Genomic DNA, 72,089 nt, shown 5'->3' on the forward strand with positions numbered 1-72,089 from the left:
ACATGGGCACACCAATATAATAAAGGGTTTGTAATAATAAAAATAAGGGGTTACACTAGTAGTATAGGAACCTAACATGCCCCTCTCCTTCAAAAAGTGTTGTCCTCAACACTTGAGTAGTTCTTGATGCTTCTGTATAAATTCTTGTCCTCCCATGTGGAATCTTCAGCAAGTAAGTTCTTCCACTTGATGAGATACTCTGAAATTGATCTATTTCGTAGCTTTCGATTTCTCAGTTTTGTGACTGCTTCCAGTTCCAATATGATATTTCCTTCCTTGTCAAGTTCTCGCAATGTTGTTTGAACTGGGATCTTCTACAACTTTTGAATGAGTTCCCACTTCTTTGGGCATATGGATATATGTAAGGCTTGATGTTTGGAGGAAAACTTCATGGAATCAAATGAATAGCATGATCATGATCACGAATCGGTGGTAGGCCTTTGGGAGTCTCAAATACCTTGGAATGATTGTCCAAAACATTTTGGAGATTTGGAGAAATACATGATTTCGATGTGGGATCCTCTAGTGAACATAATTGTGCAATTACGCCCTGTTGTTCTTTATTTAGAATCTTTGTCATGCTGTTAGAGTTGATTATCTTTCCAGGTTTTCCTTCGATACCCCTCAATTCAACTTCCTTTCCTTCCCAAAAATATTTCAAGAAAAGTTCTTGAAAATTAAAAGCTATTGTACCCAAAGAATGTAGCCATTGGACTCCTAGTAAAACATCAGCACCACCCATTGGAATGGAAAGCATTAAGCTATTCAATACATATTATCCCATGGATAGCTTGATATTATGGCACTTTCCAGAGCAATTTATGGTTCCTCCACTTGCAACCATCACTTGACACTCCGGTGCTGGATATAGGAAGCAATTCAATTCCTTGGCTATCTTATAATCAATAAAATTATGGGTACTGCCCGAATCAATCAACACTCTTACCTTTTTCTTCTTGATATGTTCTTCTATCTTGATAGTTGGAGTGGTAATTTCTTCCAATGCATTATAAGATATGGTCGGATTGATTTCTTGAGACTTGATGTGATATTTCAATTCTTGAACATTTTTCTTCTTGATATGTCCTTCTCTATTGATAGTTTGAGGAGTGGTAATTCCATCCAATGCATTACAAGATATGGTCGGATTCATTTCTTCTTTATCAATGTGATCTTTCACTTTTTGAACCTTTTTCTTCTTGATATGTCCTTCTATCTTGAGAGTTTTAGGAGTGGTAATTCTTTCCAATGCTTTACAAGATATGGTCGGATTCATTTCTTCTTTCTCTGGGGTTGGTTCCTGGTGTATATACTCTTCTTTTGATGTTTCTTGATCCTTTTCTTTCTCCTCTCCACAATAAATGTAAAATAATTTCTTCTCAGCACAGTTATGACCGTCAATGTATTTGTTATCACAATTGTAACAAAGCCCTTTTTCTCTTTTTTCTTCCAATTGTTGTGGTGTAACCCTTGTAGGTTGTGGAAGGCTAGGAGAAACAACACTTCCATCTTTATAGTTGTGAGGGGTAGACTTCCTTGTTGCCATAATTTTGCTTTCCACTTTGTAACAAAGCCCTTTTTCTCTTTTTTCTTCCAATTGTTGTGGTGTTGCTCTAAAGAAGGTGTTGCTCTTTGTATCCTCATAATGTGCTATCATTTCCTCCGTGAAAATTGACCACGTAACAAGTTGTTTATGAGAACAAAGCCCTTTATACCATAAAAATTGATTTGGTTCTAAATATGAAGATGCAATACATACCTTTTGTAACAGTGGTACACCATGTAGATCAAAATATTGCTCCATCTGTAGTATCCAATTTACTGGATCCTTTCCATCAAACTTCCTCATATCTCCTTTTATTTATTTTAGGAGCTTTATCTTGAAACGACTGTAACTCTGTAATTTCAGATCTCCAAGTTCAAAAATTGCGACCTGCAGTAGCCCTCTGCGTCCTCTTTCCAATGCCACTAGTCTGATCAAATTTAGATTCTCCAATAAAGAGTTATGCACAATCTCCCAAGATGACCTGATTATATACCTTTTCAGAAGAGTGAAATTGTATGAAGTGCCACGTGTCACTGTTTTGACCTTAGTATCTGAAAAATATACACAGGAAACTACAGTCCATCCTCTTTCTGTAACTTCTTACAAAATTTCAATCTGATGCTCAAAACAAAAGTTATGACGATTTTCCCTAGGTCACCTGTTTGGAATGTAATTCGGGAGGCTGCAAAAAGGCCAACTTCCTCAGATCATATCTCCGCAAATATAGCGTGAAAAGCTCTGAAATTTGGACCCAAGGTTCAGAACGATTTCAACCCAAATGGGTTTGTTTTTTAGTGTCTGAAACGCCGCAGAAAAAAATTTATAGCGCAAATTCCACGATAACCTGTTTGGAGCAGCGAAACCCTAGAATCCAAAGCTTTGACACCAAATGTTATGAAACTAGCTCACAAAAAGATAGAAAAGATAGATCAACGACTTAGAAATAAGCCTCTTCAAGGGGCCAGCCTCCTTTACATGACACAAATGAACAATTCTTGGATGATACAAATGACAAGACCTCCTTTCTATATATAGGAGTCTAAGGGGTCATAATATAATCAGAGCCGACATAACAATAATAATGTAAGGGCACAATAATAACAATCGTGGGCTTCTATGGGGAACAATAATAACAATATAGGGACTACATGGGCACAACAATATAATAAGGGGGTTGTACTAATAACAATAAGGGGTTACACTAGTAGTATAGGGACCTAACACGAACAAAATGTGGTAGTAGTGTTTTCGTCTGGTCCATACCATCAATTATCAAACCCAAATATTTATTTGGATTATCATAACACTTCTTTCGATGCTTGTACAACTTTTCCTTTCACTTGTTTATTGTTCGTGATGCTTTTGAAGTGCTTTGAAAATGGAATCTACACAACATAAAATAAAGTCATTAATAAATACGTTTTCATAGTTGATGACTATAGAATTTTAAAAATTAATGTTATGAATGCTTACCTCTTTCTGCCCCTTCACATTTATCCCTTTTTTATTTAAGAGAAATACATGTACTGCAAATCCCCATCCTTGTCTTCTTAGGAATACAGACATTGTTGAATTCTTTCTTCCATATCTTCACAAAATATTGATATGTAATAAATCAACCATTTCCTTCAGCACCTTCTGCATATTCTTTGTATAAGTTGTAGATTTCTCGTCTTGAGAAATTATCTGGAATATGTATTCTCTCTCTATTTGGCATACACTCTCCATCCTTTGAAAATAATTATTTCATCCATGACATTGCAGTATTTGATAATGGCCCAAACTGTCGTTTATGACGTACTTCTGAATAAAATGTGGGATCCTTTTCCAAATTTTCTTGGATTCTTGATAGATGAAAATTACCCATTGAATGAAACATTTTGAAAGCCTTTCTACAGATAAATAAAGACCCAATATGATAATCATAACCTGACAATGTTGATTTCATGCACCCCACAAAATATGAATTTTGCATGCTTTTATTCACTCGCAAATATCTCTTCCTTTTCTCCAATGAAAACTTGAAATCCATATGTTTCAAGCAATCTTTTTGACAAAATTCACTTGAAATGAGAGCACTGATAGAACTTCTTCTCGTGAGATATTCTACTCTACCCCTTGTATAACTAGAACATCTTGGATTGATACGAAAATATCTCCTCCTACTCCTCGATACAATATTTGCTGGCAACATCTCCATCATTGGATCATCATCTGTTTAAGCATATTCATCATCATTATGAAGAATATTATCCTCACTATGATCATATGTGCTTTTGAAATATTGACTTGGAGGATATTCTTCATCTTTCCCTACTTCAGTGCTACCCTCATAGTCCTTAGAATTAGGGCTAAATGGAAAATTTGACTTGATGTTTATTGGATATTCTTCATCATGTGCATTGCGAGTGTTGCTCTAATAGCCCATAGGATTAGGACTACGTGGAAAATGTGACTCTTTACTTATTGGAAATTCTTCATCCTGCCCTTTGTCACTGTTGCTCTCATAGTACTTAGGATTAGGACTAAGTGCTTCATCCTTCCCTTCGTCACTGTTGCTCTCATAGTCCTTAGGATTAGGAATAAGTGCTTCATCCCGCCCTTTGTCACTACTTCTCTCATAGTCCTTAGGATTAGGACTAGGTGGAAAATGTGACTCTCTATTTACTGGAAATTCATCATCCCACCCTTCATCACTACTGCTCTCATAGTCCTTAGAATTAGGACTAGGTGGAAAATGTGACTCTCGATTTATTGGAAATTCTTTATCCTAGCCTTTATCGCTGCTGCTCTTGTAGTCCATAGGATTAGGACTAGGTGGAAATTGTGACTCTCGATTTATTGGAAATTCTTCATCCTGGCCTTCATCACTACTACTCTCATTGTCCATAATATTAGGACTAAGTGGAAACTGTGACTCTCTATTCATTTGAAATTCTTCATCATGCTCTTCATCACTATTGCTCTCATAGTCCATAGGATTAGGACTAAGTGGAAACCACGACTCTTTATTTATTTGAAATTCTTCATCATGCTCTTCATCACCACTGTTGTCATATTCCATAAGATTAGGACTAAGTGGACACTGTGACTCTCTATTCATTTGAAAATATTCATCATGCTCTTCATCACTGTTTCTCTCATAGTCCATAGGATTAGGACTAAGTGGAAACCACGACTCTTTATTTATTTGAAAAGCTTCATCATGCTCTTCATCACTACTGCTCTCATAGTCCATGGGATTAGGACTAAGTGGAAACCGTGACTGTTTATTTGTTTGAAATTTTTCATCCTACCCTTCATCATTGTTGCTCTCATAGTCCTTAGGATTAGGATTAAGTGGAATATTTTACTCTCTATTCATAGTGAAATAATTTCCATTATATTCATCAATATGAATAGAGTTGTTACGCGATGAAGATGTTGATGCTTCATAAAGCGAAACTTCACTATCAGAAGAATCCATGCCTTCCGAACATAATAGGTTGAATGATACAAATGCACTCTCTCCTAATGATAATATATAGCTTAAATAATGAAATTTTTCCTCTGAAGTTTCCCTCTAAAATGTTTCACGGAAAATTTTCCCTCCAGAAATTTTGTTTCATGTATTTGCCTCCAAAATTTTCTTCTACAATTTATTGAAAAATTTTAACTAATTTTTTCTTATGAAATTAATCTTTTAAAATAAATCTCTAAATTAAAATTGTAAACTAAATCTTTTACCTAAATTAATTTTTTACTTAAACTATATAGCATTTACTAGACAATTGAATATTTCTTTTAATTTTTATTATATCTTCTATCACACATTTAAAATAAATTTCTATATCGCCATAACCCAATTTTTATGTTAAGTTTTTATATAAAAAAAATTAATATCACATTCACCATGTGGCAAAAGAATTTTGTAATGTTCGCTTTATCATAAATTACTATATCGCCATAACAAGATTTATATGTTAAAATTTTTATAAAAAAAATTAATACCACTTTCACCATGCCGTAAAACAATTTCCGTAATTTCCGCTATATCATAAATTTCATTATCACTATTCCTCACATCACATCAAGGCTTTTCGAGGTTCGTTAAAAGACTTGGAGTGATTTTGTGGAGCAGCTACATTTTTATCGACAACATATTCAACAGAAGATTATCACATTTGAAAGGTTAGTTTCCCTTTTGTTGTGTGCAAGTCTTAAACTCCCATAGGTTTACTAGTAGTTATGTGTTTATCTTCGTGTAAAATACCAGACCAAAAACATATTCCAGTAAAATAATATTTAACTTTTTATTAATGAAATTTAGATTTCTTTTAGAAATTAAAAATTTAGATGAGCCAGTCTTACTTGACAGCTCCATGGCAGGCATAAGGCCACTACGTCCACAGTGGGTGTGGTGGGCCTAGTCGTGCCTGCCGACGGAAGCCACCCTCCTGGCCCAGCTCCCCAAGGGTGAGGGTCGACTCTTAGAATCAGGCCTCCACCCCCACGGGCCCGCTCCCCCTACCCCAGTCCACCCCACCCCACCCCACCCCGTGGCCCAACGGGCCCGTGGCAGTGGAGGCCCAATTCTGAGAATCGACCTATTGGACCCATAGATCTTAGTGTGGTCTAATTAACACAAACACATATATGACATGTTGTTCCTAATTTGGTTTGATTGGTCCAAACATATGACTTGGCTAATCCATTTGGATTGATTTCCACAAACGTATGACTTGGCTCGCCTTTTTGGTTTGATTTGCACAAATGTATGACTTTGATCATCCATTTATTTTAATTGGCACATACATATGACTTGGCCCTCCATTTGATTGGCACAAACATATAGATTGGCTCTTTGTTTGATTGGCACAAACATATGGATTGGCTCTTTGTTTGATTGGCACAGACATATGATGTGGCTCCCCATTTGATTGGCACAAACTTTGGCGCAGACGTATATGACTTGGCTCCTCTGTGTGGGTTGATTGGTGCAAACGTATGAACTGGCAACATATATAACTTGACAAAGAATATGAACAACGATTCTTATTGTTCATAGAAGCACCTCGATGCATATCGAAATGTGGCGCATTAATCCTTATTGTTGATAAAAGCTCTCTAGTGTTTTCAATATCTAAATTAACCATTAGGGCTTCAAAAATATGTAATATGCATCAATGCTAAATACAAATATTTGTAAATCCATGTGTATCATTATATAATAAATAAATGGGTAATATATAGAATTGGTGCACTAATGCACATTATCCGTATATGCACATTGACAAAATACCTCTACTATAATGTCTAACCACAATATTTTTTTATAGTGACAATCCATTAAAACATCTACTAAAACCTCCATTTCTAGGAAGAAAGGTTTTAGCAGATGATTTCTTGATAATTTTGTCTAATCTTGAAATGCTTAAAACCTTTTGTAGAAGGTGCTTTCCTTACAATATTTTTTTAATTTACATGAAGATATAGATAAATAATCATTTCCATGTTCCGCACATGCTTTAATTATTAATATTGATGTTAATCAATAGTAAGGTGGATGGCTAAATGTCTCTCATAAAATCATTCTCTAAATTCCAAAACAACCGAGAGAAAGATCTGTTTATGGCCTTAAAAATAGAAATATACTAGTAAACAATAATATGGTGGTGCAAGCATCAATGTGATCTACAACCAAAAAAAAGGGAACAAACTTCATAGAGTGTTGCAAGCATCAATGTGATCTACAACCAAAAAGAAAAAACATACTTCACCAAATGTTTTCCTCCCTTTAACTTGTAAACTAAAAATCTCATCTGCCTTTAGTAAAAAATTTCATCTCTCTCAAATGAAGAGTGCTCCTCTTTTTATATAATTCTTCCCTTAACTAGCATTCAATAAAAAAATTATAAAAAATATTGTAAAAGGTTTTAGATCCTTCTTTTCTTCTAAGAAATAATCGATAAAAAAGTGTAGAAGCCTTTTTAAAGGAGAGAACTCATCCCCGATATTTTTTAGCCTCAAGCAATTATTAATAGTAAAATTTATGCTTTTTCATATAAGTTAGAATATCGATTTTACATATAGGTTAGAATATCGATTTTACATATTAAATATTATAGACTAATTAATAATAAGTTCTGAATTAAACCATCACATGGGGACATTAAAGATTTCCCCAAGATGAACACGTTGATCATTCTTAAAATCCATTTATACTATTGATATATGTTAAGTTATCAATCATGTAGATTAAATTTAATGGATTTATTGGTTGTAAGTCTTAAAATAGTTTGACATACACAAAGACATTAAAACATCATCTAAAATGAACTTAATAATAAAATCTAAAGTTCATGGTCAGCTGTTCATTGAAACTCTTACAGTGCCTGCCTGCAATTCATATATAGTGTTGTAGGATCTAATTGAACACGTGAATGCAAATGTTGCTACGTTCAAAAGATGTCACAGAGTTTTGAATGCATATATTTAAGGATGTGATACAAAATAAGAAATCATTTGGGGTGTATCTATTTTCGTTTTCCATAGGAAAAATCTAAAGTTTATGACCGTTAATATGATAACGACTCCATGTATATGACACATCCTAAAATGCTAATATATAATGATATTTATTACAATAATCCTTTTATAGGATATCTCTTTCCAGGTAGGCCCGTTGCAAACGTAATATTCAAGACGTATGGTTACATAACCATGGTGAAGCAATCACATTCCTTTCCGTTTTCAAACTCGGTCATTACAATGACGATTCCACCGCGTTTAAGCTTCTTAGATATATTTATATTATTGCAAGATTTCATATTCTAGAAGTGGGAAGAAAGTTTACCATTTTTATTAATAATTTGGAATGTTCAAAAAACCAGTTTTTGCATATGGCATACTAAAATATTGTGAAAAGGATATAAGCATAAAAAAGTTAGGTCTGGCCTGTTTGTAAAATGAGATGCGAAGAACCATGAGAGAATGTAATATTTATGTTATTTGATTGGAAATTAATTGAATGCCATAAAAATGATTAAGAGTTATAAATAACGTTGAGATTAATATGGAAATGCAATAAGACATTGATCACACTAAAAATTCTATATGTGAGAAGATAGTATACCAAAAATATCATTGGGAGATTACATGACAATTTAATTCACTACATAGTAGAGCCAACACCCATTACTTGGTTCTTTATGTAGGGAATCGATAGATTCCATAGAAGAGTTGTGGTTTGTTAGGTGGTAGACCCAACACCCAATGTCTAGCTCTGTTGCAAAAGATAAATACACCAACTACTCCCCAAATTCCAATCCCAAATCCGATCCCCAATGCCCTTAATGACATCTTTTCATCTAGATGCTCAAGCTATCCTATTTTCATATGGGCACTGCTACTATTATTGTCACCTTCTCCCACTGGGATTTCCTTTTCACTGCATGAATCTAAAGGACACCCATATAGACACTTATTCTTTTGAAATGATGTTGCACTGAATGTGGAAAATTGTGTTCCTTTGGGGATTGGCCCACAAAGGCTATTATATGAAAGATCCAGAACAACCAGACTATATAGCTTAGAGAGTTCTTGAGGAATTTTTCCACTCAAATTATTTTTGGCCAAGTCCAACTGCTCCAAAGTAGATATGTTACTAAGAGATGCAGGTATTGACCCTTCCAATTGGTTCCCAGATAAATTTAGCAATCGCATGTCTCTCAAAGTTCCTATGCTTGCAGGTATTTGTCCTACAAGATTATTGTTGGACAAATCAAGTATTGTGTTTGTTGGTGAGAGGTATGGCAGAGTATACTCACATCCTTTCATGTGAACTGTGATTTCTTCTTCAAAGGGAATATAGTTTGAAGAATTTACAAATCCTTGAAGCCTTTCAAAATGTAATGGCATTCTTCCACTAAATTTATTATTGGATAAATCCAATACATACAAAGAGGTGAAATTTGTTACCCATTCAGGGATGCCACCATGAAAATTATTATAGCCAAAGTTTAAAATTGACAACAATGAAAAAGATTTCAAATAGTGAGGAAGTTGCCCTGTCAAATTATTTTTCCTTAAATCTAAATACCCAATTCCAGTACAATTAGCCAAAAACATTGGCAAAGTCCCAGAAATTTTATTAGTGTGAGCAGAAAAAAAAGTTAAAGAGGTACAACTGCCATTAAGTTCAGGGATTGATCCTTCTAAATTGTTCTTTGATAAATCTAAAAGTTAAAGGGAATCCAAACTAATATTATTGGGTATAGTGCCAAAAATATTATTATTATATAGATTTAGAAGTTCTAAATGCCCTATGTGACTTATACTAAGCGGGAGAGATCCAGTCAAATTGTTATTTGATAAATGAAGAAATTGAAGATTGCTTAATTGACCTATGTTACGCGGGAGAGATCCAATTAACTGGTTGTTTGATAAGTACGCGGGAGAGATCCAATTAACTGGTTGTTTGATAAGTCGAGAGAGTACAATTTAGTATTGGTAATAATATTGGGGGATTAATGCTACCTCTAAGGTTGTTAGCACGTAGGGACAATTGATATAGGTGAGTACAATTGAATAGGGTGGGAGGGATGTGGCCACTGAGAGAGTTGTAAGATAAATCAATAATAGCTACGCTTTTCATCAAACCCATAACGGAAGGGATTGGACCACTCAATTTGTTTCCGCTACCCTTCAACTCAGAGAGTGAAGTGCAGTTGCCAATTGAAGCTGGAATGCTTCCACTTATACCATTGTCATTGAACCAGAGTATTTCCAACCTGACCAGGCGACTGAATTCTGATGGTATTGGACCACTCAAATTATTGTTGGTAATAGCCAAACCTGTAAGTGAAGTGCAGTTGCTAATCGAAGCTGGAATGCTTCCACTTATACTATTGTGAGAAAACCAGAGAGATTCCAAGTGGACCAGACGGCCGAATTCTGCTGGGATTGGACCACTCAAATTGTTAAAGACAACAGACAATTCTGTAAGTGAAGTGCAGTTGGCGAGAGAAGTTGGGATACTTCCACTCAGAGCATTGCAGTCCAACCAGAGAGATTCCAACTGGACCAGACGACCGAATTCTGCTGGGATAGAACCCCTCAACTGGTTGCTTCTAAGATCCAACGTTTGCAGCAAAGCGCAGTTGCCGATAGAAGTTGGTATACTCCCTGTCAAAGCATTACCGGTGAGGTCTAATATTCGTAGCGCTTTCAGCTGCCCAAACTCTGCTGGAATTCTCCCACTCAAAGCATTAACGGAAAGATCTAAATGCCGCAAAAGAGAGAGGTTCCCAATATACGGGGAGAGCGTACCATTCAACCCGCGGTCAGGGAGAGAAATTGAAACCACTCGATTGGTGTTTGGCCTGCACGAAATTCCGTACCACAGGCAGACGTTATGTGAGTTATTGGCCGTCCAGTTGGAGAGCGATCCATATGGATCCAATGTGATGCCCTTCCGGAAGCTCAGAAGTGCCTCCACATCCCTTTTTTCATGATACGCGGCTATGGACGATGGGAACGGAGAGGGTGTCCCCATCATACTCCGTCCATTAAAAGGAAAACGTTGAACAAAAGTGTCTTCTTACTTAGAACTAAATTTCATAGGATTTTATTTTGGAAGAAGTAATTCGAAGATAACAACTTGCCAATAATTTAATTTTTTGTTTTCTATGATTACCTTATTAAATAGTGTCGGTAACATTTTTTTTTATGTTCAATATAAAGGTGTCTTTTTACTTATAACCATTGATGGATGAATTACTAAATTTCATAGGATTTTATTTTCGAAGAAGTAATTCATTTCATATATTGCATTTCTATGTGTGCTTTGAATTAATTTGACTAGGGTTTTAATAAAGACAAAGTCAGGTTAGTTCCAAACCATTATAAGTAAAGGGATGTTGGATCAATGACGATGCTACTTAGGTTAGGTACAAAATATTTAAGAAATGGGTGTTTTAATTATCGGTAAATGTTATTCATTTTAGGATTTGTTAAAGTGGCTATGAATTAGGAGAATTTTGAGCTTTAAAATGAGTTTTTTAAAGAAAATAATAAAATAATACTTAATAAAGTAAGAGTTATGAAGTTTTAAGGAAAACAAAGAAAACTAAGCTATGAAGTTTTAAGGAAAAGAAAGAAAACTATTTTTTTATTGTATTGTGTGTTTATCCTTTTATAGGCTTACCCAAATATCAAGTTTAGGAACCTGTGGAATTAAATTCTACATCCAACAAGTACCCACTTTGCATATTTTATTTCCTTAAAAGTTTTCTCAAATATCAAGTGTATGAACACATTGGATAATTACACATCCAACGTGTTCCTACACTTGACATTTGAGTAAACATTTAAGGATGGCTCCATAACCATTGAATTATGTACACAAGATTAAAATATAGTATTATATGATATTATAATGCCTTTATGGGAAAATTATAGCCAATTCATTCTGAAAATGGATATCACAAGTTTCTTGCTACAAAATTTGACATGAAAATCTCATTAACTAAAGAGATAGAGCCTACAATCCCAATATTCAAGAAACAAACTATGTAGAAAAATATTAATGAAATAGATACTAAGGTGAGTATAATGAATATTGATTGTGTATGCAAAAGGAATAGAAAATATATGTGAATCTTCCAAGAATGGTGTTTCCCAATGCTTTGTGGGGAGGGGGGAAATAATATAGAAGTACTATAAAATGTTGAGTAATGAAATTACATTACTATGTGACAATGATCTTTTCGTAATAATAATGATCTTTCCACACCTTCTAGAGACTAGGAGGAACTTTGTTTGAAAAAATACATGTGGAGAATTTTATCAATCCTAGAAATTGGTGAAATATAACTTGATTCATCTAAGAGGAATACTACTCCCATGAATAGAGAAAATAAAGAATCAAAAGTTGTTATCATTTTAGTATAATTAAGAAATCACAAAATAGGTTATATAAAACATGTATAATGTGCCTCACGATTTTGACATAACAACATTTTCAACTAGGAATGACTCTAGAATGGAAAGCATAATTAATGCATCAACCTAATTCCTTATTCACATTACTACAATTCTAAATACATATTTTTTTGTAGAGAGTTAGCTAGTATTATGGTTCTAGAATCATTTCATCTCCCAATGTTGTAGAGAGCTAACTAGTTTTATGGTACTAGGTTCCTCAATTGTTGATCTAGAAGATTTACTTGTAAGGGTTAGCAAGCATGTGAATATTCCACCACATTGGTGTTTGACTATCCTAGTATAGCTGCAATATTGCATAGATAAAGCATTGTTTATTTCCAAGTTTAGGTGAGAGAAGTGGAGGTCTTTAAAGGTCCATGCAATGGAGGTCAATGTCATCAACAAAGTATATGTGTCAATGGTATATACATTTCAAATATTTTAGGGAGGTCAAAACGAAAATAATCCCATCAAACATATTTACATGAATTGGGATCATTTTTTAGTTGGTAATGAATGAAACTTTAGACCACTTTAAGTCTTTTGGGGAAGTTGAAAATGGAAGTTCTCAAGGAATCCTAAAATTAATTATATGATGATGCATGGTAGTTTGTTTGGATGCTAAGGGTAAATATTTCAAAACCTAACGTTGAAAGTGTTGGGATAAGTGTTACAATACTTACCTCCTAAATTTCAAAATATATTAAAGATTCTCTTGGTCATTTTATCATCTACTAACAAGGATAATTGAAAACATTTTTTTACTAAGTGAAAAAATTAACATATGAAATTCATCTTGGACAATGAAACAAAGACCATTTACATACCTTGATATAAATCAACTATTCTCCTTATTTTTCCTCGACCTAATGAATAAATTTCAGAATTCATAAATATAATCCTTCACTGTCATCTCAATTTACATCAATGTTTATATTCTCAACAAATTTAGATATTAATAGGTAGGAAGGAATGTTCCTATAACTTTTCCACCAATATCTCCCAACTCTTGATCTTATCCTTCCTCTTCTTTTTTTTATCCAATTGAAATCTATCCCACCATAATGACACATGACTCCTCTACTTCTTGCATGAAACCTCTACCCTTTGAGGGTTTTTAATAGCTTGGTCAAACTCGAAGTATTTGTCCCTCTTTTTTACCTAATCAATCATTTCATAATGGTTTGTACTTTTTCCATAGATAGGGAAATCAACTCTAGTTTTTCCTCCTACAATTGTTATCACCCTTGGAATTCTCTCCTTGGTACACATTTATTTAGGCTCTCCCTCATATCATCCATTTCTCCTTCATATTCACTTTTATAGGTTATTTTGTCTCATTTAATCAATTAGCCTCCTAATGGGATCCATTAACATCTTATTCCCCCTTTACATCATCATTTCACAAAGTTGTTGGGTTTTCGTTTTGTCTTATTTTTATTTATTTCTCTCATGTTGTCCATTGGCTAAATTATTATTTTAGAAGAGTATTTGTTACTTCTTTGTTTTAACAGGATTAAAATATCATTAATGAGTGTTTAATTACGGGTTGTACGTTGCAGGATTAAAACTAGTTTGATCATACTTTGAGACGTGCCTGTACCATTGCATTTACCTGCCTGCACCATTTTATGGCTTCCTGCACTATGTTGAACTCAAACTTGGTCTTATGCTCTGTTCATGAAGGCAGTGGTATTTTGTTAGCAGCATGCAAACTCTTACACTGATATCATTGTGTTTGAAGTTGTACCTGTACTCAAACCCTCCAGTTCATGGGGCTCGAATTGTGGCAAATGTTATTGGAAATCCTATGATAATATTTCTGCTATCTCTGTGCATGATGGAAGAAGGATTGGGGCGTTGGTTATTTTCCTAGCTTCCAGCAACATTGCGTACTTCAAATGTTAAATAATGTTGCTGGTTTGCATGAATGGTTCTCTCAAAAAGATGATTGTGATGAGTTGCCACACACCCAAATAATGGTAAATATGCACTCTGATCTTGTATCAAAGAAAGATCCTGTTGCTTTAGATCTAAGCAGTATGGGAAAAGGCCAGGCATGGATCAATGGTGAACACATTGGACGCTATTGGATTTCTTTTCATTCTGTCCCAGGAAACTGCCCAAATACATGTGATTACCGAGGATGCTATAATAAACTCAAGAAATCCCAACTATTACTCATTGGGTTTATTACAAGAGGCACATGTTTTTGAAACGAAGAAAGGAGAATGCGCAGCATTCCTTTCAAATATGGATTTTAAATCTGATGTGACTGTCCAGTTCCGAAACTTAATATATGTCCTACCCGCATGGTCAATTAGCATACTTCCTTATTGCAAGGTTGTTGCATTCAATACTGCAAAGGTAAGTTCTCAATCAAACATTATGGAAATGCTACCAACTGGGGAACTTTATGAGGGTGAAAGGTGGGAATCGTTCAAGGAGCAGATTGGAGTTTCGGGAAATGATTATTTTCAGGTAGCGGACCTTTTGGAACATATCAATACAACTAAGGACTTATCATATTACCTATGGTACACGGTCAGTATTGATGTTGGCAACGATGAACCATTTTTGAGAAGTAATGTTCGACCAGTGCTTCACATTGAATCGCGAGGTCATGCTATTTGCATATTCATCAACGGTGTATTTGTGGGAAATGGAAATGGAAATAGCAGAAGGCCTATGTTCAATCATCAACAATATATCTCCTTACAGTCTGGGAGAAACAATATAGCTCTATTAAGCATGACAATGGGATTGTCAAATTCTGGAGCACTTTTTGAGTCAGAGATCATGAACTGGCTCCTATAGGTCTCTTCGCACAGAGGGACGGGCTTTATTGTCTTCAGAACGAGACTATGAGGATCATGACCATGATCGTGACATTCTTGCTCTTTCTGCTAGTTGGAGAAAGCGGGATCCTCTTGCAGGTGGCAGAGATTTATTCAGGGTTGACTGATTAAGAAGCATGGGAATGACTACAGGTTATGTCAAGGGATTTCGTGCTTTGCATAGAGACAGTGTTGCGCCCATCCTATGTGGAGTCCAACAACAACACCATTCCAGGAAAAGAGGAACGATTCGCCAGAATCATCCCTGTTTCAACATTTAGTTGCAAACTAATTTTATTCACGGCAAATTGTTATGATCGATGATCTGCCTCTTGTGTTTTTAATTGGCTAATTAAGAATCCCAAATTGTAATCTGATGCATATATAATAGATTGCCTGGAGCAACAATGGGGGAGCTTAATTAGTTAGCTAATTGATCAAGAGAGCTTTAGAGACAGGCATAGGGACTGAAGGAAGCGCAAAAGGGAGGAGAAGTTGTCCCAATGTAGCAGCACGCGGATTCTAGTTGTGGATCGCTTCTCCTGCTTGCTGGAGTTAAGCCGATGTCTGCATCATGTAAAAGATTGTTTTCAGGAGTTAATTGAAGTGATTTTTATCCATGAACTATCTATTTATTTTCTGCATCTAATGGTGTTAATTTATATGTGAACCAGGCACTCAAAGAGGGTGCGAGCTGGCTGGGTTGGCCGCTAGACCAGCTCGACACCGCTCTCATCTTTTAAACTAAATAGCATTTCAATTCTTATTTGTTGTGTGAATTTTATTTGTTTATTTATAGTTTCTTTCTGCCTTCAATTGATGTTATCTAATTTGCTACAGATGTTTTATTTCCAGTTCTAGAATTAATTCGATTTTCTGTAAATTGTTCCTTTACAAACTATTTCATTTGCTGCATGGTTAATTATATTTGCACTTGAAATATTTTAAATAAACATCAAGTCCCTCCAGATTGTCTGAATCCACAAGATCGACTCTGCCTTTATGAGCTCTAGCTTGTAACTCAAATTCTGTAAATTAATCCAAATCCATTAATTTATATTTCAGAATACGATATCAATAAAATGTTTATGGCTTTGAGGTCTTAATGTATTAATTTATTTGATGTTACAAACCCATGCATCCTTCACAAAGAAAAAATCACATATATTATCTAAAGATGTGATTTTTACCCTTGCAGAGCTGACATTTATAAATAAGGAGACTACACTGTGTTTGATATCAATAAATGTTTAATTACCATTATAGTTTCCTTAAACTTCTGGACAGTATTCTATGATTTATTTTAAGGGACAAGGAAGGCGAGATTCATATTAATTTAATTTCTTTCATAAGCTATTTATGCAGTAGATTTACTTGCCGATGCTTTCAAGTTAATTTCACACAGAATTAGTACAAGTAGAATTAGTATAGGTAGAATGATTTTGAATTGCTTTTGAATTCCTTCCAGCATTTACAGTTTCTCGATATTGTGTCGACACTGTTTCTTTTCCAGTTATGATTTCCTTTCTGAATTTCCTTTCGCATTGTTAATTGCCTTTTATTTCCCACATGATTTAATTGTTTGGATTGGTGTTTTCTCAAATTATCTTTTAGTGCAGGATTTCATTTATTGGTGAGATTAATATGCAAGATAGACTCGCATTCGTTTTGCAGGTCGCTAGGGGATTTATCTGGCATTTCTAATGCTGCATCTCAAAGTTCATGAACTTTCCGGATTGAAATATTAAATGCTGGTACATTTATAAGCTTTATACTACACCCAACATTTTGGTGTTGTTGTCGGGGAGGTGTTTAGGGGATTGACCTTGCTGATCTGCCGCATTTGTTTTTTCCTTCACCTAGTTTCTCTTGAAATTTTATGTTCTTTGAATTTATTTCTTTTTTGCACTATTGCTTTAAGGTTTCTCATTTTATTTAATGTTGTAAGAAACCCCCACCCACCCTACACATATACATACACACTACTCATGTGCTAACAAATGTACCAGTTGGCTTGTTAAAATAGGAAAATGGTATTTTGGGGAATCATCTAATGAGGAATTTTTATGCTGCTAGAGAGACATACAATTCATCCAATGAAGAATTAACAATTGAAAATTTTAAGATTTTGATTAAACATAAAAATGTTATTATTAAATATTTGATTTCGAAATTGGATGATTTGCATGAAGAGTGGGAGCAGGATGAAAACCCACCACTTATCTTTTGCGTCAACTGTAGAAAGAAACACCTCCTTGGAAAGTGTCCACTTAGTAGCATGAAAATTTGTGAAGAGGATCATCTAACGGAACATTGTCTAGCACTATCAAGATTACTGCAGATACTCAGGAAATCAGGTAAGGAATCAAATCAACTACCAGGTATAACTCAAAACCCATCACCATTTGATACTTGGAATAATGTTTATTATCTTGAGCAGGTTCCTCAACATGTTTATAATCCTACAGTTTCATGGAAAAATTTTAATCCTCCTCCAATTGAATATCCTACTTCATGGTCGCAGCGAGCCTCTGCTTGGCCCTCATCCTCGAGCCATATATCACCATGGCCTCAAGAATCGTTTGGATCCTTGTCTCTAGGGAAATATCCCATGCAAATTCAATCATATGAGCACCAACAACAACCACAATTTCTCTCCAATGCACCATTAAGTTATTCCCCTCCATGGTCTCAGCCGCATGTGCAACCTTACCCTAGCCTTAATCCATACCCTACCCCTTATCCTAATCCTTACCTTACTCCTTATCCTTACCCATACCCTAGCTCTCATTCAAACCCTAATCCATACCCTAACCCTAGTCCATACCCTAATCCATACCCTAGACCTAATCCTAATCCACACCCTAGACCTAACCCTAATTCTAATTTAAAACCTAGACCTAACCCTAGTCCAAACCCTAATCCCAATCCAAACCCAAGCCTTAGTCCAAGCATTAACCAAAACCCTAACCCAAACCATATCATAAACCCTAATCTAAACCATGAGGTTGCACAATAGTTTGAACCACCTAATCTTCTGGTTGATTCCCATGTTGAACAAAATGCTACATCTTCCATGTTTGGAAAGGGAATGAATTTGGAAACTTCCCCCATTACTACAGAGAATTCACCCCAGGAAGATATAATTCAAAGACCACCACAGGAGCAATCTTTCATTGGAACTTGTTATGAAAATGTTGTTGAAACTCGAAACCCTAGAATCTCTCTCAACCATTCTTGTCAATCTGAAAATCAAATATTTGAGCCTGAACTTGAGGGATTTATCTTTTGTCTTTCACCAGATTCTTTGTGCTTCTAGGAGAGTGACTATCAAACTGGGGAAGACTTGCATCAATTGGAGAATCATACATATGTGGATTCCATTGAATCTTGGTTTTGAGCAGTCATCAAGCCACCTTCTTTCCTCATCATTCGCAAACTCTTGATACCATGTCAATTGAAGCAATTGGTTTCTCATGTTTTAGTCTATCTTGAAGTCTATTCTTTAAAACTAAGTGTGAGTATAATCAACATTTTTTTACGCACATGGCTTCATTGGAAGTATGCCTTCACTTAAAGGTGATATTTCTTTCTTTAAAAATAGGGTAGGGTAATATGAGAATAATGAATAAAGATGTTTAACAACACTCTTGAACTTGTGATTCCCTAAAAGAACAGCTTTTTGAAATTTCTATTATCATGCACTCTCATGGTAAGACTTGTCAGAAGAAATTTACACTTAATACCTCATATTTTAAAGTGACTTTGATTATGGATTAACATGTCAGTCAAGGATATTGTTTTATGTAATACGTTTTCCTATCCTAACAAACTATCATCCAGAAAATCTTTTCAAATTCCTCTTTGAAGGGACTAGTGAAAAACCTCCTATGGTGGACCACGCCTACAAAACTCTAATAAGCTTTCATAAAGAACCCTGACATGATCAACTCAAGGAATATTTTTGGTCATTATCCGAGATGTTTTTTAAATAAGTTCTTAGGGTATCATGACCAACCAGTAAAGAATAGTAATTAAAAAATTTTCATGCCATCCTGCACTCTTAAAGAGTAGATTTGCTTCCCCACATATTAAGTAACCCATCTGAGGTTAATCATAATCAGAGCTTTTTTTTTTAAAAACATAAACGAATTAATTGAGGGATAGGAGGTCTCATTGCGAGTTGACCTACTATGATCATGGGTCCTAAGGACAATGACATTACCGCACTGGTCACCAAGCCAGGATAATGGCTTTCAGTTGAAAAATTGGAAGACAAGAGGTCTCATTACGAGTCGGCTTGTTCATTCTTATCAGTTCTCGTGAATGGAACTGTCAATAGCTGGTTACCAAGCCAGGACAGTGACCTTCAATTAACTTCTAAAAAGAGAAAAGGCAAAATGTTCTTAAACGACTCTGAATCTATATCTAATAGGTGGCAAAAAAGCATTTCATAAGGTTAAGAGGTACCCTTGTCGAAGCTATAGACGCCTGCTGGCAGCAGGGCCATGCCTGTGGTATTAAAGTTAACTCTACCCTATAATTTACTTGGTTGTTTTTTCTTTCCCTAGACTCATTATCAATCTCTTTGAGAATGGCTTTAAAATCCTTCTATTGTTATACCTTAGAGTTCTATCTTTTTGGAATGATTTTTATGGACGTGGGACCCTTAGTGCAAGTAATTCACTGTACCCAGACAAGAGGAACTTCAAATATAGATGGATAATGGTAAAATGGTCACTGTGGGAAGGTATTACTATGTCTACTTTTAACGCCATGGCTTTTAAATCATGTCACTCATATCTACAATGAAGATATTAAAGTGTAACTTATGATTTGAGATGCCCCCAAGATATTATTTTTGGAAATTTTTAAAAGCTGGTTATTTTTTATTCAAGTAATAACACCATCCTTGCAATTTAGTTTTTCCATGGCAGCTTTTCTTGAAATCAGTCTAAGAAAATAAAGAGTCCAGCAGACACTCTATTTTTAGAGCAAGCTTTATCTAGCGTAGGAAATGTGATCACAAAAAATTGTAGGAACATCATTTTGAACGCCCACAAATGTTTCTAATTTTGTTTTTTGCGAGGAAGTAACAGTACCGGATTTCCTTCCATGAGGACATGCTAGATGGTCATTATGGGGGGATGTTGGGTCTCCGTTTTGTCTTATTTTTATTTATTTCTCTCATGCTGTCGATTGGCTAAATGATTATTTTCAAAGAGTATTTGTTACTTCTTTGTTTTAACAAGATTAAAATAGCATTAATGAGAGTTTAATTACGGGTTGTATGTTGCAGGATTAAAACTAGTTTGATCATACTTTGGGATGTGCCTGCACCATTGCATTTACCTGCCTGCACCATTTTATGGCTTCCTGCACTATGCTGAACTCAAACCTGGTCTTATGCTCTGTTCATGAAGGCAGTGGTATTTTGTTAGCAGCATGCAAACTCTTACACTGATATCATTGTGTTTGAAGTTGTACTTGTACTCAAACCCTCCAGTTCATGGGGCTCAAATTGTGGAAAATGTTATTGGAAATCCTATGATAATATTTCTGCTATCTCTGCACATTATGGAAGAAGGATTGGGGCGTTGGTTATTTGCCTAGCTTCCAGCAGCATTGCCTACTTCAAATGTTAAATAGTGTTGCTGGTTTGCGTGAGTGGTTCTCTCAGAAAGATGATTGTGATGAGTTGCCACACATCCAAATAATGGTAAATATGCACTCTGATCTTGTATCAAAGAAATATCTTGTTGCTTTAGATCTAAGCAGTATGGGAAAAGGCCAAGCATGGATCAATGGCGAACACATTGGATGCTATTGGATTTATTTTTGTTCTATCCCAGGAAACTACCCAAATACATGTGATTACCGAGGACGCTATAATAAACTCAAGAAAGCCCAGCTATTACTCATTGGGTTTATTACAAGAGACACATGTTTTTGAAACGAAGAAAGGAGAATGCACAACATTCCTTTCAAATATGGATTTTAAATTTGATGTGACTCTCGAGTTTCGAAAATTAATATATGTCCTTCCCGCATGATCAATTAGCATACTTCCTGATTGTAAGGTTGTTGCATTCAATACTGCAAAGGTAAGTTCTCAATCGAACATTATGGAAATGCTACCAACTGGGGAACTTTATGAGGGTGAAAGGTGGGAATCGTTCAAGGAGCAGATTGGAGTTTCGGGAAATGATTATTTTCAGGCAGCGGGCCTTTTGGAACATATCAATACAACTAAGGAGTTATTAGATTACCTATGGTTCATGGTCAGTATTGATATTGGCAAGGATGAACCATTTTTGAGAAGTAATGCTCGACCAATGCTTCACATTGAATCGCGAGGTCATGCTATTTACACATTCATCAACGGTGTATTTGTGGGAAATGGAAATGGAAATGGAAATAGCAGAAGCCCTATGTTCAATCATCGACAATATATCTCCTTATAGTCCGGGAGAAACAATATAGCTCTATTAAGCACGACAATGGGATTGCCGAATTATGGAGCACTTTTTGAGTCAAAGATCATGAACTGGCTCCTATAGGTCTCTTTGCACAGAGGGACGAGCTTTATTGTCTTCAGAATGAGACTATGAGGATCGTGACATGATTGTGACATTCTTGCTCTTTCTTCTAGTTGGAGAAAGCGGGATCCTCTTTCAGGTGGCGGAGATTTATTCAGGGTTGACTGATTAAGAAGCATGGGAATGACTACAGGTTATTTCAAGGGATTTCATGCTTTTCATAGAGACAATGTTGCACCCATCCTATGTGGAGTCCAAAAACAGCACCGTTCCAGGAAAAGAGGAATGATTCGCCAAAATCATCCATGTTTCAACATTCAGCGACAAACTAATTTTATTCATGGAAAATTGTTATGATCGATGATCTGCCTCTTGTGTTTTTAATTGGCTAATTACGAATCCCAAATTGTAAGCTGATGCATATATAATAGATTGCCTGGAGCGGCAATGGGGGAGCTTAATTAGTTATATAATTGATCAAGAGAGCTTTAGAGACAGGCACAGGGACTGAAGGAAGCGCAGAAGGGAGGAGAAGTTGTCCCAATGTAGTATCACGCGGATTCTAGTTGTGGATTGCTTCTCCTGCTTGCTAGAGTTAAGTTGATGTCTGCATCATCTAAAATATTATTTTCAGGAGTTAATTGAGGCGATTTTTATCCATGAACTGTCTATTTCTTTTCTGCATCTAATGGTGTTAATTTCTGTGTCAATTAGGCAGTCAAAGAGGATGCGAGCTGGCTGGGTTGGCCGCCAAACCAGCTCGACGCCACTCTCATATTTTAAACTAAATAGCATTTCAATTCTTATTTGCTGTGTGAATTTTATTTGTTTATTTACAGTTTCTTTTTGCCTTCAGTTGATGTTATCTAATTTGTTGCAGATGTTTTATTTCCAATTCTAGAATTAATTCAATTTGATGCAAATTGTTCCTTTACAAACTATTTCATTTGCTGCATGGTTAATTATATTTGCACTTGAAATATTTTAAATAAACATCACGTCCCTCTAGATTTTCTGAATCCATAAGATTAGCTTTGCCTTTATGAGCTCTAGCTTGTAACTCGAATTCTGTAAATTAATCCAAATCTATTAATTTATATTTCAGAATACGAGATCAATTAAATGTTTATGGTTCTGAGGTCTTAATGTATTCATTTATTTTGTGTTACAAACCCATGCATCCTTCACAAAGCACCAATCACATATATTACCTAAAGCTGTGATTTTTACCCTTGTAGAACCGACATTTATAAATAAGGAGATGACATTGTGTTTGATATCGATAAATGTTTAATTACCATTATAGTTTCCTAAAACTTCAGGACAATATTCTATGATTTATTTTCAGGGACAAGGAAGGCGAGATTCATATTAATTTAATTTCTTTCATAAGTTATTTACGCATTAGATTTACTTGCTGATGCTTTCAAGTTAATCTCACATAGAATTAGTACAGGCATAATGATTTTTAATTTCTTTTGAATTCCTTCCAACATTTACAGTTTCTCGATATTGTGTCGACACTGTTTGGTTTCCAGTTATGATTTCCTTTCTGAATTTCCTTTCGTATTGTTAATTTCCTTTTATTTCCCGCATGATTTAATTGTTTTGGATTGGTGTTTTCTTGAATTCTCTTTTAGTGCAGGATTTCATTTATTAGTGAGATTAATATGCAAGATAGACTCGCATTTGTTTTGCAGGTCGCCAAGGGATTTCTCTGGCATTTCTAGTGTTGCTTCTTGAAGTTCACGAACTTTCCGGATTGACAAATTAAATGTTGGTACATTTATAAGCCCTATACTGCACCCAACAAAAGCCTTATGCATGACTCTCTCATTCCCCATAGTTTCTTCTCTAAACTGCATCATCTGAGCCATTTTTAGGAACAACGCACCTTGGCCTCTTTTTGGACAACGTTCACCTACAGGTTTTTCCACTATGGTCTGCGTTGATCACCTACAGGTTTCTCTCCTTTTCACCTGCGTTGGTTCTAGAAATTTGTGAAAAAGAGAGAGAATATTGAAGCCTCCATTTCCATAAGATTCTAGGATCTGTTGTAACCATTTACCTTAGATAAACTTTCAAATCCTATCCTATCCTACCTTGGACTTTCCATCCCTTATCCTTAGATCTCATCCTCCCATCAAGAGTGGATATCAATCCCAATATTGGTAAAAGGATAAAAACTCCCAACTTACCCCACTCCTATATATATTTACAGCCTTCCATATGTAAGGGGTTGGCTTTTGGAGAGTGATTCTACCCTTATGCTATTGTTGTGAGAGTTATCATTTCATGCATTTAGGGTGAATGGAGGTACACAGTGTGACAAAGGAAGGACAAGTTAATAACTTGGAGGAGCTCTTATACAAGATCAACACATATTTATGGTTGTAACTCACTCCATTTAATATATCAATACAAAGAGTTCTTTTGTTTTCCTATATGTGATGTCATTATTTCATATATTTAAATTCCATGTTGATCTGTTGAATAAAGTAGATAGATGATGCTACATAGATATCGTAGTTTCTTGCCTTATATTGTCTGGTCATGTAGGTTCTAATTTTGGAAGTTGGAGCTAGGATTGGAGCATTCAAGCCAAAGAAGGAGTGAAACATATGACAAATTCCAAGTAGGTTTCATCCCCTCATCTACTTACTTTAAGGAAAACATTGGGTCCTTTGTTATTCTATTCTTCTAGGCTAGCCACCAGATCTAGGGGAGATATTTATGTACGTAGTCATAAATCCCACATAAAAAATTAGCGACTCCACTGGGGAAAAATTTATTTCCTTGGTGGTTTCTTTGTCCATTATGTTTGATTTACCTCTTTCGTATACATATGTTGCTTTAATTAGCCAAGAAAAAACCTAGGAAGTGATTGCATTGAGTCTTGTTCGCAATTTTTGTGTCAGAATCCTCTTTTCCAGGAGCAACGCACCCTCTAGTCTACTGGCAGAGCATTGCACCCCACCTAGGACCTCTTTGTGCCTGCATTGCAAAGCACTGGTGCCTCTTATGCACCTGTGTTGATCCCTGTATTTGCACAAAATTTTCCTTGTATGCTCAGTGTTGCCTTGATCAACCTACTTCCTGCTGACCTTCCCTGAGTCTTGAGTGTCTTGTGGTCTCTGTGAAGCCTCCGTTTTGTTTTCATTTGTGTTTGATTTGCTTTGGTAAGAACTGGTTTTGATTTTTCTTTGTTCTTATCGTTAGGTCACTTGCAAACTTCTTGTGTTTGATCATTGATCGCTTGGATGAATTGTTGTTCTAGTCCTCATTCTGAAAAGTGCATTTGAATCAGTGATTAGACTTTACATCTTAGTTTTCCTCATTTTCAAAAATTAAGTGTGGTGAAAAGAAAAAATCTTGCATTGGCATTTAGGGTTTTTGCATCTACATTGATTTTTTGGAATAGTTGCATGAAAAGGGAATTGCATTGAGCATCTTGTTTGCTACATATTGTTTGTCTCTTCCCTTCCTTAGCTAGATTTTCATTGAAGAGAAAGATTCCATTTCCTCATGTTAGATTTGCATTTTAGGGAATTCAGGTGAATTCGTGGTGAGCCATAAAATTGAAACTTAATTCAAGATCAACTTAAAATTTACTGAATCAACCTAAGGAGAATTTGTAACATTAATAAAAAAACATAGAGGTCTAGGCTAGAGACGTGTTTCGACGTCGTTAAATATAGGAGTTGTCATTGTTTTCCAGCGTTGCATCCCAAGCGTGAAATACCATTCCACGTATGTGAGTGTATATGATTGTACTCCACGTACCTTTGGGTATATTGGTGGTGCTCCATGCACGTAAAGTATATGGGAATGCTCTCATCGAATGGTTACACATTAGACAACACTACTACAGACTGCACTCCCACATACCATCGCGTATATTTTGGGAGTCCCCAATAGGTTGCTATCCATCCATAGGTAACTGAGTCTGCCGCCTTATATACCGTGATACACCAAACACAACATTTTGGGATACTGGATGTCATATGTTAAGTGCTTGGTTCACCAAGGTGTATATTGTAGTTCACGGTTGCTTGGTAATCCTTTATGCCTATATTACCCTCTTTTTGATTTATTTCTTTTTGTGTTAATAAAATTTACTATCCAACATGGAACAACAATATCCCCCACTCTGTTGTTCACGTAAAATGAAAAATAAGCCTCCTCTTCTAGTAGAGGCTACTCCTGGTTGTCGTCAGAAGCATAAAATAATGCAAACTACCAAATCAGGAAACTCGGGAACTACTTCTTGTCCTCCTCCTGAATTTAATCAACCAGAATCATCTGTCCCCTTGAGTACTGAACCTGAGGTTACATCTACTCTTGTTGGTGAAACTGACACAACTGATATTGAATTACCTGAAACTTTGTTGCCTAAGGTTATACAATCTGACCTTCCTGAATCAGAAACTTTATTTCCTGAGGTCATCGAACCTGAGGAGCCTTAGTCATATTTACCTGTTACTTCAGTTATTTCATCTTCTCTTCCTTTGTCTTAGACATATCCGCCTACTATATATCTTGGCCTCAACGGTGAACCGCTTCCACCTAGACTTGTGAGTATCATTTGGAGGGAATTTTCCTTTATCCAACCCATCCTCTTCTTCCTCCTCAACCATCTATACAAACTCTTTTTCCTGGTTATTTTGACTCACCCGCAGATTTCATGCGGTAATCTATATTGGGATTATTGACCATGAATGGAACTGATATGGATTCCTAGCCTACATCTACCACTATGAAAGAGACACCAGATTTCTCTTCCACATCTATGTTTTCGACATCACTAGAGGCACATATGTATGGTGTCCCACTAGGTTATCAATCCTTATATGGTACCTTCTCTGGTGCATCTTCCATTTTATGGACATCCCCCATGTCTTCCACTTCGGGAATTCCATCTGGTGTTTCTCTTATGAGTGTTTTTCTTAGCCTCCTTCTCCTCCTCCTACACCAACAATTGAACAATACGTTGGCCCTTATGTTAGTGGGAAATTTCCTCTTCAACAAGCTAACTATCCTTATGTTGGGTACCCTCCGCATGGGTGGCAATTGCCTCCATCATCCCCTCCCCCTTTGGCAGGGGGGTACCTATTGTTGGTATACCTCAAATTGGTAACTAGCCCTATTATAGTCCTCCTTATCCTGGGATGGTTCCTAGTGTTCGAAAACCTAATTTTCCTGTCAAACTCGGTTCGATGTTGGGTTCATTGTTTGTTTCCCAACCTATTTCATCTTCATCTCAAGTTCCTATTCATCAATATGTACCTCAACAAGCTCAAATTAATGTGACTCAACCTATAAAGGCTATGATCGCATCTCAATCCGTTCCTTCAGTATCTGGAACCTCTCAGGTCCCACTTACTTAGCCTTTACAAGTTCCTTTGCAATATCAATCACTTGCATAAGATATTCCTCAAATTCTAGTAGGATGAACTGTGTATGGCATGGAAGAGTCTCAATAGAACCCTCTTTATCATGGGACAATGCAAACTCCGATCGGGTAACAGTATAGACCTTATCAGGGTATTCTTCAGGTGCCTTTTCAAGGCCAACAAATTCATGGTTACCTTGGGGTTGGTCAGAAAGGTCACTTGTATTATGGCTATCAGAATCCTACTTATTCTGGTAACCAAGTTTCTTATTACCAGAACCATCCTTATCCAGGCATTCAAGTGCATGTTTCCCAAGTTATTCCTTCATATCTAGGTCATACTCCGCCGGAATTTTAATTGGCAGTTTCCTTTTGTGGCCACTCTCTAGTTTCCAAAATTGACTCAACTCACCAATGACCCCATCACTCATTCACCTTGGTGGCCGATTATTCCTACAAAATTGCCTTTTGATATCCCTAAATTCAATGGGAATCTAGGCGTAGACCTATCGACGCATGTCATGACATATCATCTATGGTGTTCATCAAACTCCCTTAATGATGATAATATTCAACTTTGTCTTTTACAAAGAACGCTTATGGGTACCGCTATTAAATGGTATATCAAGTTACCTAGAGTTTCATTCCATGATTTTATCACCTTAGCCACAACCTTCCTCTCCCATCAGATACGAAATTGGAATGGAACTGTTAACCAACTTCACAAAGTCAGTTCCACTCACATTTCAAATCACATTCATGAGTGGAGGCATCATCGCCAGTTGGTCAAAACTTATGTTCCTAATCAATTTCTCATGGAATGGTTTACCAAATCTTTTTTGGAACCCATAACAGAAGATGTGGCCAAAGGTGGAGTCGTGACTGAAGAACAAGTAATTGCTCGTGTGCAATATTTGGATCTAGTTTATAACCAATCCGGAAAGCTCTATGATAAGATACCGAACACTCCAAGACCTTCGAATATTGTTCCTCCTCTGCCTGGTAAAGAATATCATGTTGTTGATGGCATTATTGGTTCTACCAGCTTGCAGATGACGAGTAAACCATTTAGTATTTCTCCACCCGCATCTGCTCAAAACCCTCAATCCCATCCTCCTGCAACTTCTTCTTCCAAGATAAATTCCTTTTAATATGATAAATGAAAGTCTCAACAACTACCTGGAAGCAAGAAGAAAGGAAAGGTAAGAAAAAGAAAGATCCCTCTTCGCAGGATAAACAAACAAATCAGTCTTCTTATGAGAAACAAAATCCTTGATATACTTGCTTGATTTGTAATGAGGAACAATTTACATGTGACTGTCCTCACTGTGTTGAAGTGAATCAAAATCTTAAGTCGTCCGCCTCTCCTACAGTGTTGACCGACCCGTTTCCTAATCAAGAGACTCATATGGTTGCAAAGGACCCATCTTCCTCTAACAGGTTTTGATGCTTTCCTCTTGGAACAAGGATTATGGTAATGTGAATCCACCAAATGGTGAGGCTACTGATCAACCTACCAATTCGGCACCATCCTTGTCAGATACCACTCCTCTATCAATTCCTACTGAATTTACTATTATACCTCCAAAGGGAATTATTCATAAGTTAGCTTTCAACGTCATGCAAGAGCCCCTCAGAATTATAACATATTTGAAGACTTGGCTCAATCTCCATTGGCTATGTCAACTATTGAGGTGTTGCAAAACTTCCCTACCCAAAAGAAGGCTTTACTTTCAACTATCAGTTGTGTGGATCCATCAGATTCCAACCTTGTTGTTTTCTCTCATGAAAAATATACCCTTCGACTTCCAGCTAATTAGCTTTTATAATCCAAGTCATCGTCCGTGGTAAGAATATCCATCGTTCTATCCTGGATGAGGGAGCCTCGACTTGTATTATGTCCATGTCTTACTGGAAGGTGATTGGTTCTCCTCAACTGAGTTAGTCACCTACTACATTGAAATCCTTTGACTGGAGAACATACAAACCTTGTGGGATTTTGAACTCCCTCCAAGTTGAATTAGGGGGGAGGGGGGGGGGGGAGAATTGTGTCCATAGAAGTCGAAGTTATTGAAAGACCTCTAGATTACAATATTCTATTGGGACATACATAGTTTTATTCCATGGTTGTTGTTGTCTCGACTTACTTCCGTACGATCCTCTTTCCTCATAAAGGTGGGATTGTAGCCTTAGACCAACTCACCTTTTTCGCCTCTGATTTATATGTTATTGGAAGTGTCCCTCTTGCGGGGGAAACTCTACAGTCATATTAGCATGTCAGAGATAGATTTTAGAAGGATTATTCACTCATGGGGAAATTTTTATTCCCTCCTCCTCTCCTACCTGACAGCTCACCTTCGGTAGCCTATATCAACATGATATCATCTTCTACTATCCTAGTCGATCCATGGGTTGTACCAAATGAAATTGACATCCAAAGGTTTCGCAACAAAATGCTGTTAAGCCCCATTGAGCTAGAATACCAAGCCATTTATTCATCTTGTCTGGTTTCTTCCTTTGATTCGCTTAATTTGGTAGACAGATCATTGGATTATGGTACATATTTTAATCATTTCTCGTGCGTATTACCTACCAATGAAAGCATCATGGTGATCATGATGTCGGACAATGCGTCGTGGGATGAACATCACCATCGTTCCCCCTTACCTGATCCTATTAAGGATAATCTCAGTGATGTAAACTTACCTAACTTTTCGAGCCTTGTATGCATCCCATTATCGATGTTGGTCCCTTTACAAAATGGGGTGTCGACTTCATGAGATGTAACCCTCACTCGGTCAGGGGGTGTGGTTATATTATTGTCACAGTTTATTACTTTACTAAATCGGTCAAGGTGATGCCTGTATTTAACAACACTGGAGAAATGATTACATACTTATGTTTCAACCACGTCATCACATGGTTTGGTGTTCCACAAGAAATAGTTACAAATCACAGAAAAAATTTCTAGAATCATATGATGATTGAACTAACTGTTAAGATGGGACTTTCCCATGAAATTTCCACTCCCTACTATCCTCAGGCTAATGGACAAGTTGAGGCCATCAACAAAGTTCTTAAGATGATGCTTCAATGCATGGTAGGGGTCCACAAATCGGGTTGGAATTTTCTGATTTACACCGCTTTGTGGGCATATTGAAACTCAGTCAGGACTACTACTGGATTTACACCCTTTCAGTTGGTGTATGGTCTAGAAGCTATCCTCCCAATTAAATGCAAAATTCCATCATTGAAACTAGCTATCAAACAACTTCCTACCACTTCCGTAGAGGAGGAGCGTATTTTACATTTGACTTGTTTAGATGAAACCCGACATGATTTTGTTATAGCTAATGAAGCTCATAAAATATGCATCAAGGTGCAGTATGACGAAAGTGTCGAGCCTTGTGTCTTCTCGGAAGGATACCATGTTATTTTGTATGACCAAGAGTTTGATAAGTTAGGTTCAGGGAAGTTTCAACCCATGTGGTTAGGTCCATACATTGTCTAGAGAGTCCTTGCAAAAGGGGCCTACAAGTTAGTAGATTTTGATGGAATTCCCTTCACGCATCCTAGAAATGGGATGTAGCTCAAAAAATACTATGCTTGATCTCAAGTGTAGTTTTCATTGAGTACATATTGTCTATAGATGTCTTGAGTGTGTTTGTAGTGTGTCTTTCAGATTTTTACATGGTTTCTGTTGATTCACTTTTACATTTGGTTTGTAGATGTCGATATCTCTTGAAACTTTTGTTAGTTATGCTGATGGTGCCAGTCGTAGTACTCAGAACTTATCTTCCACAACATGGGCTATCTTTACTCTAAATGGCAAGTTAGTGAGTCTGGAAGGGATTTGTATTGGTTGCTCCACCAACAACATTGCTGAGTATATTGCAGTGGTCGAGATACTTTATGATGCTATTACACATGGTATCTATCGTTTAGTCGTCAAGCTTGAATCACAACTCGTAATACTACAACTTGCTAGTGTCTATTCAGATATAAGTCCCACCATCTTACGCATGGTTTTAAGAGTTCTCCTTCTAGAAAGACATTTTGATTTCATATAATATGAACACATTTATATAAATATAAATACATTGATAGATTCCCTAGCTAATCATGTTTTAGATAGACATTTGCAACGAATGTAATTAATTTTCAATTCACATCACATCATATTGAAAATACAATAGAAACCCAAAAACACTACAAATATATATATATATATAAAGTTTGGTTTTATAAAAACTTGTGCTCGAGACACATATGGCATACATCGCCCGTATACAAAAAAACTACATGTAAAGATCTAAGTAGACAAATCAAAGGTGCTCATGATAGAATGACACTACATGAGCCATCTTGTGCAGTAGTCAACAAATACGACTAGGTGCTCCTATGGTGTATCGCTAAAGGCACAACATAATTTGCTCAACCGCGGTCTCATCAATTCTGCGTGTTAACCCTTCCATGTGGCACTCTACCTCTCATAATACCTCTGCTACATCAGGATCTTGGAGTATATCTCATCCTGCCACAGTGACCCATGTTGGTTCTACTGTCTCCTCTAGTTGTCGTTCCTCTACATGACGGATATATGAAGCACCAATAGGTTGAACTAGTCTCACATATGCATGAAACATCAATAGTTTAGTCTCAAAAACATAAAAAAACATCAAAAATTATAAAAAATTTAAACTTAGAAGGTCAAAATTTCTTACCTGAAGCACCCCATTCCTCACCCTCAAGAAGCACAAGCTCGGGGTCATCGCGGAAATCCATGCATACGTAAGGTTAGTCATTGATCATAATAAACTATCTGTGCAACCATTTGAACAAGGTTGGTGATAAGGCGATCATCGACAACCCTCAATGTCGAGACATGTGATCTATCCACCTCCTCATCTATGGCACCCTCAAATTAATAGGTTCGACTGTGATCCGTTGGGGTTAAATCAATGGAACTCGTTCTAGTGCAAAGGAAACTAAGATCGAACTGTATCCAAAGTTATTTATTTTTCCCTCTTTTTCTTTAGATGATTGTTCTTTCACATTGACCAGAACCCCCTCGCTCTAGTTGAAGAGTGTTGGCTCTAGGCACTCCAATCCATATTTCATGTATGATATGCTTGCCACATGCAATGTTGAGATACCTACCAATCTTGCAATAATGAATAGGATCATTCTCAAAGGTAACTGGGTCACATATTTTACTCATCTTTCCATCCTTTGTTGGTTCGGCTTGAGGTCTACAATATGTGGCAATACAATATTTCACTATGTCCCTATCACTTCTCCCACCTAGGAGAGATATGGGGGAACCCCTCATAGACAAACCTGTCAGAAAGTAGATATCCTCTACCTTTATCTCAAGAATATGTTCCCCAAACCTGAATTCTTGTGCCTGAACATCCCATGAACGAACAAGGTATTTCAACAACTCCATCTGTTTCCTCATACCAGGAAGCTAGAAGAATTTTAGTAATCCATAGTTCCTTAATGCCTGGATGGTCGCAAGATCATTTTCTGCATTTAAATATTGTTCCTCGTATTCTCTTTCTCTTCATAAAAAAGCCAATTTATGTTGATGAACCCCTGAAAGATCAATGAGAGATTCATTAGGATCCTATTTATGCAAAAAACTTGACTTTTGAGGAAAAAATGTTGAACAAACTTTTGATTTGCACCCAACACACCCCAAAAGGGAAAACTAGAGCATTGCACCTGTGCCTAGAGTCCATGACTACTTAGGTGAAACACACTTTTCGACCATCTGGGCCTGCAATGGTGCTAGGGAGAAATTTTGGAAATAAAGGGCCCTCAAAAACTCAAAATTTTGCTTGAAATCATAAAATGGAACCATTGAAAGAAAGAGAAGGGTTTTAGCTCCTACCTGGAAGTGACAATACTTGAAATTGTCCATTGGATTGTTTACAATCAGTTGCAAAAGATCGAGGGAAAACATACTTAGAACTCTCACTGTTGAAGGTAAATGTGAAATGGTAAAAATGAACAGTCTTTTTTAGTATATATGGTCATATTTTTCATTATTTTATTCATATTTAATGTTTTGACCTAGTCATGATTCATTTTTACTATGAAACATATATGTTTAATCCTTTCTTTATTGTTCTAAGCAGGTCAACAGTTGTTAATGGATTTTGTTGTGCTTTAAATAGGTTCTTTTGACCAAAGAGTACACTTTTATCTCTTTTTCAGACTCTTTAAACCTATGAAAAAGGAACCCCTTGGAGACCTCTTTTAGCTCTTTTTAGACTCCCAAAACATGAAAAAATGTCGAGCACTTGTCTTTTAGAACTCGTAAAGGTAAATGAAAATACGTCTACTCAGTATAATTTTAACCCTTTTCCAAAATCAGATAAACTAACTACGAAAAAGGATTACCTTAGTCGAACATGGCTAAGAGGTTCTCTTGGGTATTATTTTCTACCTTTTCGGACTTAAGGGACTACCTATGAAAAGGGACATCTGGAGTTTTCTTTTTGCCTCTTTTTCAAACTCTCTAAACATGAAAAATATGTCGATTTTTACCTTTGGTGGACTCCTTAAAACATCAGACAACGATGGACTTGTCGAACATGACAAGGCCGAACCACTCCTTCTCTGGGTTCATTAAATATTCTCAGAGGGTTTCATCTGAAGGATGGACTTACAGATCAAGCATATGTTATCCTCCTCAAGCTTGTTAAAAAAATAAGGAGGTACTCATCAGTATGGTTGGCGAAATTGGGAAAACAAGGTACTCCATTTGTTAATGGCAGCGAGTCGCTCTTGAACACGACAATCTTTCACTTCATCCTTGTGGCTGTTGAGTTGGGTAATATTCTTGTCTTTTGGTTACCATACCATTTTCAGAGCCTCCGCTTCAGTTTTGGGTCAATGTTGCCAACTCCATTCAGTGTCATCGATGTGTACAAGAGAAGTCATTCATCTTATATCTGTTACAATAATCTTAATTATTCATTCCATGTTTTCCTTTCTTGATCCAGTTCCATATCAGCATCATTATGATCTTTCTGTCTGAATCATCATACCCATTTCATGTTATTGATGGGGGATACATCAAGGCCCTCCTTCAACGAGTCGCTTCCTGTCAACAAAAACACATTATCCAAGAAGTTGACTTAGAAACACCATAGGTACCTTGGTGCTTGCATACATCAATGGAAAGTGTCCTCACTCTCGGAAGCATGTTTACACCATTGGCCTTCGATCGAAATATTTTGTGTGGTGTTCAACATGAATTAATTTATTCACACCATACAGATTATACTTGAGTACCTTGAGATCCATTAACATCATTGGTGGTTTATCTCGTGTTTGTTAACAACTTACATCATTGGCCACTAATAAGATGGTGTCTACCATGTTCGCCTTCAACTCATTGATTCACATGGTTAGAATCATATGTTGGTTGATCATGTAAACGAGATAGAAGACCCTGGATCTAGTTTCCGCCATCCGAATTGCGATTTCAGGATTATACGGAGATCATTATGTATGATGGCTATGATCATACAGATAGTCATCGAGTCGTGGGTCTGCGATTTGTCTCAATGGAAATGTATTTTGATCATTGTACATGTAATGTTATCTTATGTTCTAACTATGGGTATGCCTCCCTCATCCAAAGGATTTCATGATGTAAATGTATTGTAACAAAAGACAATCTTGTTGGTTGTTCTTGATCCCGACTTGTCACAAGGTAAAGAACTTCAGTCATCAGTCATCATCTTTGACTTTTCACATTAGGGGGGCACTATTTTATAGCATATTTTGTCTCATCTTATCAATCAACCTGCTAAAGGATCAATTAACATCATATTCCCCCTTCACATCATCATTGCACAAATCCCTATGCATATCTCTCTCATTCCCCAAAATTTCTGCCCTAAACTACATCATCTGAGCTAGTTTTAGGACCAACACACCCTGGCCTCTTGCTGGACAATGTCCACCTATAGGTTTCTCCACTGTGGCTTGCATTGATCACCTACATGTTTTTCCCCTTTGCATCTGCATTGGTTCTAGAAATTCGGGAAAAAGAGAGAGAATCTCGAAGCCTCCATTTCCAGAAGCTTCCAGGATTTGTTGTAACCATTTACCTCAGATAAAAATTTTGAATCCTATCCTATCCTACCTTAGAGTTTCCATCCCTTATCCTTAGATCTCATCCTCCCATCAAGAGTGGATCTCAATCCCAAGATTGATAAAATGATATGAACTCCCAACTTACCCCACTCCTCTAGATATTTACAACCTTCCATATGCAAGGGGTTAGATTTTGGAGAGAGATTCTACCCTTATGTTGTTGTTGTGAGAATTATCCTTTCATGCATTTAGGGTGATTGGAGGTACACTTTGTGACAAAGGAAGGACAATTCAACAACTTGGAGGAGCTCTTCTACAAAATCAACACCTATTTATGGTTGTAACTCACTCCATTTATATCAATACAAATAGTTCTTTTGTTTTCCTATATGTGATGTCGTTATTTCATATATTTCAATACCATGTTGATCTATTGAATAAAGTATATAGGTGATGTTACATAGATCTCATAGTTTCTTGGCTTGTGTTGTTTGGTTTTGCAGGTTATAATTTTTGCAGTTGGAGCTAGGATTGGAGTATTCAAGCCAAAGAAGGAGTGAAACATACGACAAATTCCAAGTAGGTTTCATCCCCTCATCTACTTACTTTAAGGAAAACGGTGGGTCCTTTGTGATTTTTTTGTTCTAGGTTAGCCACCATACCTAGGGGAGATATTTATGTCCGCGGTCATAAATCTTGCATAACATTCACTACACTCATCCATTAACAATTCAACTCCTCTCTTTAGGCTACCTCTATGGAATCCAACCTTCCAAAAACCACTCTCAACATTTTTGAAACATCATCAATGAAGTATACATTATTTGGTGTCTCTTGTAACCTATTCTGATTCAAAAAAATCCTAAGGCTTCCATTCTACAAAGTCACACAACCCCTAAGACAACTCTACCCAATTATTGTGTTAATTTGGCAGCTTAGGGAAAAATTCCCTCCTTTGGAAAACCTTCCTCATCTGGAGAAGACCTTCTTTTCCATTGGAAAATTTTAATTTGGTCAAGGAAAAATATACTTTTAATGTGAAACCCACATGTGTATCTAATAAGGTGCTCAGGTTTATGCTAAAAAATCAAAGTGTCATAATCCTTTTAAACTCAGATTCATATCGAAGATCTCATCTTTCTTAATTTAATAGTGCGAACGTCACTCAAGTCCGAGCTCATATGCAAAAGTTAGAGCAAGTCAAAGTTGAAGTTTTACTTGTCTACATGGCAGGATTGGATAACATGGAAAACTTCCCAGCGAATGAGGAGGCGCCAAGTGGTAGGCCGCCATTGGCCCTAGCATATCGCATATCGTAGGTCACAGGTGGATCGGGTTAAGAATCGGCCCCCGGAACAGTCAAGGTTGCGGTGCGATATATCGCAATCAAATATTGCACCTAGTACCCGCCAATCTATATATATATATATATATATATATATATATATATATAGATAATATATATATATATATATATATATATATATATATATATATATATATATATATATATATATATATATATATATATATATATATATATAATATGGGGATTATTTGTCGATAGCAAAATGCGATGAGTTCCGATAGCGATAAGACCCCGATGCGATATTTTATATGTCACAGTTTATACTCCCGTCGAGTCCGCGATATCGTTATCGCAACATTTCGTTGTGTTAATGTTGAGCCCTGAACTTGCATCTTTCCTATACACCTTCCTAGACTTTTTCCATTCACCTGGACCTCCTAAGCTATCAACATCATTGCATATTAATCATAAAAGAGCACTTAAAGTGGTTTTTAACTATGTTTTGTGTCTGCTGTTTGAACTAGATTTTTGCTCATTGAGCTACGGAATCCTGTCACTTTCCGCAGCTGCTTCAACTTTCCGCAACTGTTTTTGTTAAAGTCTACATTGCAGGTGTCATCAGGCAAATCGAGCCACATGGGCAAGTTGGAAATGACTTGGACATGGACCGAGTCCTATTGGCTTAGTCGGATTCATCAGAGGAGGCCGTGGTCAATGGTGGTCAAGCGGTGGTCAAACAGAAGAGTCCTACGGCAACAGGACTCTGTTTCCAAGCACGTGAAAGATTTTCGTGGCTGTTTCTAGATTTCTGGAGGCACGCTGACACTTGTAGGCTGCCCACGATGTGAATCCAACAAGCTGTTTTCAATAGATTGCATAATCTCGGCAGCATGACACTAAATCCATGGACACTGTCGTTTACATGTCCTCTGTCAGCGCAGTTTATAGGAAAACAGTTATGTAATCTTTTGTTATAAATAATGTGTTTCTATACGCATAGTAGTTAGTCTTTTGAATATAATTTTGTTGTTAAAAATCCCACTGTGTCGTGACACTAGTTTCATTATTGTGACTGCGTTCTGAAATATATGAGAAGACTCTGTTTCTAAGCATAATTCTTGATTGACAGTTGTTGCCCGAGGTTGTGCAAAGGGCCCCTGCACACGCCGACGTTTTGTTTCTTATTGCTGTATAGTTTCATGCTGTGTTTCTTTATGTTTATTATGCCATAGTTATTCACTTATGTATATTTCATTTACTATGGTACTAACGTTTCATTCATGTTCATAATTTTACATGCTTTACATTGTTGTTAATACTGATCAGTGTGTATGTTCCAGATTACAGTAGGCAGCCCGGGCATTTGCATACAATTTTCACAATGACTAATGACATGGAATCAGTCTTTTTGCTGACTTACTTTTCTCAGCTTTTAATTCCAGTTCTATTTTGTTTATTTCAGTTTTGTTCATTGGCTTTATTAGTTAGCTTAGATATTAAATTGCTCAAGTTGTTGATGATTACCTCCGAAAGCCATAGCGAGACTAACTAGCGAGGGGTCAGACTATGAATTGATGTAATTTGATTTTAAGTTTACTTTTCTGCAATTAGATGTCAGATTTCTCAAGTTGTTGACGATTACCTCCAAAAGCCATAGCGAGACTAACTGGCGAGGGGTCAGACTATGAATTGATGTGATTTGATTTTAAGTTTACTTTTCTGCAATTAGATATCAAATTGCTCAAGTTGTTGATGATTACCTCCGAAAGCCATAGCGAGACTAACTGGCGAGGGGTCAGAATATGAATTGATGTAATTTGATTTTAGCTTTACTTTACTTGCAACTTTTGGATTTCTTTGAGTACAGTATCTTAATTCATTTCTTTGGTATTTAGACAGCAGCAAGGATAATGGTTTCATGATCAATAGTTCACTGTTTGTTTGATTAGAATAGTGGAACGTTTTCATTTTCTTTTAAGAATTTATTTCATCATTAGTATGTTCTAAGACTCTCTAAAGTTTGAAGTTTTGGAAATCATTATAAAGGACATAATTGCCTTGAAAATTTATATCCATACTTGTCTTTTAGAATTTCCATTTCACATTAGGAGATAAACGAAGATAAAAACCCCCAAAACAAAATAAAAAATCAAAAACGACAAAAAGTAAGAAATAGGTTATCTTGCACATATAGTGCGCCACACTTCAACAGTTTACGACTCCCGGATTGAAAATTAATATAGCAATTTAGGACACTCTAAATTGACCAAACATTTTGGCGCCGTTGCCGGGGAAGTGTAACTAGGTAGCCAATTTCTTAAAAAAAAAAAAAAAAAAATCAAAGAAGGGAAAAATTGATAACTTCTCAAAGTATGCTCTCCTCTTGCACCTAGTGTGATCTGGAGGATCAGAAAAGAGAGTTATTGGTTAAATAATTTCTTGAGTATGCTCTCTTCTTGCACCTAGTGTGATCTGGAAGATCAGAAAGAGAATTATTAGCCCGACTTTAAAAAAAAATAAAAAATAAAAAAATAAAAAAAAATGACATGCATAGAGCAAGAGATTCTAGGGGAAGGTTTATAGCTAGGGCCAAGAGTTCGATTTTTACAACTCCATCTACTTCAAGGCATAGACAAGATACACCTCCATCATCTCCAACTCACACTCCCAACCTTAGGATTCCTGGAATTCAAGGGGTAGCAGCTGAATTAGGAGACTCTCCCACACTATCAATCAAATCTGACCTAGGGAAAAAACCTTTCTTCACTTCTATAGGGGAACATATTGTAATCCAACAAGTAGAATCACCCAAAGAAGAAGAGGGAGAAATTCCTCCTCATTCGCCATTAATAGAAGAACCATAGGACTCTGAAAACTCTAAGGAAACTATCATGACAGAGGAAGTAGTAAACGGATTTGGAGGAGGAGGTAGAGGAAGAGGTACAGGAGGAGGAAACAATGGAGGAGGTAGAGGTAACAATGGGAAAATAGGGATGGAGATAACTCATTTGGATTTCCTATAGTTGATGAGGAAACTCATACAACAATGAAAAACATCTCACCATCTTTCCTCCCAAACTTTTATGGGTTGCGAAGTGAGGATCCTGAAACATTTCTATTTTAGTTTGAAGTCATGTGCCGAACTTATGACTATATGGAAGACTCTCAAAAACTCAAATTTTTTTCTTCAACATTGAAGGGAGCTGCTTTGAAATGGTTCATGGGATTAGTCACTCAATCTATTAGGACTTGGAATGATATGAAACAAACATTTCTGGATAGATACCTGGACTATTGCATGCCCACCAACCATAAGGATGAGGTATTCAAAATGGTGCAAAAAGAAGATGAAAACTTGGAGGATTTACTTGAAAGATTTTAATACAACTTAAAAAGAGAAAAAATGAGTAACTTAGATGAGGAGACCTTGAAAGCCCTTCTATTAAAAACAATTAGAGATGAATGGATAGATATTTTAAACATGATGGGAAAGGGAGATATTTCTCAACTTCCACTTCATGACATAGTAGAACTATGTGTCCATCTCTCGAGGGGAAATTCTAAAACGGGAAAAGGGCCAAGAGATCCTTCTCTTATTAGAGCAAACAAATCTACAACTGGATCAATAAGTAGGGCATAGACTGGCAATATGCTTGATGAGTTCAAAACTAATATTCTAGGGAGCCTTAGTGAACAACTAGACACCCTTAAAATACAAAACAAGCAGAAAGTTGAAGCTGAAGCCTTGGCCATCTTTTGTCCAAAATGTAGGAAGAAACATGCTCTAAGGAAATGCCCCTTGGATGCAAAAGTTGTAGAAACATGTATGATTTGCTCGGAAAGCCATGAGACCAAGGATTGTCCTTCAATTCCTGGGCTCAAAGATGTCTTTCAAGAAGATCCAAATTCAGTAGAGTCTCTTTGTTTTGTTTCAAGGAGACCTTGGCAGGGGCAACAAAATCAAGGGTTTAACAACCCTATGAACTTTCAACCCCTGCCAAATTGGAATTCTTGGCAACAACCTTGGTCCCAACCTCAAAATCCATATCAATCATGGGTATAAGGTATGAAAAATCCTTATGGGAGATTTGCTCAATTTTATCAATATCCTCCATCTTTTCAAAATCAACAAGCTCCACAACTTCCAAATCAAAACCCACAACTTTCATTGCCATTTCCACAACAACAACAACTTCCTCAACAAAATTCCCAACTCTTGCTTCCATTCCAACAAAAGACAAATCAACTACCAGCCCAGCCATTGCCAAATCCTAATAACAAAAATCCTCAGAATGCTTACATGGTAGAAGGACAACAATTTCCTACCTATATGATTGTTCCTCTTAATGATGTACAACTCAGGTCTGGTAGAGTTTTAGAAAAACCTTCTATAGATGCTCAAAAGCAAAGTACTTCTGAGGAATATTCTCTTAAAGTCAATAAAGGTTCTGAAGCATCTCTTCAAAACCCAAACACTCAAAAAGAAGAAGAAAAAGAGTCAACCCTCACAACTCCTATAGTTGAGCAACCTGTATCTTCATCCACCCCTCCTTTCCCTAAAAGATTACAAATTGAAAAAGGGGTGGAAAAACAAATCTTGTTACCTGACTATGATTTCCTAGATGAATTAAAGAATGTCTGTATCAAGATTCCCTTGCTACAAGCCATTAGAGAGATTCCTATTCTAGCAAAAACAATAAAGGAGTTGAGTCTCAAAAGACCAAGAAGGAAACCAAGAGATACAAGAAGAATCCACCTGGTAGGACAAATTGCAGATATCATGATGGGAAAAATTACCATGCAGAAATATGTAGATCCAGGTAGTCCAATTGTCAAGACACATATAAACGGGATAGAAATTTCAAACACACTAATTGACTTAGGGGTTGCTATCAACATTATGAGTAGACAAACTATGAAACAGCTTAAACTTCCTAATCTTGTTTTTACACCTACCTTACTGCAACTTGCAGAAAGATCAATAATCAAACTAGATGGTGTATTAGAAGATATTTCAGTTTCCTTAGATTCTTGGGAATATCCAGTAGATTTCATGATTTTGACTCCCAAGAGTAATTTAGGAGGGCACCCACTCATCTTAGGAAGATCTTGGCTAGCCACAGCTGATGCTTTCATTAGTTGTAGATCTGGATATATGTACATTTCTGATGGTAATTCGACAAAGAAGTTCAATTTGTATCCTCTAGCAAAAGTAATTACAGAAGCAGGAGATAATGAATGGGTCGATGATGAGGACACTATACAACCTGTCTTTACCATTTCTGAAATTAGTGAAGATAGTCAAATTCTGAACACATTAGAAAACTTTGAAACATCTTTAGAATATGACCACACACAATTTCAGTTAGATTCTGACATTGAGTATTTATCATCAAGACAAATGTCTCTTTACTCTATGGAAGAGTTCGGTAGTTCCACCATTGAGATTTTTCCAGGTAAAACATTGAATATCAATAAAAATTTGGAAAAGTCACAAAAGGAAGAGCTAACCAAAATCTTGCAAAAACATTCTACTACATTTGCATGGGAGTATATTGATATGAAAGGTATTGACCCTAAGACTTGCATTCATCACATCTACATCGAGGAAAATAGCAGATCAATCAGACAACCTTAGAGAAGGATGAATCCAAACCTTAGGGAGATAGTGAAAGAAGAGCTCCAAAAACTACTCAATGTAAACTTCATTTATCCAATTTCAGATAGCCGATGGGTTTCTCCTTTGGTTATAGTACCTAAAAAGAATGGTAAATGGAGGGTATGCATTGATTACAGGGAATTGAATAAAGCAACTTTGAAGGATCACTTTCCTTTGCCCTTTATCGATCAAGTATTAGATACATTAGCAGGCAAAAAGTACTTTTCATTTCTGGATGGTTTTAGTGGCTATAATCAAATTCAGGTAGCACCTGAAGATCAAGATAAGACCACATTTACCTGTCCATGGGGAACTTTTGCTTATCGAGTGCTTCCTTTTGGATTATGTAATGCACCTGCAACATTCCAAAGAGCAGTACTAGGAATTTTTTCTGATCTAATCCATGATTGTGTAGAGGTTTATATGGATGATTTTGCAGTTTATGGTAATTCGTTTGAAGAGGCATTAGAGAATTTGGAAAAAGTCCTTATAAGATGTAAAGAAACAAACCTTTCATTAAGTCATGAAAAATGCTTTATGATGTTTACTGAAGGTATTGTTTTGGGACATCACATTTCAGGGGATGGGATTAAAGTTGATAGATCAAAAGTTGAAGTCATCTCCAAGTTGCCTATTCCAAATTGTCAAAAAGATGTTAGAAGTTTTCTAGGATTTACTAGGTACTATAGAAGATTTATAGAGAACTTCACTAAAATAGCATCTCCACTCTTCAAATTTCTTACAAAAGACTGTGAATTCAAATGGGATCTTGATTGTCAATCAACATTTGAAACTTTGAAAAAAAGAATATCTGAAGCACTTATTTTGAGAGGACCAAATTGGAAACTTCCTTTCCATATTTCTATAGATGCTTCAGATTTAGCTCTGGGGGCTGTGTTGGGTCAAAAGGATTTAGTTCCTTATGTCATTTACTATACCAGTAAAAATTTAACTCCCACTAAGTTGAACTATACTATGACTGAAAAAGAGTTCTTAGCTGTTGTTCATGCAATCAATAAGTTTAGACATTATATAACAAGCTATGAAACTTTTATCCATACTGATCATTCTGCGATTAGATATCTAATGAACAACCCTGTTACTAATGGCAGTGTTACAAGGTGGCTCTTACTTTTACAGGAATTCAATATCACTGTGTTGGATAGACCAGGAAAACAAAATACAGTAGCTGATTTCTTGTCTAGGATTCAGAATACTAAAGAAGATTCTCTTGTAGAGGACAAGTTTCCTGATGAATATTTATTTGCAGTAACTACTATGACTCCTTGGTATGCAGATATAGCTAACTATTTGGTTATAGGGAAACTGCCTCCACATTTATTTCCTGGTGAAAGAAGAAAGATTATTCAGGAGAGTTCAAAATATTCATGGATTTCTAACGAATTGTTTAAAACAGGGCCAGATCTTGTGATCAGAAGATGTGTTAGGGAAGATGAAATGCCTGATATCCTCAAAGCATGTCATGATGAACCATGCGGTGGACACTTTACTAGCAAAAGAACAGCCTATAAAATCCTCTCTTTGGGATATTATTGGCCATCCCTTTTCAAAGATGCAAACCAGTATGTCAAAAGGTGTGATAGCTGCCAAAGAGTAGGGAAACCTACCATTTCAAATGAAATGCCATTGCAGTAACAAGTACTCATCGAACCCTTTGAAAAATGGGCTTTAGATTTCATTGGACCTATTAACCCACCATCTAAACAAAAAAAGTATATATTGGTATGTACTGATTATGTCACTAAATGGGTAGAAGCCAAAGCATTATTTTCTGCTACTGAAAATTCAGTTGTTAATTTTCTTTATGAGGATATTTTTACTCGCTTTGATGTTCCAAGAGAAATTGTTACAGATTAGGGAAGTCAATTCACATCCAACCTAGTGGAGAAGCTGATGGAAGAATACAAAATCAAGCACAGAAAATCTACTCCTTACCATCCGCAAGCAAATGGCCAAGTGGAGTCTACAAACAAAGTTATTGAAGGCATCATCACCAAAATTGTTTATCTACACAGAAGAGATTGGGCAGAAAGGCTTCCTAAAGCCTTATGGGCCTACAGAACTACATGGAGAAATACAATAGGAAATCTCCCTACGAACTAGTTTATGGGAAAGAAGTCCTGCTCCCCATTGAGTTCCAAGTCAAAACTTTCAAGATGGCAGTTCAGTTGGGGATGGATCTATCAGAAGCCCAAAAGCATAGAATGGAGTAGTTGAATGAGCTAGATGAGATTAGACAAGAGGCAATTCTAAGAACTGATCTAGTTCAATATCAAAGAGCTAAGTGGCATGACAAATACATCAAAGAGAAAAAGTTTCAAGAAGGAGATTGGGCATTGCTATTTGATTCCAAGTTTAAAGATTTTAAAGGAAAATTTCAGACTCATTGGCTTGGGCCATATGAGATTGACAAAATATTTAGCAATGGAGTGGTAAGAATCAAAACCATTGATGAATATCAAACTCCTCTTATTGTGAATGGCCACAGATTAAAGATCTATCATAAGCCACTCTCAAAAGAGGAATTTGTCAAAATGTTTCAAGATAGTTCTGCAATAAGGCTGGTGAAGAAGAATCCTTCTTCTCCACCAGCCTAGCCTTTGTTCCTTTCTGTTTCTAAAAAAAAAATAAAAAAATGTATAAGCCTGAAAACCAATCACTGATTGGCAGTCTTATACAGAAAATACAGGGCGAAAATCAGGAACTCCTGACGCCCTATATTTTCCAAAAAAATTCTCTCTCTCATTTCACAGTTTTGTGACACTCCACTTCATTTCATTCCACTCCATTTCATCCATTTCATTTCATTCTGCCAATAAAAGCTTTTTTTCATGACCATTTTCATTTAGTCAGTTATGATCTATCCATCTCCATTCAGTCAAATGATTGTTGTGTCAGTTTTCGCAACTGAAACTAGTTTTCGCAGCCAGAAGCAGTTTCCGCAGTTGTCACTCTGTTTTTCAAAACTGACAGTCAGATGTTAGTTAAATAATCATGAAATCAAATGCAGGTATGACCGAGGACATATTATGAAGACATGAGGCACTTAAAAGCATCAACAAGGAGCAGTTGATCAAAGATTAATGAAAAAAATGGCAAGAATTCCAAGGTATGAGTAGAAATTTATTTCAAATAGCATTCAAAGCAAATTTTTACATAGTTATAAAACCATAGCTCCATTATATGCAATGGTTGGCGTTGATAACTCCATAACCGTTCCACGATATTTATACGATTCCCCCACAATCCTTGCATTTATTTTCAAACGGCCTCATGATCAAGCCTCTGGTTTTAACTCGTGTTCGACTGTACTTTGATACTCCACCTATAATTATGGGACGTGGTTGATTTGATCACAGCTTCTCTCCGCCGCACAAATTCCACAGCCATTTCATAAGCGTGTTTACGTCCACTCTGCAGCCATTCAGTTTAAAATTATGCCGTGTTCACTTTACTCCCCTATTATTTTATTGAAGCCACGGTTGCATTTCCACCTTGTTCATATCATTCTCCGCTCCATTCCGTGAATTCACTCTCGCTACCTGTTCTCTGTTTTCCATTTACAGTCACTGTTTTCTTCTCCATAAACCATGTTCATCACCGTAACCCAGCCGTCTACCTCCGCTAAAACCCTTACTCACGCAGACGAATTTTAAAGACAGAAGGAAGGATGGGTCTGTTGTTGAGGGCAGAACCGGAAGGGCCCAAGTTTTTGGAAGGATACCCGCAAGTGAAAAACATATTGAAAAAGGCAAGGTGGCTACGGTTTATTCAAAAATTCAAGGGCTACAACAAGGAGATTACAAAGACTTTTGCGAGGTCTTTTAATGGCCTGGAAGTGGAAGTTGGAGACCTCAAGTTTACAGTCACCGAGGCATCTATAGCAGCTGCTATAGAACTTCTGCAAGAGGGTGAACTCTGGTTCAAGAACAAGAGCTTTGACGAGAAGGCTTGGAGGGTTATCCTACAAAATTAAGGTATGGATGCAACTATTTTGAAATGAGGAATCCCTGTCCATGCTTTAGAAGAGAAGTGGGCCAGTATATTGTTGATTATTCAAAAGTTCATCACCTGTGAGGGACGTTTTGGATCAATGTATATGTATCACACCCGGTTGTTGATGAATTTCCTAGAAAACCAAACTGTCAATCTACCATACTTTTTACTGAACAGTTTGAAAAAGATGTCTGTAACTGTCCAAAAGAATCCGGGGGACATAGAACCACACTTGTATCACGATGGACTTGTGAAAATATTGATAGAAAAACAATTGAAAGAAAAGAAGGACACATTGGAGCAGTTTCTAATCAGAAATTTCTTTCAAGATCCACAAGAAGCCCCTGAAAGCAGTACATCAAGAAGAAGCAGAAGAAAGAGAACAAGTGATGAAATTCAAAGTACTCCTACTAACATAGTTGAAGAAACTAGTAGAGAAGAAAGACTATCTAAAAGGAGGAAGGAAAAGACTGAGGGTAAGAAACCAACAAAATCAAAAGAGAAAAGAAGCGTTGAGGCTGTGCATCAAACCCCATAACCTTCCTCAGAAGAAGACAATCAAGTATTGTCTGAAACACTAGTTCACCTTCAGGAACAGTCTGCTGCAGCCAAGAAGAAAGGAAAAGAAAAACAGGGTAGGGAGGAAAAAGACACTAGTCCAAAGCATGTAAGAAGAAGCTCCAGGCTAAAAGGGAAATTAAGACAGTGCAAACCAAAGGACCCCACTTTATTGACTTGGGGGGGGGAACACCGGAGTAACCTCCAGCAACCTCTCCTGACTGTAGCCCACACCATACTTCCATTTCACAGCCAGATTTTGACATGAGTCCTTCTCAGCCAGATTTGGAAATCAGTCCTTCTCAACAGGATTTTGGGGTCAGTCCAAAGAAAACTACACCTAAAATAGACCCGAACCAGCAAGAGATGTATGATTATATACAATCCTTGGAAAAGACAGCCACAGGTCCAAGGACTTCATCCACTCAACCTCACACAGCACAAGAAGCTCTAGTCCAATCGTTGAAACAAGAAGTTTTTGAATTGGAGGTCTTAAATAGACATATTAAAAATGAAAATGAAGCATTAAAGGAACAAAGCAGATTGGACAAGATCATTCATGACAACACTATGTTACATCTGGGGCTATGGCAGAAAAAGAACAGGAAATTGAAGAAGAAATGCAAGAGGCTGAGTAAAGCACTTATCAACCTCAAATTCAAATGCTTGATGAGGAAGCCTAGAATGTTAGCAGTACCAAGGAAGAGGAGAAGAGGGCCGGATGTGCTGGCGGAGGTGTTAGAGCATATGGATTTGTCAGGCCAGGTTAGCTCAGAAATTAATGAGCGCAAGAAACAACTGGATGATATTTCTCATTAGACAAATATTATTTATATATACAAAAAACGGATCAGTTCATCTCCTAGATGACTGTCTAGCTTCACCTCATCCGTTTCGGATTAGGTGTCAACATTCCCCCCCTTAATCTAAAGGGATGTTGGTGAGTCCAAGCATCGTTCTAAATCTTTCAAGCTTTCTCTTCCAAGCACTTTGGTGAAGATGTCTGCAATTTGCTCATTTGTGGAACAATGACGGAGGTGGATTGTTTTGGCCTCAACATGATGTCGGATCAGATGATATTTAGTATTGATGTGCTTAGTACGATCATGGAACTTTGGGTTCTTGGCCAACTTTATTGCAGAGGTGTTATCAATCATGAGTGGAGTAGATTGTATTTGTTTTACTTGCAAATCTTCAAGAATTTTCCTGAGCCACACAATTTCTTTCGTTGCTTCAGCTGCTGCCACGTATTCTGCTTCTGTTGTGGAATCTGCTGGTACTGATTGTTTGCGTGATCTCCAGGAGACAGCTCCCGATCCAAGACTCATAGCATATCCTGAAGTAGATACCCCAGTTTCTTTGTCTCCATCGAAGTCTGAATCAGAGTATCCAATCAAGTTGAAGTCGTCCACCTGTGTATACTTGATTCCAAGGTCTTGAGTTCCCTTGAAGTACCTTAGAACTCTTTTTGCAGCAGACCAATGTCCCTCACAAGGCTTTTGCATAAACCTGGAGAGGATTCCAACAGCAAATGAAATGTCTGGTCTGGTAGTAGCGAGGTAGATGAGACTTCCTACAAGCTGTCTATACTTTGTTGCATCCTCAAATTCCTTTCCTTCAATAGATGTGAGCTTCAAGTTTTGTTCCATTGGAGTAGAAAGGGGATTGCACTCTGTCATGCCAAATCTGTTTAACAAATCTCCAATGTATTTCTTTTGAGAAAGAAATATGGACTTTGGATGTTGGGTTACTTCAATGACAAGATAGTAATGAACATAGCCCAAATCAGTCATTTCAAAAAAATTTCCTAATTCTTTCTTTATGGATGCAATATAGCTTTCATTGTTCCCTGTCATTAAAAGATCATCTACATATACCACAAGATATACAACTGTTTTGCCAACTTTCTTGACAAATAAAGTTGCATCATCAAGATCAAAATGTTTGAAGTTGAGTTTCAGAAGATGCTCAGTTAGTTTTTCATACCAGGCTCGTGGTGCTTGTTTGAGGCCATACAAGGACTTCACAAGTTTGCATACTTTGTGTTCATGTCCTTTCTCAGCAAATCCTTCAGGCTGGGACATAAAAACATTCTCTTTTAGATCTCCATTCAAGAATGCAATTTTTACATCCATTTGATGGACTTTCCAACCGTTCTGAGCAGCTAGTGCAAAGAGTGTCTGGATGGTGGCCCATTTTGCTGTGGGAGCAAAAGTTTCCTCATAATCGACCCCTTCCTTCTGTCCAAAACCTTTTGCCACAAGCCTAGCTTTGTGCTTGTCAAGTGAGCCATCAGCTTTGTACTTGTTCTTGTAGAACCACTTGCAGCCAATTGGTTTTGTTCCAAATGGAGGATCAACCAGCTTCCAAGTGCCATTCTTTATGAGGGAATCATACTCCTTCTGCATCGCTTCTTTCCATTCATCATGAGAAGCAACTTCTTTGAAGGAAGTTGGTTCAAAATCTGTAGACAAGTTCAATTCACAATCATAAGTAACATCCATATCAACAGATGAATTAGAGTTATCTACATCACCTCCATCTTGTCGGTTTGAATTTCTGGTTCATGTTTTTCCAATTTCATCAGGATGAACACTTTCAAGTGTCTTTGTCAGCCACTTTGGGGGACCTTTCTGAGATGGTCCAGGTTGTTCTGTTGATTGAGTTGGGTCTGAATCAAGATTGAGTCTCCCAATTCTATCAATTACATCACTTAAAGCATCATCCGTTGTTGGAGTGTCATGCAGGGGAGATTGTTCTTCAGAAGAAGATTCCACATGTTGATCTAGTATAGGAATCCCCCCTTCAAGATGTGGAATCTGATTATCAAACTCTTGAAATGATTTCGGTTTTGTGAATCTATCCAAGCGATCAAGTTGCCGCTCAACAACACTGTCAGATTTGGATGATCCAAGAAAAATGACATCTCTAGATAAAACAAACTTTTTATTTACTTCATCATAAAGGCGGTATGCTTTAGATGTTAAGGAATTTAGACTTCTGTGATCCATAACATTGTTTAGATAATCTTCGGCAAAATCACATAACCAATCTTTTGTCGACGCGTTTCGAACCAACCAGTGTGGTTCATCGTCAGTACAAGTTGAAGAACCAATCTGGCCTAGCTTGCTTAAATAGAGGTGCAGAGACTCCAGGGTTAATAATACCAACGGCTAATTTTGACCAATGACCCTAGTCAAAATAGTTAAATTAATATTTACCTATTTTTTATATAGTTTTTGTAACTTTTTATAAAGGCGTTAATTAAAATAAATAATAAATAAATATAATATTAATTAATTATTAAGAGAGTTCTAGATCGTACCTTATCTAATAATCTAATGGTTATATCGCATTTATTTATACTTGATATTATTCTAATATATTTATACAAAGTAAAAAACCCTGTTAGGTATGGTAATAATGGTTATAAAATATATTATTTCTATCTATTATTTACATATAAAGGTTTATTCCAAAATTAATTTTTTAGACCTCTCAATACTATCCGTGGCTCCCTCAGGTCTGTAAAAGACCCGGTTGACCCTAAGAGCATGAAGGGTGTCTATATCATTCCTTGTTCCTGTGGGACCCCCTATATTGGTGAAACTGGTCGTTCTATCAATCAGCGGATCAGCGAGCATTCGGCTGACTTAAGACATGGTAGGACCAAGTCCTCGGCCCTGGCTGAGCATGCAGGGAAGACTATGCATCATGTATGCATAGAGGAGGCTCAAGTCATTGCCAAAATTCCGTAGTTTCACCATCGCAAATTTAGAGAGGCCCTGGAGATTGAGAAAAGGCCGAACAATCTTAATAGGGATGATGGCTGGAAGATTAGCCGTTGCTGGGTCCCAGCCCTGTCTTCCTAGCCTCCTCATTCTCCTTTGTGTTATGTCTCTAGGTTTCTGTCCTCCTTGTTTCTCTTTTGACTTGTTTATCCTATTATTTTGGTGTATTTAAGTCATTCGGGCTTCCTTGTGAATTAACCTTAACCTGTTTTTTCATTCTTTTGGGCGGTTTTTTGATAAAAAATTTTGATTTTCCTTATTTCATTATTATTTCTATTATTTTCCTAGAATTGAATTGGCCTTTAGCTTATGTCTATTAATTAATTTTATTGAAATATTTATCATCAAACTTAAATATAGATCTTTAAAGTGGGTTTATGGGTATATGATGATATATTAGTAGTATTATCATCATAGTATTAATATTTAATATCATTAAGATATATTAATAGTATTAATATTTAATATCATAATATTAAATTTTTATCATCAAAATTAAATATGGATTATTAAGGTAGGTTTATGGGTATATTATGATATATTAATAGTATTATCATCATAGTATTAATATTTAATATCATTATGATATATTAATAGTATTAACATTTAATATCATAATATTTATCATCAAAATTAAATATGGATTATTAAGGTAGGTTTATGGGTATATTATTATATTAATAGTATTAATGTGAGTATATTTAAACTTAAAATATTGAGTATTTAACCATTGGGTCTTATAGATATTTACGATATATTGGTTTGGTCTTTAATAACCCTAATTTATGATTTTTACCATAAGGAGCTAAATTCTAGGAAGAATTAAGAGTTAACAATTTATTTGGAATTATATATTATTCAGTAGATCATTTAATAAACATATATAACTTACTAAAAAATTAATTTTGGAATAAACCTTTATATGTAAATAATAGATAGAAATAATATATTTTATAACCATTATTACCATACCTAACAGGGTTTTTTACTTTGTATAAATATATTAGAATAATATCAAGTATAAATAAATGCGATATAACCATTAGATTATTAGATAAGGTACGATCTAGAACTCTCTTAATAATTAATTAATATTAGATTTATTTATTATTTATTTTAATTAACGCCTTTATAAAAAGTTACAAAAACTATATAAAAAATAGGTAAATATTAATTTAACTATTTTGACTAGGGTCATTGGTCAAAATTAGCCGTTGGTATTATTAACCCTGGAGTCTCTGCACCTCTATTTAAGCAAGCTAGGCCAGATTGGTTCTTCAACTTGTCCTGACGATGAACCACACTGGTTGGTTCGAAACGCGTCGACAAAAGATTGGTTATGTGATTTTGCCGAAGATTATCTAAACAATGCTTTAGATGTGTTTGAATACCCCAGGAAGATACACTTACGACTTCTAGCACCACGTTTGTTTCGATGTACCTTTGGTATTAAAGCATAACAGGTGGAACCAAATATCCTGAGATGTTTTACCGAAGGAACATGTCCATACCACAATTCATAAGGAGTCTTGTTTCTTATAGCACTAGATGGACATCTATTCTTTATATATGCAGCACATAGAACAGCATCAGCCCAAAACATTGTCTTTACATTTTTGAAGAAAAGCATGGATCGTACCATATTCAAAATTGTTACGTTCATTCTTTCAGCTACACCATTATGTTGAGGATTATAAGGCACGGTTGTTTGATGTTTAATCCCATGTTGGCGAAGATAGTGTTCAAATTCATTTGATGTATATTCTTTTCCATTATCAGTGCGAATAGACCCAATATGAGATTGTGAATCATTTTCAATCCACTTATGAAAATTCTTGAATGTTTGAAAAGCATCAGATTTGTTCTTCAATAAATAAACCCAACACATTCTGGTGTAATCATCAATAAATGTCATGATATACTTATTTCCATTTGTAGAAGGAACAGGCATTGGACCACATAAATCTGAATGAATAAGTTCAAGCTTCCTATGTGCTCTTGAATGTGAATCATGAAAAGACTGTTTTCTATGCTTTCCTAGAATGCAAGCATCACATTGTTTATGTTTTCTAGGAATTGTAGGCAAACCAGCAACACCATTTTTCTTCAACAAGCGGAGACTATCATAGTTTAAATGTCCAAATCTAGCATGCCATAATAAACTTGATGGAAGTGCACCTTCTTCATGATGAGAAATATATGAGAAATCTTGTGCATGAGCAGAGGTTCCTTGCAGTTTAAGGAGTCTTTCTTCTTCTATACCCCTCATGACAAGTGAGTGGTCAGACGCCTTTGTTACCTCAAGCTTGCCATCAAACATGTGAATGGAGTGACCTTGCTGGCGGATGTGGACCAGGGACAGCAAGTTTCTCTTCAGCTGTGGGAGATATAGAACATGATCCAGAAGAAAGTCTGGAAGACCAGGTAGTTTAAGCCTGATTGTGCCAAGCCCTGATGGCTTGATTTTTGACTGATCTGCAAAGTATACTGCTCCATCAACATTATCAGTGAAATCTTCAAAAAAATCTTTCCTATGAGTCATATGACAGGTTGCTCCTAAATCAAGCAACCAGTCATTTTTCGAAGAATTAAGTGAAGCATTAAATAGATCTTCATTTACTCCAATGTTACATTGTGCCTCAATATAGTGAGCGGATTCAGGTGCTTTACCTTTGTCTGTGTGATCAGTTTTACCTTTCTGCTGATTTCTTCTCTGCTCAATCTTATCCCATGGTAGCTTGCATGTAGAAGCATCATGAGATCCTTTTTGTTTGCAGCGAATGCAATGTAAGTCTGCCTTTTCTGCTTGAGAATGTCTACCCCCCCTGCCTCTGAAGTATCTTCTTCTTTCTCTTGAAGGCATACTGTAACAAAAAACTTCTGCTGATAGAAAAAAAAATTCTGCTGAGAAAAAAAACTTTATGCCACTGCCTTATGCACTTTATTTTCTTCTAACATTTGCATCAGCATTCCTTATATCAGCATTTCTTATATGAGTAATATTACTATGTTTTGAGAGAAAAAAAATTCTCAAGGATCACTTCAATATATATCACTATATCATGCAATACTACACATGCTTTGATACTCTGACTGATATAAACACTCTGATCGATATATAAACACTCTGACTGCTTTTGAAAACTGCAAAATGTGAAACTCTTCAGGCCAGGTTGAACCTCAGTCATACCCACATCCACATCCATATAGACAGAAACGGAGATCAACTGAATGGATATAGCACGTATATTGATTACCATATAAAACTCAAACCGCCAGCACAAAACTGATTACTATACAATATTCAAACTGCCAGCACAAAAACGGATTGCTATACAATACTCAAACCGTGGTCAATATAACCACTGCCAGCACAAAAACTGATTGGTATACACTACTCAAACCGTGGTCAATATAACCACTGCCAACACAAAAACTGATTGCTATACACTACTCAAACCGTGGTCAATATAACCACTGCGTTAATGCGCATATACCCACAGCTTAATGCGTATATAACGATGGTCAACAGGGCTTGGCTTGAATATAACGCAGTCTTCATTAAAATAAGGACGCAACCACCATTACAAAAATGCAGTCACCTTTACAAAAAACGCAGTCTTCATGTCATCAATACAACGCAATCTTCATGTACAGGCTTCAGTCATTTTTCAAAAAGAAATGCATCAACGCAGTCTTCAATACCATAAAACGCAGGCAATAAAGCATACAAAAAATCGCATTACTCCGCATCTCCACAAACAGGCCCGTTCTACAGAAGTTTTCGGACAGTTGTAGGTTATGCCACCATTACAAAAACGCAGAATAAAAAACGCAGTCACCATACAACGCTTCAATAAAAAACGCAGGCCTCAATACACTACAACGCTGATGTATAAACATTTGTATATACGGATGACAATACTCTGCTCATACAGCAATTCCATGCAAAACGCAGCGATACCAATAGAGCGATACCACAGTGCAGCGTAACCATAATTCTTACAAAAATAGAGCGATACCAATAGAGCGATACCACAGTGCAGCGTAACGCAGTCTTTACAAAAAAAGCGATGCCTCAGTTTTCAACGCAGCCACCATTGCAGTTGCCATTAAAAAACGCAGTCATGGTTCGACAGCAGAGCTTCAACGCAGCGTTCCAGGGAATACATGAACGCATCAGGCTCAGAAACGCATCAACGCTCAAAACGCATCAACGCTCAGGTAAGAAAAACGCACATCAATTACTCCTGGTCAGAGGGCGCAGTCTCCAGAGGCGCTCAGGACAGAGGTTTCATGAGGCAGCAAAAACCTGGCAGAGGCAGGAGTTATTTCTGGGACCTGTGCTCTGATACCATGTCAGGCCAGGTTAGCTCAGAAATTAATGAGCGCAAGAAACAACTGGATGATATTTCTCATTAGACAACTATTATTTATATATACAAAAAACGGATCAGTTCATCTCCTAGATGACTGTCCAGCTTCACCTCATCCGTTTCGGATTAGGTGTCAACAGGATTGAAGAGAGGATGGTCAAAATTTTGGTTGCATGGGGACATGCAACACCTTCATAGTGGGGGTATGTTGAGCCCTGAACTTGCATCTATCCTATACACCTTCCTAGACTTTTTCCATTCACCTGGACCTCCTAAGTTATCAACATCATTGCATATTAATCATAAAAGAGCACTTAAAGTGGTTTTTAACTATGTTTTGTGTCTGTTGTTTGAACTAGATTTTTGCTCATTGAGCTGCGAAATCCTGTCACTTTCCGTAGCTGCTTCAACTTTCCGTAGCTGTTTTTGTTAAAGTCTAAATTGCAGGTGTCATCAGGAAAATCGAGCCACATGGGCAAGTTGGAAATGACTTGGACATGGACCGAGTCCTATTGGCTCAGTCGGATTCATCAGAGGAGGTCGTGGTCAACGGTGGTCAAGTGGTGGTCAAACAGAAGAGTCCTACGGCAACAGGACTCCGTTTCCAAGCACGTGAAAGATTTTCGTGGCCGTTTCTAGATTTCTGGAGGCACGCTGACACCTGTAGGCTGCCCACGATGTGAATCCAACAAGCCGTTTTCAATAGATTGCATAATCTCGGCAGCATGACGCTAAATCCATGGACGTTGTCGTTTACGTGTCCTCTGTCAGCGCAGTTTATAGGAAAACAGTTATGTAATCTTTTGTTATAAATAATGCATTTCTATATGCATAGTAGTTAGTCTTTTGAATATAATTTTGTTGTTAAAAATCCCACTATGTCGTGACACTAGTTTCATTATTGTGACTGCGTTCTGAAATATATGAGAAGACTCTGTTTCTGAGCATAATTCTTGATTGATAGCTGTTGCCCGAGGTTGTGTAGAGGGCCCCTGCACACGCCGAGGTTTTGTTTCTTATTGCTGTACAGTTTCATGTTGTGTTTCTTTATGTTTATTATGCCATAGTTATTCACTTATGTATATTTCATTTACTATGGTACTAACGTTTCATTCTTGTTCATAATTTTACATGCTTTACATTGCTGTTAACGCTGATCAATGTGTATGTTCCAGATTACAGTAGGCAGCCCGGGCATTTGCATATAATTTTCACAATGACTAATGACATGGAATCAGTCTTTCTACTGACTTACTTTTCTTAGCTTTTAATTCTAGTTCTGTTTTGTTTATTTTAGTTTTGTTCATTGGCTTTATTAGTTAGCTTAGATATTAAATTGCTCAAGTTGTTGATGATTACCTCCGAAAGCCATAGTGAGACTAACCGGTGAGGGGTCAGACTATTAATTGATGTGATTTGATTTTAAGTTTACTTTTCTGCAATTAGATGTCAGATTGCTCAAGTTGTTGATGATTACCTCCGAAAGCCATAGCGAGACTAACTAGCGAGGGGTCAGACTATGAATTGATGTGATTTGATTATAAGTTCACTTTTCTGCAATTAGATATCAGATTGCTCAAGTTGTTGATGATTACCTCTGAAAGCCATAGCGAGACTAACTGGCGAGGGGTCAAAATATGAATTGATGTAATTTGATTTTAGCTTTACTTTAATTGCTATTTTTGGATTTCTTTGAGTACAATAGCTTAATTCATTTCTTTAGTATTTAGATAGCAGCAGGGATAATGGTTTCATGATCAATAGTTCACTGTTTGTTTGATTAGAATAGTGGCACGTTTTCATTTTCTTTTAAGAATTTATTTCATCATTAGTATGTTCTAAGACCCTCTAAAGTTTGAAGTTTTGGAAATCATTATAAAGGACATAATTGCCTTGAAAATTTATATCCATACTTGTCTTTTAGAATTTCCATTTTACATTAGGAGATAAACGAAGATAAAAACCCCCAAAACAAAATAAAAAGTCAAAAACGACAAAAAGTAAGAAATAGGTTATCTTGCACATATAGTGCGCCACACTTCAACAGTTTACGACTCTCGGATTGACAATTAATATAGCAATTTAGGACACTCTAAATTGACCAAACAGTTAACAAGACCCTCAGCCCGCCAAAATTCACCAATTGCGAAATGCGATAGTTCCCGGATGTGATGCCACTATAGGTTGCAATTTAATATCTCGTCGGGTCTGCGATATCGCAATCACAAATCACTCGTTTCTATTCACATACCATAAGAGCCTGCAACACTTGTCGATTGTGATTTGCGATACGATCGACAGGTTATGGCCCGCGGCGCGGCAAAATTCTCACTCAGTTAGCAGATTTTGGAGTGAATTTGTGGGATTATGTCGGTTTTGGAGCAATTTGTGGAACAAATAGTGGGAGAACTAGGAGAAGTCATAACTTCTTCACTTCTTATCCAAATTAGATGCAAAAAAAGGCTAGATAGCCATTTTTTAGTATTCTGAACTCATTGAGACAGTTTTCAGAGGTATATGAGCATTGTAAACACACTTTTGTTGTAATTTTGAGCATAATAGAGAAGCCCAAGCATTGGAAGCTGGACCAAGGACACGTAACCCAGGAGGGGTGAACTCCTCATCAAACCTTTGTGTTGTGCATTGTGTGTTGTATTTTGATGTTCTTTGTTGTTATTTTGCTGCTATTTACCATATGTTTTATGTTAAATTGTTTATAACATTTACATAAGAAACTCTCATGGGAATAATTTAGCTAAGCAAACATGGTGAATCCTTAAGCAATTTATACGCGAATGATAAGCATATTGGGTTTTATTCTGATTAGGGAATTAGCACAGCATTACTAATCTGCTCCATTTTAGATCAAGTTGGTATCAGAGCTATGGTTTTTTCTTACTAGATTTTCTTTGTGAAAGAAGGATTTAATTGTTTTCAAGTTTGTGTCATGATAACAAGGTTAAAACTCAAAAGAGGAGAAGGGAAGCTGGTTGAAAGCCCTATAGTTGGCTCAAGGGGAAGAAGAGCAAGGTTGCCAAAGTCCTCTACACTAGTACATCCTCAAGTTGCAGAAGTTGCAGTTGAGTCTTGAGAGACCATGTCTCATGAAGGATAACCTATCATGACAAAAGATGAGAAGACCTTCAGAAAGGCTTTCTTTGATATGACAGAGATGGTGAAGGTCCTCTATGAAGAGAGGAATAGCAGATTGCAAGGAGAAAGTTCCAAACCTCCCAAAGGAGAAGGCTCTTCAGGAGGAGGTAATGGAAAAGGAGGTAATGGGAATGGAGACAAGCCTCCACCCTCTCCACCATCTTCTTCATCTTCTTCTTCACAATCATCTTCACACTCTTCCACTAATACAACCCTTACTCATACTCATCATCATTCTGCAAAAGGAACTGGTAAATCACATTTTCTAAAGCTTGATGTTAAATTCAAGTTGCCTATGTACAATGGAGAAGTTAACGCAGAAAAGATGGATAACTGGATTCGTCAGTTGGAGGTGTATTGTAGAATTCAGAACCTTCAAGAGGATGATATCAAAATTCAGTTGGCTTCATTAAGAATGGAGGGTGTAGCACTTGTATGGTGGTAATCAAGGACTCAAGACGAGATCAAAAAACATGGTAAGATCTCTATTACTTGGTCTCATTTCAATGCTGCTATAAAAAGACAATTATACCCTTTAGCCCATATCCAAAAAGCTATCATGAATTGGAAAATTTTCAAATAGTTAAAAGGTCAAAATGTGCAAGATTATATTCAAGAGTTTAGGAGAAGATCTCTTATGCTAGGAGTAGACTTGCAGTCACAAGATACTTTGCTGAAATATTAGAAGGTTTGCATAGCTATATTCGACATGCCATTCTTATGTTTAATCCCATGAATCTTGATGAGGTTTGTGTTCGATCTACACACCTCGAAGAAAGAGGGAAAAATGTACAAGAAGAAGGTAAGAAGAATCCATTCCAGAGTGGTGAAAAAGGAAAGACTTTCAAAGGAAAGAAGAAGAAAAATGCTTCTGTTAAGAAAGAAGGGGAGAAACCCATGTGCAAGAATTGTTTCAAAGAGGGTCAGGATGAAGTGCATTGCTGGAAGCTTCATCGTGAATTAAGACCAAATAAATCTAACAATAAAGGGAAACATAAGACAAACGTTGTTGTACGACAAGACTTGGGTTCTAACTTAGGTGATGGATCAAATATTGCAGCCACAGTCACTAAGGGAAAAGTCGCGGAAAAATCAAGCAAAGAGGAAGTCATGGCAAGCACCAATGCAACAAATAACTCAAATAATGCTTCAAATGAGGAAAATAGAATTGAGTTGTTCCATATCCGAGTTATTTCCAAACACACCAAGATTGATACGTTGTTTGACAGTGGATCTCAGGCAAATTTAATTTCTACAGACTTGGTCAAGAAATTGAATTTGGAAACCATGCCTCATCATAAACCGTATCCATTGGGTTGGATAACCAAGGATGAAAATATTCAGGTCATAAGGAAATGTGTTTTCAGGTTTGCTATTACTGCCAATTTCGTTGATGAAGTTGAATTAGATGTAGTGTCGCTGGATATTTCTGGAATTGTGTTGGGAAGCCCGTCTCTGTACAACAGGAAATCTATTTTCCATATATTTGAGAACAAATATCATTTTTTCAAAGATTGAATGGAGTATATAGTGAGAGCCCATCGTAGGAAGCTTAATATGTTCTTGGCAAGTGCAGGGAAAATGAAGCGACTGGCCAATTCCAGCAAGAGTCTTGTGCTCCTTATGATCAAACAGAAGAATGAAATGGAGCATGAATCCTTTGCAGGCTATGACGTGAAGTTGAAAGTTGAATTGGTTGATCTGGTCAATCAATATGGAGATATGTTTCAAGAACCAAAGGGATTTCCACCAAAAAGGAGAATTCAACATGAAATTCTTCTACAGCAAGACTGTCCACTCCCAAACATTGGTATGTATCGAATGTCAATTATGGAAGGTTTAGAAATTAAGAAAAAATTCCAAGAATCATTAGATAAAGGTGTAATTCATCCATATACTTCGCCATGTGGTTCGCCAATTATTTTGGTACTGAAGAAAGATGGAACCTAGCTCTTGTGTGTAGATTATGTAGGTTTGAACAAAATTAACATAAAGAATCGATACTCACTGCCCAGAATAGATGATTTGCTAGATCAGTTGAAGAATGAAAAATATTTCACTAAATTAGACTTGAGAAGTGGATATCATCAAGTTAGAATAGTTTAGGAGGATATTTGGAAGACTGCTTTTAAAACCAAACAGGGATTGTTTGAGTGGTTGGTTATGCCTTTTGGTCTTTGCAATGCTCCAGCTACATTCATGAGAATTATGAATGATGTTTTAAGATCCTTTATTGATGAGTTTGTAATTGTCTATTTAGATGATATTTTGATATTCAACAAATCACGAGAAGAGCATGTCAAGCATGTGAGGAACATGTTGGATGTCTTGAGAAAAGAAAAGTTATTTCTGAAGATGTCTAAATGTGAATTCGGGAAAACATCCTTAGTTTATTTGGGCCACATAGTTGGAGGAGGTGAGATGAAGATTGACCCCTCTCAAGTGTCATTCATTATGAATTGGCCAATACCCAAATTAGTCGCAGAAGTAAGGAGTTTTCTGGGAGCAATGCAGTAATGGAGGAATTTCATTTCCAATTTATCTTCCATAGAAACTCCACTACATGCTTTGACCAGCGTGAATGTTTTCTTCCATTGGGGAGGAAAACAGCAAGAAGCATTTGATGCTTTAAAACAAAAGATCAGTTCAGCCCCAGTTTTAGCATTTTCATATTTGAAACAACCATTTGAAATACAAACAGATGCAAGCGACTATGCCATGGGTGCAGTTCTTTTACAGCATGGTAAGCCCATTTCATTTCATTCTAAATTTTTTAATGGTGTTGTTATTAATTATCCTACATATGATAAAGAGCTTTATGCATTGGTGCAAAGTGTTAATAAATGGAAGCATTACTTGATGGGTAAAGAAACCATTATTCACACTAATCATCAACCTTCGCAATATCTGCAATCTCAAACAAAAATGCAGCAATCAAGGCACTTTCGTTGCATGGGATTCTTACAACATTTCCACTTGGTAATCAAGTACAAGAAATGTATTCATAACAGAGTTGTTAATATGCTTTCTAGACTGGTTGTTAATGTAGCCATTTTACTCAAGAATAATTCTATTTTACCTTAAATTTATGTTGAACAATATGCACATGATACTGACTTTAAAGAGGTGTATTCAAAATTGATTCAAGGCCACCAAGTTGAGGAATTAGACTACCATGTACATGATAATTTGTTGTATCATTTGGGAAAAATTTGTGTTCCACAGGGAGAGAGAGTAGATGTCATAAGGGAAGCACACACTTCTCTTATTGTTGGACATTTCAGTATAAGTAAAACAATGGCAAATCTTCAGAGGTATTTCTACTGGACTCTTATGCTTGAAAGCGTGTCATGTTTTATCAGAGGTTTTTCATTGTGTTCAGTCAGTAAGCCTAGTAATAGGAAACTAGGATTGTGCACACCACTTCCAATGCCTTCATGTCCATGGGAAACTGTTTCTATGGATTTTGTAGGAGGTCTTCCTTTATCAAGAAAAGTTCATGATTATTTGTACATAGTTGTGGATAGGTTCAGCAAGATGTGCATATTAATGCCTTGTAAAAGAAAAATTACAGTTGAACAAACAACTCAACTTTTCTTTCAAAATGTATGGGTTCATTTTGGATTACCTACTTCTATTGTAAGTGATTGTGATTCCTGATTTGTTGGGAATTGTTTGTCAAGTTTATGGAACTTGATGGACATGAAGTTGAAGAAAAGTATAGCCTTCCATCCGCAAACAGATGGTCAAACGGAAGTGGTTAACAAGACAATTATTCATTTGCTAAGAGGATATCGCAGTAAACATCCTAAGTTGTGGGATGAACAATTGCATTATGTTCAACATGCTTACAACCGAGCAAAAAACATTTCTACTCTAACTTTGACTTTTGAGGCATGTCTTGGTTATTTTCCTAAATCGACTTTGGATTTCATCTTTGAAAAATATGTAGTTGTAGATGGACATAGAGACATAGACAGAGCAAATAAATTCATTGAGAAAATTCAGTTGATTCACCAAATAGTTCAAGAACAACTAGAAAAGAGTCAAGGCAAGTATAAGGCAAGGCATGATAAGCAATGTGTGGATCATCAGTTTCAAGTAGGTGATGGAATTTGGCTTTACATTAGCAAGGAAAGGCTTCAAGGTGAAGGTAAAAAGCTGAAACCAATCTGTTATGGTCCATTTAAAATTTTGGAAAAGATTGGTAATAATGCTTTCAAGCTTGATTTTCCTTCATATATGTAAATTTATTCTATTGTTAATGTTGAAAATTTGATATTTTATGAGCCTCCTTTTATTGAAGATCAAGGATAAAGTGTATAGATTCCATCAATTGAAGATTTTTCTCTAGAATTTCCTGATGAACTTCAGCAAGACACCATACTTGATAGAAGAATGAGGTCATCAAAAAGGGGAAATAATGATTATCTTCGAGTGGGTCTTAAAGGTCAAAATACATCAAAGGCCAAATGGATTGAAGAGGGGAAGGTGAGGGAATAGTACTCTTATCTATTCAATAACTGAATCTAATCTTTTGGGGTCCAAAATGATTCTAGTGGGGAGGACTGATCAGGTGCTCAAGTTTATGCTAAAAAATCAAAGTGTCAGAATCTTGTTAAACTCAAATTCAGATTCAAGAGATTTTGATTCTGAATCCAATGGTGCAAACAACACTCAAATCCGAGCTTATATGCAAACGTTAGAGCAATTCAAAGTTCAAGTTTGACTTGTCTACATGGCAGGATTGGATGACTGCAGGTTTTAACCCTGTACAGAAATTACCTGCATACAAATTCTATAACACAGAAAATATACAATGCAAGAGCATAACACATAAAATACATATACACAGAGATTTTCCCTTGGATCTCAAAACATGGAATACCAGCTTGATTTTTCATTATGTTTCTTTCAATGTTACAATACATATTTATACATGTCGAAGCATCCAATACCATGGAACGAAAACCATCATGTCCAAAACCATTGACCGAAAACCATCGCATCCAAAACCATGTGCAAAAATCATGCACAAAACCATAGGTAGGTTCGCCCAACCTAACATAGGGTCCAAAACCAAAATTTTCTGGGGCGCTGCCCCAGACCCCATAGAGCGGGGTTAACTACACCCCTCAAACCCCCTGCGACCCCCCCACCCCGCGACGCAATCGACGAAATGAATGGGGGGCTCCGCCCCCCCTCTAACCCCCTGGTTAACTACGTGGGCTAGTCGTGGAAATAATATAACACAACCCAACATTCTCCCACTTGTTGTTTTCTTTCCACAGGGGCCACAAGAGAGCTTAGTCATTTATCCAACCCTGCAACACCCATTGTTTCTCTACACCAAGAGAACTTCTCAGGGCTCACATATTTTGTCAATGCATCTGTAGTATTCTTCAAAGTGTGCACCTTTACCAGCAACACCTTTTGTTCTTCTATCATATCCCTCACAAAATGATACTGAACATCAATGTGCTTTGACATTGAATGATATGCAGGGTTCTTTGCAAAGAAAATTTCACTTTGGTTGTCACAGTCTATCCTTATAGCTCCCTGTACTAACCCCATACTTGAACACAATCTCTACAACCAAACCGCTTCCTTGCTTGCATGAGTGGCTGCCATGTATTCTACCTCTGTAGTTGATAGTGTCACTACAGATTGTTTTTTACTCATCCAACTGACTGCACCTCCAAATAGGTTAAACACATACCCACTTGTAGATCTTCTCTGATCCAGATCTCTAGCCCAGTCTGCATCAACAAAGCCATGAATATCCAACACTCTGTCCAATCCTCGTCTTCCTTGGTAGCACAAACCATAATCACTAGTGCCACGCAAATACCTGCAAACTCGCTTCATTGTTCTCCAGTGCTCCTTCCCTGGTTTTGACATAAACCTACTCAATACTCCCACTACATGTGCAATGTCTGGTCTAGTACAAACCATCGCATACATCAAGCTACTGACTGCACTTGCATATGGAACACAGGACATGTCCTCTTCCTCTTCTTGTTTCTTGGGACACTGTTCAACAGATAACTTTACATCTACAGGAATAGGAACCTTCACCGGTTTACTATCTTTCATATTAAACCTCTGCAATATTGTCTTGACATACTTCCTTTGGTTTAACCAGAGCTTCCTCTTTGTCCGATCTCTTTTAATTTCCATGCCCAAAATATAGTTTGCAACGCCAATATCTTTCATGTCGAATTTGGAGGACAAATGGGTCTTCAAATCCTGGATAATTTCTTTGTCATTTCCAACCAACAACATATCATCCACATACAAGACCAGATAAATAACACGGTCACCAGTTAATTTAAAATAAACACAGTGATCTGCTTTGCTTCTGGTGAAGCCAAGTCCCCGTATAAATGTATCAAATTTCTGATACCACATCCTTGGTGACTGTTTTAACCCATACAAAGACTTCTTTAACTTGCATACTAATTATTTCTTACCCTTCACCGCAAAGCCTTCAGGTTGCTTCATGTAGATTTCCTCTTCTAGATCCCCGTGAAGAAATGTTGTCTTCACATCCATCTGTTCTACCTAAAAATCAAAAGCAGTAGCAACAGATAAAAGTAATCTAATAGAAGTCACCTTGGCAACAGGAGAAAAAATATCACCAAAATCAATTCCCGGCACCTGGGAATAACCTTTTTCTACCAACCGAGCTTTGTATTTCTCCACCTTTCTTTCTGCATTTGTCTTCTTCTTGAAGACCCATTTGCTACCAATGGGTTTCCTTCCAGCCAGCAACTCCACCAGATCCCAAGCCTCATTTTTGTGCAAAGATGCCATTTCATCAACCATGGCCTCTTTCCATAGTTTTCCATCCTCTGAATCTACTTCTTCCTTCACAGTTCTGGGATCAGCATCAATAATAGATAAATCAAAATTTGAATAGAAAGAAGATGGACTATACCTTTCCAGCTTCCTTCTTTCTCGAACTGATCTTCTCACACCTAGAGTTTGTGGCTCTTCATCTTCTGATTCCTCCTCTGCTGTAGAGTCTGATTCTTCATCCTTAAGCTCAAACTTTATCTTCTCAGGTTCCTTTGGTTGGACTTCATGTTTAATAACATCTTTCACCTCTCTGAACACCACATCTCGGCTGTACACAACCTTCCTTGTTACTGGGTTCCAAAGATTATAACGCTTTAAACCATCCTTATACCCAATAAAGATGCACTTTTCAAATTTACTATCCAACTTGGTTCTTTTCTCCTTTGGAACATATACATATGCATCACAGCCAAATACCTTCAGATGTGAAAGAGAGGGTTTCTTACCAGTCCATACCTCTTGTGGAGTCTTATCCTCCAACGCTAATGAAGGTGATCTGTTGACCAGGTAACATGTTGTCTCCTCCGCCTCTGACCAGAATTCTTGTCCTAACCCAGCACCACTGAGCATGCTTCTTTCCATTTCCATCAATGTCTTGTTCATTCTTTCTGCAACTCCATTTTTCTCAGGTGTGTATGGAGTAGTCTCCCCACATCAATACCAGTGCTTCCCGAACTATCTTGCAGGTATCCTTCTCAAACACTGTTTTTACACCTGCATCATCCAGCTTGCATACAGAAATCAGATTTCTGGCCAATGCATGAATATGCAGAACACCCGGAAGTGTTCTAACCCTTCCACCTTGCAACTTCAACTTTACTTTTCCGCGACCAACGATTCTGGCCTTCCTATCATCCCCTAAGAAGACATCACCACCGTCATATTTCTCATATTCGCAGAACCACTCTCTATGGGGAGTGAAGTGAAAGGATGCACCTGAGTCAATCAACCATGCCTCATGATCTACATGTGTACTTGAAGAAGCCACGTACACATCCCCACCTTCATCTGAGGTGGTTTTCACCTTTGCAGAAGGAGCATCATCAGATCCCTTTCCTTTATCAAGAGCTTTAGATTTACAGTCCCTTTTGTAGTGCTGTTCCTTTCCACATTTCCAGCACACCACCTTTACAAGTTTTCTTAGAGATTTAGATCTCCCTCTAGATTTACATCTCCCACTCGATGACTTACTTTTGTTTCTATTCTGGGACTGTCTTCGTACAGACAAGGCATCACCATTCTGGCTCTCCATATTTTTTCGTCTCATCTCCTCCATCAGCAAGGATGAGACTATTTCATCAAACTACAAGACAGTTGTATTGCTACCTATTGCAATAACCAGACTATCCCATGAATCTGGTAGAGAACACAACAAACTGATGCACTTATCTTCATCTGAAATTTTAATATCAACAGATAATAACTGACTTACCACAGTATTAAATGCGTTCATATTCTATGTCACCGAGTCTCCATCTTTCATCCTCAGGTTATACAGCTGTTTCTACAGGAATAGTTTATTCACTAGAGACTTAGATTGGTACAAAGTCCCTAATTTGTCCCACAAAGCCTTCGCCGTAGCTTCCCCTAATACATTCAGCAATACTGAATCTGAGACACACAATCGTATTATGCTCTTTGCCTTCCGATCCAACTTCTTCCATTCTTCATCGGACACTCCCATTGGTTTAGTACCCGGATCTACAGCGATCCACTGATCTTTATCCACCAACAGATCCTCCATCTTGAGTTTCCACAACTCAAAACTCTGACCATTAAATTTATCGATCTTTATCTTTCCACTACTCGCCATCTTCTTTCACCACCAGAATCGATCTCGCGGATCTCCCATTGAACAGGGTCTACCACAGGCCTGAGTGAAACCCCTCAACAACAAAGGCATCCCCTTGAAGCCAAAACAACTCTGATACCAAATGTAGGTTTTAACCTCATACAGAAATTACCTGCATACAAATTCTATAACACAGAAAATATACAATGCGAGAGCATAACACATAAAACACATATACACAAAGATTTTCCCCTCGATCCCAAAACCAGGACTACCAGCTTGATTTTTCATTATGTTCCTTTCAATGTTACAATACATATTTATGCATGCTGAAGCATCCAATACCATGGACCGAAAACCATAGCGTTCAAAACCATGGACCGAAAACCATCGCGTCCAAAACCATGTGCGAAAATCATGCACAAAACCATAGGTAGGTCCGCCCAACCTAAAATAGGGTCCAAAACCAAAATTTTCAGGGGCGCTGCCCCAGACCCCATAGAGTGGGGTTACTTGCACCCCTCAAACCCCCTATGACCCCCACCCCTCACTACGCAATCGCTTCAACAAAGGGGGGACTCCACCCTCCCTCTAACCCCCTGGTTAACTACGTGGGTTAGTCATGGAAAGAATATAACACAACCCAACAATGATGTGGAAAAGGTCCCAACGAATGAGGGCGCTTGTTGGAAATAATATTGAGAGGGGGGCTGAATCAGTATTATCACATTTATAAAAATTTTCATTTCCAAACTCTGATTCATATATGCTACTTCCACAACTTCTTATGATTATGTTAATTGATCTTCAATGAGTGCATTAGAACATTATCAACCATATTATCAGTTAACAAATGCAGTAACATAGAATAGATCATCACACATAAGGCACACACATGAACACCATGATATAAGGTGGAAACCCAATGCGGGAGAAAACCACCTGCTGCAAGTCATCTCAATCTTCTTTAATAAGAAAATCCTTTTACAATATTTTGTACTGGTGCAGTCTTATACCAGTACGGGAGCTACAACCCCCTTTGCTCTTGTACTAGCCGATCCATTTACTAGTACGCAGGCTGCTACCTGCTACAATGCTCCAAAGATTTCCTTTAGCTCTTGTACTAGCTTAGATACTAGTACGTAGGTGCTGACCTACAATCTTCTCTCCTCCAGGTACCACGTTTCATCAATTTTCAGACTGGATACAACAACAACATAAACAAGCTTCTAAATCACCCAAGCACTAGATCCATACATATACAAGTGAGTCATCAACCCAATCTAGTCCATCAGATCACATGAAGATAAGTCATTATGAACCTGATCCATTCATCTATCAAAACCAAAACATACTCTATCACTTCTCAGAATACTGTCATAATATCAGAAACCAGACATCACTTCAAAACCCAGAACACATCAATGACAAACATGGACAGCTAAGTATATTTCAAGAGAGGTACGTAGCTTCACCCATGTAATTCCTGCGTACAGTACGCACTGTTCCAAACTGCGCACCTGCATACCCACGCACTACGCCTCATATAACTCCTGCGTACCTGCGCTCTGTGTTCAATGAACTTCCTGCGCACCTCCGCAGCTACAGCGCTTCTGGTCCTGCGTATCTGCGCACCTGCAATGCTTATGTGCATGCGTATCTCCGCACTTTTCTTTCACTGTACCTGCGTACCTTCGGGTAAAGATAATTTCAAGACTTCAAGAATAACCCAGACAGTCAGATCTACAGATCTGATCATGCGCCGAAGAGATCTCAATCCATCAGTAGATTCGCCTTATTTAGATCTAGACATTACTTCCCAAGAGATCTTAATATTTCAGATCTAGCTCTCATAAGATATTCAACCCAAAAGCATACTCAAGCCAAATGATCTCCTTTTCTTTATATAGGGAAGATCTTCCTCAAATCATGGATCAATACCACGGGCCAAAACCATAATAACACAATACCGTCGGCTAAATATCAAGGGTTAAACATAAGAAACCCCACGTGTGCTTTTCTCTGCCTTGAGGTAAGTGAACTGGGGGTACGCTCCTCCTGAACGGGATAACTGCGGGTATGTACGCACTTTATGTAACACTGGCCTGCGTGTACGCACCTTCTGTAAGGTGTACCTACGTACCCCTTATTTTCTTCAATATTTGATAGCTGATCATCAATCTCTGTTGCTGACTTGAAGTACTGTGATCTATCACCTGAATGGGTTGCCATCAAGGACAACACTTTCGCCATAATGCCAACAATCTCCCCCTTTGGACTTGATGTCAAAGCTTACTTGTGAACTGTCATCTAATCCCTTTGAGATGTCCGGTAACCCATGCACTCTGTCACATCTGATATTTCTTCTGTAGATTCATCTGAATGTATACAAGTGAGATGATCTTCTATGAGAGGGTTGCCATCAAGTACAACACATGCACCATAATGCCAACAATCTCCCCCTTTGGACTTGATGGCAACAACACCAAATCACTCTCCCCCTTTGACATCAAGGGCAAAGGGTTATGCTCCCCCTAAGAACATGCTCTCCTTGACTATAAACCAGTTCTGCTGAAATCTCTGAATGAACTCTCCCTTTGTATATGCCATGGTGCTCCAATCTGATAATGCTCTTTCTGAGAACAAGCTGAGATGCCTGCTCTGCTATATAGTGTTGTTCATGCTCAAGCTCCCCCTGACTGCAAAAAGATGTTCTACAAGAAGAACATGACTATATATATCATAAATGACCTTCCAAAAGACTCAATACGTACATTCATCACAATGGTGATACATCAAAAGTTTACATAAGATAACATCATTCATCCCAGGCATAGTGGGGAAACATAGGTCGTTACATGACCTGAAAAGATAACTTGAAAAGAGACACACTATCAGCAACAACACTGTATGATCTGCTTCATAGTATCTGTCAAAAGCAAGGTACGTCTGCATCAACTCATTCATAGCAATTCAGATCTACATGAACCAAGAGTCATCAAATGGAAGCATCTGCATTAATCAACATATGTACGAAACAACCTATCATCATATAGGTAAGATCTCATCATCATCATGTCTCCACAATGCAACTTTGAATAATCACCCATGTATCCAGCCAACAATCCTCATCCATATATGTGCCAATAACAATAAAGACTCCATGCAAGCACCATTAGAGAATCAACCACAAATCTGATCTAAGAACCATGTGAACAACTCATAACCATAGCAAGATGAATCATAAGCATTGTCATCAAGGACCATAATGTCAACAATGCATTAAGAACATATGCTCCCCCTGAACCTGTGCCATCTGTCAGATCTGATCATGCATATCAATAAGAAGAGTCAGCCAATAAATGCTTTAAGACAGGTACGCAGTTGTTCTTTATCTGTCCTGCGTAGCCACGCACTTCATCTTCTGCTCCCCTGCGTACAGTCGCAGAGATCCTTCTGCTTCACTGCGTACATACGCAGACAGTCTTCCACTACAGCGCGTACCCACGCACCTGTTCCATCAGTTGCGCCGCGTACTCCACGCACCTTTTCTTCTATCGCGCCGCGTACTTCTATGTACCTACGCAGGTTATCCTTCTATCGCGCCGCGTACCTCCGCACAGGGACTGTGTCTTCACTTGCTTACATCCGCGCCCGGTCTTACGCTCTGTTGCGTACGCCCGCACTTTCATAGTGAATGATCTGCGTACCTTAGATTAGGACCCAATTCAGATTTCCAGATCTGATCTTGTGCTCAAGAGATCATACTTCATAGATCAACTTCACTTTTCCGACTGCCTTTCTTCAAACAATCATATATGCGATTGTGCAGTATCCAACTCGTGTATATATGCGACTTCCCTTTATGGAGTTTGCATATGGGATTCAGGACACTGAAGTTTTGTACTTTCAGCTCCCTCTGGTTTTGGTATGTCTGTACAATGTGTTGTGCCACCTTTTTCTGACTGTACTTCCTTTTTCCTCCATATCTTCAAGCGTGATGATGACATTTTCTCCTTTTGATATGGTGCCCACACTTTGTTCCTGCATTCCTTAGCTATATGTCCAAGCTTGTTACATGCATAACATCTTACATGTTTCATATTCCTCCTGTAACAATCAACAGCTTTGTGACCATACATATTGCAAGCAAAGCAATATCCATTAAAGTACCTTGAATGTGATGATCTTTCTACATAATGGTCTTGAACCCTTCTTCTTCTACATCTAGCTGCAACATGTCCAAGATTATGCATACATAACATTCAACATTATTCATAGGAGGAGTAAAGGATTTTATTTGAGGAATATCTTTCCTTGGTTGATGACGAGATTGATCTTTCATTTCTTCGTTGATCACTTTAGATTTCTTTTTAGAGTTTCTTGCCTCGCCTTGTGAACTAGAGTCACCTTCAACAGATTCATGGAAACCAAGACCAGTCTTTATAGCAGGAGACCTTTGACTACTAAGAATATCATCCAAGACTTTAGAACTATCTTGAAATCGTAAAAGCTTATCCTTTTCTTCTAATTTACCTTTCAAGATATTTACCTCAACCTGAAGTTGTTCAAGAGATTGCTTTTTCAAATCTTCTTCAGCTTTCCTTCCTTCTTCCATTTGTTCCCTTAGTTTGAGAATCTCCTTTTCTTGTTCTTCACTCAGATCCTGCTGCATTTGACGAACTTTGAAGGCACTTTCCAGCTTGGATTTTAAGCTGATGAGTTCGTTGTCTTGTTTTTCAATTACTTGGTGTAGATCTTCATTCTGCTTCTTTGATTCTTCAAGTTCTTCCTTTAGTGAGAGGATCGTGGCTTCAAGACTTTCATGATAACTGGATCGATCTCTAAGCTCCTTGATTGTTGTGTTCTTTTCAATGACTTCATTTCTTAGAGATGTTGCTTCATCCTGCAACTTTTGATACTTTTCCTTGCATAACTTTTGATGAGCTTTTTGTCTAGTAACAGCTTCTTTGAGGGCACCACTCTTTATGTCCAGAAGTTTTTCTTGTTCACTAATTTTGTTTGTCAGCCTGTTAAATTATGCCTCTATTTGATATCTTTCTTGCTCACCCGTGAGAGCAAATTTAGTAGTCTCACTATCACTTTCATCTTTTCCAAAAGGAAAGATAGCTGGAACATCAGAGGATAGCAATTTCATAACTGAATGATCATCTTCATT

The 72,089-nt window shown here is 37.1% G+C and overlaps 1 pseudogene; it reads left to right on the top strand.

Moving 5' to 3' along the window:
- Nucleotides 1–14,578: 14,578 nt before the first annotated feature.
- Nucleotides 14,579–15,328, top strand: LOC149155021 (beta-galactosidase 10 pseudogene; annotated as a pseudogene).
- Nucleotides 15,329–72,089: the final 56,761 nt, after the last annotated feature.

Source organism: Pinus tabuliformis, chromosome 9, assembly GCF_031772625.1.
Source record: "Pinus tabuliformis cultivar Carrire ecotype Pingquan chromosome 9, CPIR1, whole genome shotgun sequence".
NCBI classification, from domain to species: Eukaryota; Viridiplantae; Streptophyta; class Pinopsida; order Pinales; family Pinaceae; genus Pinus; species Pinus tabuliformis.